General features: G+C 46.7%; 5 protein-coding genes across 6 annotated transcripts; 3 read left to right on the forward strand and 2 right to left on the reverse strand.

The window, feature by feature from the left end:
- The first annotated feature begins 27,089 nt into the window (after positions 1 to 27,089).
- Positions 27,090 to 28,039, forward strand: LOC109768794 (non-specific lipid transfer protein GPI-anchored 15). The gene is made up of 2 exons (XM_020327523.4): positions 27,090 to 27,536; positions 27,626 to 28,039. The coding sequence occupies exons 1-2, from the start codon at positions 27,176 to 27,178 to the stop codon at positions 27,880 to 27,882; spliced, it is 618 nt and encodes a 205-aa protein (XP_020183112.3). The 5' UTR covers positions 27,090 to 27,175; the 3' UTR covers positions 27,883 to 28,039.
- A 1,890-nt stretch (positions 28,040 to 29,929) lies between these two features.
- Positions 29,930 to 31,065, forward strand: LOC109768790 (uncharacterized). Its single transcript, XM_020327520.4, has 2 exons — positions 29,930 to 30,346; positions 30,440 to 31,065. Exons 1-2 carry the CDS (start codon positions 30,022 to 30,024, stop codon positions 30,802 to 30,804), a joined length of 690 nt encoding a protein of 229 aa, XP_020183109.1. The 5' UTR covers positions 29,930 to 30,021; the 3' UTR covers positions 30,805 to 31,065.
- LOC109768789 (protein CDC73 homolog) lies at positions 30,898 to 35,899 on the reverse strand. Of its 2 annotated transcripts, none has more exons than XM_020327519.4 (4): positions 34,736 to 35,899; positions 34,196 to 34,278; positions 34,006 to 34,092; positions 30,898 to 31,359 (listed from the first exon to the last, which is right to left on the reverse strand). In XM_020327519.4, exons 1-3 carry the CDS (start codon positions 35,790 to 35,792, stop codon positions 34,006 to 34,008), a joined length of 1,227 nt encoding a protein of 408 aa, XP_020183108.2. In that variant the 5' UTR covers positions 35,793 to 35,899; the 3' UTR covers positions 30,898 to 31,359. The 2 variants fall into 2 exon arrangements, with proteins under 2 accessions (XP_020183108.2, XP_040242352.2); XM_040386418.3 differs by lacking the exon at positions 30,898 to 31,359 and adding an exon at positions 32,613 to 32,738.
- Positions 35,900 to 37,678: 1,779 nt separating this feature from the next.
- LOC109768792 (uncharacterized) lies at positions 37,679 to 39,428 on the forward strand. Its single transcript, XM_020327521.4, has 3 exons — positions 37,679 to 38,514; positions 38,594 to 38,975; positions 39,051 to 39,428. The coding sequence occupies exons 1-3, from the start codon at positions 37,907 to 37,909 to the stop codon at positions 39,270 to 39,272; spliced, it is 1,212 nt and encodes a 403-aa protein (XP_020183110.1). The 5' UTR covers positions 37,679 to 37,906; the 3' UTR covers positions 39,273 to 39,428.
- A 2,202-nt stretch (positions 39,429 to 41,630) lies between these two features.
- LOC109768793 (FCS-Like Zinc finger 8) lies at positions 41,631 to 45,261 on the reverse strand. Its single transcript, XM_020327522.4, has 3 exons — positions 44,790 to 45,261; positions 43,865 to 44,664; positions 41,631 to 41,995 (listed from the first exon to the last, which is right to left on the reverse strand). The coding sequence occupies exons 2-3, from the start codon at positions 44,629 to 44,631 to the stop codon at positions 41,917 to 41,919; spliced, it is 846 nt and encodes a 281-aa protein (XP_020183111.1). The 5' UTR covers positions 44,632 to 44,664; positions 44,790 to 45,261; the 3' UTR covers positions 41,631 to 41,916.
- Between the last annotated feature and the right edge of the window lie 25,678 nt (positions 45,262 to 70,939).

Raw genomic sequence — 70,939 nt, forward strand, 5'->3', positions numbered from 1 at the left:
TAGGTTCCCGTAGATGTAGAAAGATGTGAAATGCGTGAATGTGTAGTGGACGTACTATTGGAGTGCCTAAGACAAATTGTGTATGTATAGACCCTATGTGTTTATTTTACTTCGCATGTTAGCTTTGTCTCGGTTCAATAAAAAGCAGAGTTGGTGATGATGGTGTGCCTGTCATCCTGCAATATAGGCCGTCCGATCTATATCTAACGAATAGGAAGGAAACTATGACAATTTACCCGCACTCCTCTCCACATTTGCAGATAAGGCCTTCCCTCGTTCATCCTTTTCTCCCACAAGATCTTGATCTTCCGTGCAACGCACGGGCATCTTGCTAGTACTCCTACAATATACTATATTATTGTGAAAGTTCATATACACCGGCTGAGATTAATGCAAACACGGCAGATTTTCATTACATTTCGAACTTTTATAGGACAGAAAAATAAAAGAAACTCGACCCTAAACCTATTCTACGGCGGCGACCGACATCCTCCATCTGCGATCTCTATGTACGGGGGCGGGATTCAAGACCCGTGAAGTGAAGGTGCGGTCTCCGGCGAGGAAGAGTAGAACACGGGATACGGACCGGCCAGTTGGCACACCATGCCCTGCCGCCTCCCATGCCCTACTCATCCTCGGAGGAGTCCCCGACCTCGGCGGTGCTGGACGTTGGACGGCGGCGAGTAGGACGCGTGGCTAACGGTGCTCCCGTCATCGGCCGCCAGCGTGGCCACCGCTTGTGCGGTCGCGTCCGTGTCCGGCTACGCCGCTATTGCATCGCGAGAGGCGACTTGAGCGAGGGCGGCGACCTCGAGCTTCATCCCCGAAGACAAGCTCTCCCGCAGAGCGTTCGTGCTTGCGGTCATGGCGGATGTGGTGCCAGGCAGGAGGACGATGCGCTATAGTGTGGAGGTTAGCTGGGCGTTGCCGCTTTAAGTAGCGCATTCCGGTGAGGCCAAGCGTCCTGGTGCGTCATTAAGTCGCCGGAGTTGGTTCCTCGGGCACCGAGCCTCTTAACGACGGCATACGGACGGACGGCATGAATGCGGACAGCTGGCGCCGGCTGGGAACGCACCGCGCGACGGCGCGAGGGACGAGGGTTTTTGGTGTGCGAGGGTAGTCAGCTGCGGTCGTGGCAACGTTGGAGATGCCCTTTGCTCACATGCGATCCCCGCATGTCATTGAAAAAGCAAGACGACCCGGCATGGTCTCAGGTCCTGAGGATGCAGTTGGCCGCGCTACACCACTCCGCGGACGCGTCCCGGCGCCCCGTGCATCCTCGACGAGCCGGGTGTTGGGGTGTGTTTGGATTGTGGCCAAAGTGCACCTTACCAAAATTTTGGTCATGACCCAAAGATTGGTCTTTGTTTGGATGGTTTCCATTTTTTTGGCATGCCAATGAACTCTAGCCAACTCTAGTTCATTTTTCTTGCCAATGTCGGCCAAATCATGGGCAACCAAAACCTCAACCAAAATTTTGGCTACCCAATGCTTTGATGGGGCAACCTTGGGCACAAACCAAACATACTCTTGGTCGTGCCACAGCACTAACGCCACCCTCGGCACACTGAAACCGACCGTGTCTAGCGACGATGAGCGTGTCGCTCACCACGGTCGCCGTGTCCAGAGGCGGTGCTGGAGTTGCGCCACGTTGTTGGCCCCCACGACCCACATGAACGGTTGCCGGTGGCGAGGAGGTCGTGGGCCAGCTCCTCCATTGGACTAGTCTGCGCTACGTCGTCCCGACAGGTGTGCCCCACATGTCAGTTTCCCTGTTTTCCCGACAATATTCAAGCGTCAGTGCTCCGCGTTGCGCATTAGGCCTTTCACTATGTAGGCCAAGCGAGACAACTTATTGTTTATTTGAGCCGTTCAAGTATAATCATGTGGCGTTTGCTTATTTCTCATTCCTCTCCAACCCTCTTCTCCATCGATCATGTCGCCCTCTGGTCGAGCCCATCCTCCCGCATACCCCATTTGAACATTCCGCCGAGTATCATTCGCATGTGGGCCTAGACCATGCTTGTATTTCCAATGTTTTGTAATTTGTCCGACATGCATACAAACAAACGGTTCGTTTAAAGTTTCACTTTGCCTCCACTACGTGTCGCTTCGCGTCTTAGTTTTGACATCCCATTCGGTTCATGCCCCGACACATGTTGACGAGATCGATTGATGTTCAGAGATCAATTGCGTGTCGTGCAAGGAGATAAAGGTTTGGTCTGTTATAGAAATGACCCGCGGGGGGGTCTGTGGGGATCAGAGGGATTATATTGTACGTTCATAAGCGAAACGAACGTATTGTACCCACCCTAGTCCTCTTTCAATCGATCTCCGGACCCCAGGATGAAATCGAGAGAGAACGAGTGGGGGCATGTGTGATACCGAAGGCGGATTCAAAATTTTGAACCGGTGATCATAGCATCCGCAAATCATATATAGAGGGTATTCAATGTTCGTTTCGTTTTTGAACGTACAATATACTCCCTCCTATCCTTTCTAGTTTACATATAAGTTTTATGTGTAGTCAAAGTATCTCTAGTTTGATCAAAAAAGTATCAACATTCAACAACGCCCAATCAATATTGTTAGATTCGTACGTACTCCTAGATTTGTACTCGAGATGGTTTCCAATTTGTTTTCAACCACGTGAATGTGCTTGTTCTCGCGCATGCTCTTCCTACTAGGATTTCGCCACGTATAGCCAGTCCAATAGTAACTTTTTTTAAGTTCCTTGTCCAATAGTACTAGTGGAGTACTGACAACATCTGTACTAGAGTATGCAGTGCTCATAGTAGTACTCCCTCCTTCCATTTATATAGGGCCTATGTGGAGGAGAGAGATGTGAGAAAGTAAGGGGAGTGAGCTCTCATGCAAGAGCCTAGCTATATACGGATTCCTAGTTAAATACAATAAATATGAAGAAAGAGATGGAGAGGAGATGGGAAAAAGTACTAATACAATAGCCAACCTTATATTTTTTTTGCGGGAAATAGCCAACCTTATAGCCCACACTACTGTATGAGTGCATATAATAGATGATGGCTATAGATGACATGGCAGTTCCTTATAGCCATCGACTGGCTATATTATTAACCATGCTCTAATGCGTTTTTCAAAACCGCATTTGACTATTGACAAGATTAATAGTACATGAGATGTATAATGTGAAAATTATATCATTGGAAGCTCCTTTCACATACGAATTTAACCGTATGCTTTGTGTAAGTTGCATGTCATATATTATTACTCTAACATTTGGTCAAAGTTAGCCTTGAAAAACGCATTAGGCCCTGTATAGTAAATGGAAGGAGGGAGTAGTAGTGGAAGTGGATCCTCTGATGTAGGTATCCCTGCCTTACCCTCCCTTTCGGTCACTTACTGGCGGACCCCATGCTTTCTAGGCCCCGATGTCAGTTACTCGATGTGTTCGGCCACGTCAGGGGATCCTCATCCGTAGTATACTCCCTCTGTTTTTATTTACTCCGCATAAAACGGAGGGAGTGGTAGTATAAATGACGCGGGCGGGGGAGGGGAGGGACGTCGGTTTGCTCTCAACTGTGGCCCCACAAGCGAGCAAAAATGCAAGACGAAGCGCGTTCCATTTGGTGAGCGACATGGAGGGTCCAGCGTGCCAGGCTGCAACGCGAACGCGACAAGAGCGATGTACAGTCAAAACCGATTGACCGGTCGTCACTGGGACCACTATTCACACCAGAACCTTTGCTGCTCGGCCTACGCCAGCCACTGCCCTAAAACCACACCTAATCTCCAGCCCCTTCCCCCACCTTTCGATCCCCTAGCCTGCATCAAGTGTCCCCTAGTTCACCGAAAAGCCATGGTGCGCCGCAAGATCACTTACAACAAGATGCTGACGCCGGAGCGCCGCGCAGAAATTGCGGCGGCAGTCGGCGCCACAGACCTCCGTTCCCAAGCTCGCTTTGCGGCGGGCCAATCCCCGAGTTCTCTGGAGCCAAGCTACGAGGAGGAGGAAACCGATCCAATGTTCATGGCGGAGGTCGCGGTGCAGAAGGCCCCCGATGGGTATGAGACGATGGACGTCGACTTCGTGTTGGTGTCCGAGTCCCCCATGGGGCAGGCGGACCAGTGGTTCAACCTGGCGATACTAAAGGAGGAGCGGGAGGCAGAGGCTCAACTTGGCGCGGAGCGCGCGCATGCCGCTGCCATCGAGGCTCTCCTGCAGGCGGAACCGGATGTCGTGGATGTGAACCGGGCGGCGGAGGCTCAACTTGAGGCGGAGCACGCGGATGCCACTGCCATTGAGGCCCTCCTGCAGGCGGAACCGGACGTCCTGGACTTGAACTGGGCGGCAGAGGCTCAACTCGACGCAGAGCGCGCGGATGCCGCTCTCATCGAGGCCCTCCTGCAAGCGGAACCGGACGTCCTAGACTTGAACCGGGCGGCGGAGGCTCGACTCGACGCGGAGCGCGCGGATGCCGCTACCATCGAGGCCCTCCAGCAGGCGGAACCGGACGTCCTCGACTTGAACAAGGCGGTGCTCTCATCCGTGCAGAGCGCCCGCACGTTCCGCGTGAACGAGTAGCTGGAGGCCGAGGACAACCACGGTGCGGAGACACACGTCGGCAGCTACGGCTGGTTCGCGCCGGCAGACAAAGACGACGAGGCCGTCTCGTTCCGCGAGCAGTGATAGTTTTTATTTATGTTGTTGTTTTTATGGATCTTTTGCTATGTAAAAACATATATTGTTATGCAAGTCGCCTGACTTGGGTCAGTCTACCATTTCAGGCGGTTGGATGAATATCCTACGTCTCCTAACCCTTCTTCCTCACCTCTTCTTCTTCCCCAACAGACCACCGCACAGGCCGTACGGATACTCCCCAACATGTGGTTGGATAAACATACTCTATGAACGAAAACTATGTGTCAGCGGTAGGATGGCTGAGTTTGGTTTGTTCACATGCGACAGCACGTGTCAGTGAGGGTGCGTTCCCTTGGTTGGGTTTGCAGCGTGCAGGAGCGACTGTGTGAGGGTGCGGTGCGACCGCGGCGTGCAGGAGAGACCGCGTGAGGGTGCGGTGCGACCGCGACAGCCGTGCGCAAGTGTACCTCCTTTTCATTTTGAAAACTTTAGGCAAGCTTGGCAAAAATGTGTGGCGAAGTATGGCAATGCAAGGCCTAGACCCAAACAGGATAAGTACGTACTACGTACTAGGAGTACTAGTGTTAAAAAATAAAGGCGGTGTTTTCCTTCGCGGGATTAATTGATACAAATCCTCGTTTCACGTGTCAATTAATGCGTATTTTTTTCTCCAAAGCCCAAAGAGCTAACCATCTCACTCCTCATCGCTTGATTAATGCAGCGCCATGCAAACCAACCTTCTCACTTCCGCATGCATGCAGGGGATATTAATGTCCTTGGTTGCTAGTACGAGGCAAACCCCATCAATTTTGCCTCGATTAGTGTTAGTGGCCTTTTGCAAATTGTAATTTTGATATACTGGCCTTGTGTACAAAAAAAATGGAGGTAGTAACTATATTTGACTTCCTTCCCCATTGCGGTGACGTCGACGATATCTCGAACATTGTGGTTTGGCGAAGTGCGTTCGACGGAGAACACCATTGAGGGAGACCACGGTAAGTCGTTCGCAAGTGCCGCCTGCAAGCCGAGACAACCGCCTTATTTGCATCCAGGAAGTCTGTTGAACCAAAGGACGCATAAATGTACTAGTACTACTAGTACACAATAGCGTCGTCCGTCCAGCTTAATGCGGTGAGATGGTTTCTCGAATAAGACGATGGAGAAGCGGAGTCAGCGAAGAGTGAAATGATGGTTGCTTCATCCGTGCTTTGTGATTTGATGCCTCACTGCTTTGTGATTTGTGATAGAAGGGATAGGGGAGTAGACTCTGTGCTCTATACTATACATGCGTCCAAGCACGAGAGAAAGAGGAGAGACATTGCATTTTTCTATTCCTTCAATCAATCAATCAATCAGGGAGCTTCGGTTCCATCCTTTTGGCTTTGGCAACACCGTCCACAATGGTTCCCACGATGCCAAAAGCTATTTTCACATTTGGCTACACATTGTGGATGCCCTTAACCGTACCACTTGGTTTTGCTCCTGTGTGCTATCTATACAAATCTCAATTATATTGATCTAAAAAATTATAGAATCAAGATTAGTAAAAAGGAGGTGATTTTGCCGCGTGGATGGCGGGGGAGGTTTCTTATTTTTAGAGGACGTTGTCCTGGCGGTTTGCTAACATGCGGTCCCACGTGTCAGTGCTTTACCAAGCCGATCCGCCTCCCACATGAGGCAGAAGCAACACGTGGTTAACTTGAAGAAGATGAGGGAGAAGCGGATTCAGCAACGAGCGAAATGATGGTTGCTTCGTCCCTCCAACTTATTTTTTAGCATTATTACTTCGTCCCTCCAACTTAACTGTGGGAAAGGTGCAGCTTTGTGATTTGATGCCTCATTGCTCATTACTACGCCGGTGCCATGACTGGGTGCTTCACCCCGGCTGCTCTGCACTGTATTCCGGTATGGCACGTGGACCCGGTAGCTTGATGTCCCACATGTCGGCGAAAGGGACTAGAAGATTTATGAAAGCGAGCGCTCCACTCTTACGACGGAGGAGTACACGACACGACGGCCCAGTGAACTGTCACTTGTACTGTATAGTATTATAGTTTTGCTGTTTCGCACGATCCATCGATACAAACCCGATTAAACAGGAAAGGGCGGGATTTTTCCCGCGCGGTATATGATACTGGCCATACATTTCAAAGGCAATTTTAATGTATGCAAACTGAATAATTAAGTAACAATATGATATCTACTAAAACTAAAAACACATATGATTTATTGTGTTAGAGTGTAGTAGTAGTGTTGTATTGCATAGTTGTTAGATGTAACATGCGAGAACGTGTAGAGATGTAGTTTTGGAGGGCCTACAGAGAGAAAAGCGTAATACGGTCACCGAACTTTAGAATAAGCTGATTACAGTCACTATATACATTTTGCGGTGATTATACGGTCACTTGCTCACGGTTCAGCATCGGATTGCACTCTGTTGACCGGCCAAATAGTCTGCATGGCACCATGTTAACTAGTTAAATTGACCACGTTCCTTGTGGGTCCCACCTGTCAGTTCACATAGGGAAAAGGTCAGATAAACACAAATTTACGTAGGCGCGGCAAGACTCCAACCCGTGCGCGGGAATCACCTGGTTGTGTATGTGTCTGTCAGGGCCTGATGTGTGCGCATGCACGTGTAGGTTGAGCACTTGAGCGTGAGAGTGTGTGTTGGTCGTGTGGTGTACTGGTGTGTGCATGCATGCGTGCGTGTGCGCGTGTGAGTGTTGCGTGCGTGCGTGCGTGGCTGCGTGTGTACGTGTGAGTGTTGCGTGCGTGCGTGGGTGCATGTGTTCATGTGAGTGTTGCGTGCATGCAGTTCGTGTGCATGCAGTTTGTGTGCATGCGTGCGTGTGTGTATAATCACCACACCAGCTCCTGTGTGTTAAAACAGACGGCTCAGCATACCAATACATGGCCACCTTGTCCGCTGTGCCCGCGGTCATGACTTCGAACCACCGTCCAATATTTTTTTGTCGTTTGTTTTCATTCTTACTAGCAAGATGCCCGTGCGTTGCACGTAACATCAAGATGCATTTGTATGACTAATTTATCTTGTGAGAGAAAAGGATGAACGAGGGAAGGCCTTATTTGCAAATGTGGAGAGGTGTGTGGGTACCTTTTTGCGTTTCTTTCCTATCCGTCAGATATAAATCGGACGGCCTATATTGCAGGATGGCAGGCACACCATCATCACCAACTCTATTTTTTATAAGAGTGTATTTTATAAGAGTGTAGATGTAGAGTAGATACAAGCCAACAGGTGGGCCCGATGGTAGTGAGATAATGTGATGCAACCCTAGAGGTGCCACGTGGAGCGTTTAACTGGTCAACTAGTCATGTCTTGAGCAAATACAGAGTTGTATGGTGAGCCCGTGACTGTATAATAACCATAAAACGTAAATGGTGACCGTAATGAGTGGATTCTGAAGTCCAATGTACATATCGTGCTTTCGCTTCAAATACAATAATCGTCACTGTATATATCGCGAGAGAAAGATGAAACATGCGTGAATGTGCTGGGGGCTTACTTTTAGAGGACCTGGAGATAGTTTGTGTGCGTACGTGAAAGGGGCGTAGAGGGGGGTATGCGATGGAGAGAGAGATGCTCTTCGTTTCTCTTTATTATGACTAACTTTATATATAGTATAAAAATATACAAATTCACAGTGCAGAATAAATATCATTGTGGGCACCATGCAATGCAAATTAGCGTTCATACTCCTCCATATAACTTTGTAATGTTGTATATATCTAGAAATTCTAAAATAATTTTTTGGCCACACTTTATTCAAAAGGAATGTTGTATGCGAAATAAACGTGAAGAGAGGGCTTTTTAGATCAATGGGGTACGTGATGTAACATGTGTGAATGTGTAGTTGATGCATTTGGCAGGGCCTAGAGAGGTATGTGTGTGTATTACGTATTCGAGAGAGGCATGGATAGAGGGGCCGGCGGGGGGCGTGGGAGAGATAGCACGAGAAATGAGAGTGGTCTAGAGAGAGAGAGACGAATATGACGTCACGGCGAGAGATTCCCTTGAGTGTGTATATGCAAGGGGGGAGTGGATAGAGGCACCAAGAAAATATATATTTTGTGTGTGGTGTCTGTGTTGGTATGTGTGGGTGTGAGAAGATAACGAGACGTGGGGGCAGAGGGTGTGTCACCGCGTGAGGTCCGGTGGGTCGAGGTGAGGCCCTTCGTTCGGTTTCGTCCTGCGCCACATTGGTCGGCCCGTGACGCATTTAGGGAGACCCATGGATGATTAGTCGTACAAGACAAAGATAGCATAATTGTGAAGGACTCTGTGTCCACTGACAAAGCCGTCTAGGACTTGTAACCCTAGGTTCTCGGACTAAGGTAACCCCTTTATCTCTGATATTACTATTCATCCAACCTAACTTTAAGGGGCATCCTACAGAATGCTCTGCTAGAATCATACTCGTCGATTAGGAAGAGAGGTGTGAGACAATGTGTGAGAGACAGGCCTAAAGATAATGTGCGTACAGGAGACACGTAGGCAGGTCTATGTATATAGAAAGGGTCTATGGGGATTGTGCGTGTGTATGCTTGCGAGAGGAAGAGTGCTTGTGATAAAGGTTAGTGAAAACAGTCGTAAATGGTTACGAGAGGGAGGGAGGGTTATATCGAGAGCATGTGCGCGAGAAAGACACCTCGGGAGAGAGTGTGTGAGCGTGTGTGAGACACCACCGATGGAGAGTGAAACTACACGTAAAAGACTGCTATACACATTGATTAAAGATATAAATTGTATCCAAATATTAGGATGGGATCATGATATTTGCAATTCGCGTAAGGAACGGTCATTGATCCATCAGACATCTAGATGCTATCGAATTTGAGCATGTCTATGTTATTATTCGACACAATTGATTCACATAGTTAGTATTTTGAACTCCAGACAATGCATCGCTTTAGCAATCGAATATAAACGTGAGTATAGTTCATGTTGTGTGTGTAAAGCACATTATACATACGAAAGTTACACAATGAACATTATAAATAGCTACCTATGAACTAGCATATATTTGAATTCAACTTAAGGTGGTTTAAAAAAATCAAATTCAACATGAAGTCCATTCAATTATTTGAATTTGATATCATGGCATTTGTAAATCATACCTAAATTATGGGGGCACCAATCTTTGCTCTGATTTTGTACATAATAGCATATGTAGTCGTGTACAAAATAGATTCAAATTTAGCTCCTCCATTCCAAAATAATCGTAGTTATAGGATTTTCAAGTGTCAAAATTTCAAAAAGAAGCGGATAATTTAATGAGGTTTTCAAACATACAAGGTCAAATTTAACGTTGTCTATTTAGGTCAATCCTCAAAGTTCAAGAGTACTCTAAACGTGAATACTTGTGTTTCAAAATTTTGAACGAAGCGCCAAAAGAGCCTCTACTCGCCCGAAACCACATGAGACCAATGTTTGGTAGTACAAGGAAATTACTTTTCTAATAACTCCGACCCGTGAAACCTACCGGCCCGACGTCCAAAGGTCTAAACCGGGGTAGGTTTGTAGCTTCATCTAGACGCCACGCAACCGCCTCCGAAAAACATTCATACACAATGGCCGCCTAAGCACACATGCGCGCGGCCGAAATCGCTCCCGCCCACTATTTGGGACACCTGGGATTACCATCCTACCCCCGACCCGCAGTAGGTCCGAAATTTAAGAGGGGGGCAAAGTTTGTACTTTCCCCAAATTTCAAACAAGCGCGTCCCATCTTCTGTTCAAAAAAGCCAAAAACAAGTGCGTCCCAGACCGAAACATGGTTCTCCCCCCTCCCCCCCCCCCCCCCCCGCCCACCCGTCCGATTCCCCATTTGTACTCCGTGGGCGCAAAAACTACCTCTCCACCAGCCACGAAACCCCGGCGTCCTCTGTCTGCCACCCCATCCCACCCATCAACCGCCGCCCTCCTCCATCACGCCGGAGCCGATACCCCGACGTCATCGTCCACCGCAACGCCCTCCACGGCTAGTAGTTGAAGCCGAGGTCGAGCCGTCCGTACCCGAGCCAGTTCAACCACGCCGTCCTGCGCCTCACCGCTGCCGCTCCAACTTCGCCACCCTCCACCGCACCGGAGTTGTTCCTGCTACGCCGTCCTTCGCCGCCTCGGATCTGCTTCCCCTCCGCCGATATACGACCACGGCAACACAGTCAACAATTTGGCCATGGGTTTGTCCAAGGATCCACGGTTCTCCAAAACATCGGTTCCCCCGGGACAAAAAAGAAGATCGCCGCGACATATGGAGGAGACCACACTGGCAACCGATAAGGGTACTCCTCTTCCCTTATTCATGCAAATCATACATGTCTTCTTGCATGGTATTCATCCCACAGAAGACACTAGTTGACTGCTTCTTCTTGATACTAGATGTTCCTAGTAACTCACGATGCACAAGGTTTCTCCTCATATACTATTTCACCTTAGCTAGAGGTCCGTCGCCCCCCTGAATTTCAATTCCTAGTCAGTTGATTCCCAATTAACGGAAGCATTCCCCGGCATAACAGGCGCTAGTCCGCCTATTACGCAGGGGAAGCAGCGCCTCGGTGTTTATCTTAGGGGCGTGTGGGGCCTAGAGCTACTGGCACCCGATCTGGAGGTCGGCCGGGATTAAACGGATGGCCTGGGGGCGGTGGCGTGAGGTCGAGGGGAGGGCGGGGCGGTGGAGGCAGGGGTCTGGGCCGGTGGTCGCTGGCGGTTCGAGAAAGATCGTCAACAGTGACTGGCGGGAGGTAGTCGAAGGCCATCTGCCCGTTCCTTATAGATCGGACAGTTCATTAAAAAAATCGACTGACCTATTTATTTTCAGTCGACTGTATCTTGATATGACCACATGTGGTGGTCACCTGGAGGAGTACCTGCATTTCCTGTGCTCATATATTACAAAATCATACGGAGTAGAATCTAGTAATTTTGTTTGCCATGCAATGTTGTAGAGCTATCATATGTCTCCTGTCATTTATTTTTCAGCCACCTGCTATTTGCTACTTTTACAGTGCACTAGTTCTGCACACACTTCACCCATACTCTCACTATTGTGTTTTTATGCAAGGGTATTTCAGAGTCTGCCTCGAGAGAAGCAGAAAAGAAAAGAGAGAAGTTGCTCCAACTTTCTACGTGGGTAAGCACGGCACGTTACAGTGCTATAAAGGGTGCAGTGTCAGCATATGGAGACGGTAAACGTAGCTCTGGAGTTGATGACCTAGCTCGCAATGAACCACCATCCCAGGTGCTTGCTTTAACTTCGCGGTGTCATATGTGGTTGCATGTTCCATATGGTGTCTAGCTTGTATTCGAAAGGCCGAAGTCGGTCTTTATTAAGATAAGGAAAGATATTTTTTACATGAACCACCATCCCGTGAGCACCAGAAGACAAATAGCTAGTCAGGGCACTGGTCGAGCCAGTGACAAGCCCAGCAAAGACAGGCATCACCTGGAAGCCAACTAAAAAGCCGCGATGGTGGCGAAGCAGCCTGCCTCCCACCAGGCTCTCAGGTCCTAGATGATCATGCTCACCACTCCAGCCGGATGTCTAGCTTGTATTGCTTCCAATTTGGTTAAATTGCATCTGCTTAGCTTACACATTATACCTTTGAATATGACATGCCTTTCTGTTTTTAGTACATACTAGTACATCTGTGTATTAACCATGTTCTTACATCAAACTAATGTTCTTGTGTATCCCTCATCAATCACTTATGATGAGGCAGTCAGGCAAGTGGACTACTCCTCATTTAAAGAATGCAGCATCAGCCTCCCGACATGATTCTCAAGAAATAGCAAGGCTAGATGAAGATAGTGAGCGTAGCTTTGTAGTTGATTACCGCATTTCCCCTACACTAGCATCGCAGGTGCTTGCTCTAACTTGGCAGCGTGATATGTGGTTGCATGTTGCATATGGTGTCTAGATTGTAATTCTTCCAATCTGGTTAAACTGCATGTGCTATTCTGCTTAGCTTATACATTATACCTGTTAATGTGACATGCCTTCCTGTATTTAGTACATAGTACATCTGTCTATTAAGCATGTCCTTACATAAAACTATTGTTTTTTTTGTATCCCGCATCAATCAATATGACGAGACACCTTTAGTATATGCAGTGCGATATTAGTTGCATCTTTCATATGATTTATAGCATGCGTTACTTCTAATTTGTTGAAATTCCATTTATGATGGGACGCTTTTAACTTGGCAGAGTCATATTGGTTGCATCTTTCATGTGGTGTCTAGCTTGCATTGCTTCTTATTTGTTGGAATGGTTTCTGCTTAGTTTACACAAACAGTTGTGAACATGCCATGCTGTCCTATTTTTCGTACATATTCCATCCTGGTATCATGTGTTTGCCTTACATCAAAGTAGTGATTGTCAGTATCATGCATGAATGAGTTCTGAAGAGAGAATTTTATTGCTTTTTCTTGTCGGTTTTAGTTGACAATTCAAAATCAATAAAGTGGAAGGAAGTTAGCAAGGCAGCGGATAAAGGTGCTCCTTCCAAACGGAGGGCCTCTACAGTTTCTACTCCTCCATCCCCCCAAGATGATTTCCAAGACAACACATGCATAGACACTCAACGTAGGTGTGTTTATGATGAGCACGTCTCCCCTAGTGCACCATCACCGGTGCTCCCTCTAACTTGGCACTGTTATATGTGGTTGCATGTTATGTGTGATGTCTAGCTTGTATTGCTTCTAATTTTGTTGAATTCCATCTGCTTACTTTACACATTATACTTGAATAAGACACGTGTTCCTGTTTCTAGAACATACAATATCTGTCTATCACACCATGTTCTTACATCAAATTACTATTGTTGTGTAACCTGCAATAATCACTTATCATAAGACACGTTTGACTTCGAAGTGTGATATAGGTTACATCTCGCATTCTTTTCTAGCTTGTACTACTAATTTGTTGAAATGGCACTTATGACGAGACAGTTTTAACTTGGTAGAGTGATATTCGTTGCATCTTTCATATGGTGTCTAGCTTTCATTGCTTCTAATTTGTTGAAATGCCTTCTCCTTAGTTTACACATCATAAGCTGTGAATATGCAATGGCACTAATGACGAGAGACCTCTAACTTGGTAGTGTGATGTTGTTTGCATCTTGCATATGATTTATTTCTTGTACTGCTTCACATTTGTTTAAAAGCCATTTATGATGAAACACTGTTAACTTGGCAGAGCAATATTTGTAGCATCTTTCATATGGTGTCTACCTTTCCTTGCATTGCTTCTAATTTAGTGAAATGTCTTCTGCTTAGTTTACACATCATAGTTCTGGTTATCTCTTCTGTCCTGTTTTTCGTACATATTACATCCTCCTATCATGTGGTTGTCTAACATCAAAGTTCAGTTCGTCTATATCACGCATCAATTTGTTCTGAAGAACTAAATTGTTATTCGTTTTTCTTGTCGGCTTGACTTAACATGGCACAGAGAAAGAGGAAGAAACACAGAATGGCGGGGAATGGGAACCGGAAGAATCCTGCAGATTCTGCTGGTACTGATGGTGCAATAGAAGGTCAAAGTCCAGTAGAAAATTCTACAAACAGGGTATCCCATGCTACACAAGCTGCAGAAAAAGCCAAACAGAAACAAATAGCTGCCACCAAACAAGCAGAGACAGCCCTAGTTCTTGCAACACCTTCCACAGTACTACCAGCTGCACGAGTTACTCGTGCGTCAACTGAGCTAGCAGCACGTTCCCAAGCTCCCTTGCCACCTGACACTACTTCCCAAGCACTCTTGACACAAGACGAGTTGGCAAGATCAGATGAACCTTGTGAGCTTCAACAGCAAGAAGGTAGTTGCTGGAGTCAAGTTACAGTTGCATGCTTCTTTATATGTAGTCTCACAATTTGATGTACACTAACACTTCCTATGTTCGTTGTTGGACTAGCACCTAGGTGCAAGAGGAAACAAACATCAGGGATAATGCTCGATAGGTTAACTAAATCTAGAGGAGGAAGAATGGAGATCTGTTTTGAGGCAGGTTTAAAAAGGCCACGTGATGCTACAGAGTCAGCCAAGTTAGTATCAGAGGCAGCGGTTGCCGTTAGGTGTCATGTACGTATCCTCCCAACATGGATTCAGTACAGGAATGACAAAGATGAAACCCAGTTCAACACCTTCCTCGACCATTTATCTGTAAGTATGGTTATGTATGGAGACTAGAAATATCGTCTTGCTCTGTCCCATACTTTCTAGGTTGCTGATAATGAGACTCCCATAATTTTCAGCAAATGAGGTTCAAGTTGGATAGCCAAGATGATGCAACCAGACAAGCTTGCACCCATGTTTGCAAGTCTGCTCTACGGCAGTATCGGTATAACTTGAGGAAAACTCACTTTGAAGGCAAGGCTAACAATGAACTTTCCCAAACATCTCTAGTGGAAAATATACCGGATGAAGATTGGAGGGGCCTCGTTAAACACTGGTCTAATCCGAAGTATCAGGTACATTATATATATGTGATCAGATCACATGTTGAAGTCCTATTTACGCATGTGCCACACAAATCTATCTTCTTGTAGGTGAACTGTTCAAAGAACAAGGCCAACCGTACGAAAGTGAAATTCCAACAGACGACATGATCTCGTAGCTATATTGCACACTGCGAGGCTCTTGTAATTAGCTGTTGTTTCACTCTTTTCGCTGTACCATATTATCAGATCTATATTGACTTGTTCCAAATGCAGAGGAAAGCCCGCAAGGACCAAAAAGTACCTGAACCAAATGTTGTGGAAATCTTCAAGGACTGTCACACCAGCAAGAAGAAGGGCATGACTACACCAGTCAAAGCCGCTGTTGTAAGTCCTTAATCCTCATGCCTTTTAACTACTACTTACTCTGACTTGTGCCTTGAACTGCATGGTTTGCAGCCAATGTCTATTACTCTTTTCAATTTTATACACAATTGTCTTAGTGTATCATTGCACCTTATAAGGTTTAAAAGAGAGGAGTGATGTTCCTTTGATCTTGACCTCTAATCTAGTTCCGTGCTGGACTTGCTCACACAACGTTACAATTGCATGTTTGTCTATTCTCAGTTGTTTTGTGATATGAATGATGTCATACTATGCTTACCGTATTAACTTTGTCTCTTTATCCTTAGCCCTCAATACAATGTGAAGAAATAGACAATACATTAGCGATGGTACATGGTTATATGTTTGGAACCTGGTTTTATTATGTACTTTGCAACAAAATACAACTAATATTTTACATGGGTTCACCAGAATAAGTTTTGTATATAGACCAAAGCTATTTTGTTTGGTTTTGCTGCCTCCTTAATATCTTCTGTTCTGGTACTACTAATGTAAAACCTCAACTTTTCAGCGAGCTATGGAAAAAATGGTGGAACCGCCACCTTCTGAAGGTGGCGAGGCAACTATAACCGGAATGTCAGATCTTGCTGCAGAGGGTCAGTGCCTGTCCACTAACAGTGCCAAAAGCACGTTCCTACGTAATACTGGGTCGGTTGTTAAGGCAATCTCGTCCAAACTGCCTCATGATCAAGATATACAAGCTCAAAACAATGTTGTATCTGCGCTCCAAACACAAGTCCATTCCCTAACAGAGACCCTTTGTGAAACAAGGAGAGACATTGTTCGATGTTGTCAAGATATGCATGGTTTTGAAACCAGACTATCAGACATTTGCTCTGTTGTTCAGGAGCCTAGGAGAACTGAAGGCGAAGGTTATGGTGCTCCATCGGACAATACAGCATGAAAACATAATAGTCAGGTCAAATGAACTGAGCTTCTGAACTTCTGGTGGTGTCGGGGATATACCCCGCGGTATGACCCGGCCGGAAGTATGACCCGGCCAGACTTGGCATTTCACTGATGACCCGGCCGGACTCATGGGTCTGGCGGCTCATTGGTCAAATAGCTCATGGACCAGACGACTCACTGGAGACCCGGCGGGCGGATCAGACGGACGCCACGGCCCAAGGCCCAGCAGGCTGGCTTATACTCCGGTGGGCCGGCTTAAGATGAAAGGTGTGAGGATTATTTCCTTTACAAGGAAGCAAGACCCGGACTTGTATTCAACTTATAAAGAAAGATAGACTAGTCCTAATCCTACTAGGACTCCGCATGTAACCCGCCCCTCTAACTTATATAAGGAGGGGCAGGGCTCCCCAAAGAGGGACGGGTAACAAGAAACAATCTCTAGGGCTAGACACCGAGAGCCGGTTCCCGGCGACTCTCCCGTGATCATAATCAGACCTAGCCTCAAACAGCATGTAGGGTTGTTACCGGATGATGTTTCCCGGGGCCCGAAGCTGTCTAAATCCTTGTCTTGTGTTGCGTCTCTCGATTCCGCTCAACCCCTCTCAAGCTACCACATAGATGCGTTGGCCTCGCGACTAAGTCCTGACACTAAGGACATCTGCCGTGACAAATCCACGACAGGTGGTGCATTTATCTGGTAGACTGTTAACTTTTATGCCAACCTTCCTTTTGTTTTATAGTTGTAATTTGTTTTGGTGCGATACAAAATTTGTTCTTAACGTGCAGCCACCGGCTGAAGAAAACAACAAGCCATTTTTGTATAGTGTAGGGTGTTCCCTATATTTGCACTGGTGGCGAACTTTGATGCCCAGTGGATGTAATATGTGTAATAGCCGTGATAGCCTAGCGTAAGTTGCTTGCTTATTTATTTCCTTATTGTCTTGTTTATTTGTTTAATTGTAGTCAGTGCAGTTATTTTTCCGCGGTTTGCTAGTGGCTGCAATAACCTATTTTTTAAAACTAGGCCACAATAACCATGGGCTACATATTTACTGTAGTTAACATGGGCCTCCTACGGGCCGTAGAAACAATGGGCCTTCTAAGGGCCGTAGAAACAATGGGCCTTCTATGGGGCGTAGAAACAATGGGCCTTCTGTGATGATAATTTTGGTAATGTCATGGAACACTTCTACGACAGCACATGTATGACTATCTTGATTCTGTCATAAAATCGTCATGGATGTACATGCATGACAGAAAACGTGACCTACTGTGACAAACACGTATCATCACGGAAGTGTATTTTTTTTGTAGTGCATAGAGATGTTCACCATTGAAAACTACTCCATCTCACGTGATGATCGGACATGGTTTAGTTGATTTGGATCACGTATCATTTAGATGACTTGAGGGATGTCTATCTAAGTGGGAGTTCTTAAGTAATTTGATTAATTGAACTTAAATTTATCATGAACTTAGTCCTGATAATATTTGCAAATTATGTTGTAGATCAATAGTTCGTGTTGTAGCTCCCCTATGTTTTTTTGATATGTTCCTAGAGAAAACTAAGTTGAAAGATGATAGTAGCAATGATGCGGATTGGGTCCGTGATCTGAGGATTATCCTCATTGCTGCACAGAAGAATTATGTCCTCGATGCACCGCTAGGTGATAGACCTATTGCAGGAGCAAATGCAGACGTTATGAACGTTTGACAAAGCTCGGTATGATGACTACTTAATAGTTTAGTGCACCATGCTTTACGGCTTAGAACCAGGACTTCAAAAACGTTTTGAACGCCACGGAGCATATGAGATGTTCCAAGAGCTAAAATTGGTATTTCAGACTTATGCCTGTGTCGAGAGGTATGAGACCTCTGACAAGTACTTTACCTACAAGATGGAGGAGAAAATCTCAACCAGTGAGCATGTGCTCAGAATGTCTGGGTACTACAATCGCTTGAATCAAGTGGGAGTTAATCTTCCAGATAAGATAGTGATTGACAGAGTTCTCTAGTCACTATCACCAAGCTACTAGAACTTCGTGATGAACTATAAGATGCAAGGGATGACGAAATGATTCCCGAGCTCTTCGCGATGTTGAAATCAGCAAAGGTAGATCAAGAAAAAGCATCAAGTGTTGATGGTTAACAAGACCACTAGTTTCAAGAAAAAAGGGCAAAGGTAAAAGAAAGAGAACTTCAAGAAGAATGGCAAGCAAGTTGCCACTCCCATGAAGAAGCCCAAAGCTGAACCCAAGCCTAAAACTGAGTGCTTCTACTACAAAGGAAATTGTCATTGGAAGCGGAACTACCCCAAATACTTGGCGGATAAGAAGGATGGCAAAGAGAACAAAGGTATATGTGATATACATGTTATTGATGTGTACTTTACTAGTGTTCATAGTAACCCCTGGGTATTTGATACCGGTTCAGTTGCTAAGATTAGTAACTCAAAACAGGAGTTGCAGAATGAACAGAGACTAGTTATGGGCGAACTGACGATGTGTGTTGGAAGTGATTCCAAGGTTGATACGATCACCATCGCACACTCCCTCTACCTTCGGGATTAGTGTTGAACCTAAATAAATGTTATTTGGTGTTTCCGTTGAGCATGAATATGATTAGATCATGTTTATTGCAATACGGTTATTCATTTAAGTCAGAGAATAATTGTTATTCTGTTTACATGAATAAAACCATCAGTGGTCATACACCCAATGTGAATGGTTTACTGAATCTCGATCGTAGTGATACACATATTCATAATATTGATGCCAAAAGATGCAAAGTTGATAATGATAGTGCAACATATTTTTGGCACTGCCGTTTAAGTCATATTGGTGTAAAGCGCATGAAGAAACTCCGTACGGATGAATTTCTGGAATCACTTGATTATGAATCGTTTGATACTTGTGAACCATGCCTCATGGGCAAGATGACTAAAACTCTGTTCTCCGGAACAATGGAGCGAGCTAATAACTTATTGGATATAATACATACCGATGTATGCGGTCCGATGAGTGTTGAAGCTCGTGGCAGGTATCGTTACTTTCTGACCTTCACAGATGATTTGAGCAGATATGGCTATATCTACTTGATGAAACACAAGTCTGAAATATTTGAAAAGTTCAAAGAATTTCAGAGTGAAGTGGAGAATCATCGCAACAAGAAAATAAAGTTTCTACCATTTGATCGCGGAGGCGAATATTTGAGTTACGAGTTTGGCCTTCATTTAAAAACAATGTGGAATAGTTTCACAACTCACGCCACCTGGAACACCACAGCGTAATGGTGTGTCCGAACATCGTAACCGTACTTTATTAGATATGGTGCGATCTATGATGTCTCTTACTGATTTACCACTATCGTTTTGCGGTTATGCATTAGAGACAGCTGCATTCACGTTAAATAGGGCACCGTCTAAATCCGTTGACACGACACTGTATGAACTGTGGTTTGGCAAGAAACCTAAGCTGTCGTTTCTTAAAGTTTGGGGTTGCGATGCTTATGTGAAACAGCTTCAGCCTGATAAGCTCGAACCCAAATCGGAGAAGTGCGTCTTCATAGGATACCCAAAAGAAACTGTTGGGTACACCTTCTATCACTGATCCGAAGGCAAGATCTTTGTTGCTAAGAATAGATCCTTTCTAGAGAAGGAGTTTCTCTCGAAAGAAGTGAGTGGGAGGAAAGTAGAACTTGATGAGGTAATTGTACCTTCTCTCGAATTGGAAAGTAGCTCATCACAGAAAACCGTTCTCGTGATGCCTACACCAACTAGAGAGGAAGCTAATGATAATGATCATGAAACTTCAGATCAAGTTACTACCAAACCTCGTAGGTCAACCAGAGCACGTTCCGCACCAAAGTGGTACGCTAATCCTGTTCTGGAAGACATGTTACTAGACCATGACGACCCTACGAACTATGAAGAAGCGATGATGAGCCCAGATTCCAATAAATGGATTGAGGCCATGAAATCTGAGATAGGATCCATGTATGAGAACAAAGTGTGGACTTTGGTGGACTTGCCCAATGATCGGCAAGCCATTGAGAATAAATGGATCTTCAAGAGGAAGACGGACACTGATAGTAGTGTTACTATCTACAAAGCTCGACTTGTCAAAAAAGGTTTTTTGACAAGTTCAAGGTGTTGACTATGATGGGATTTTCTCACTCGTATCGATGCTTAAAGTCTGTCTGCCGCATTTTATGAAATCTGGCAAATGGATGTCAAAATTGCATTCCTTAATGGATTTATTAAAGAAAAGTTGTATATGATGCAACCAGAAGATTTTGTCAATCCTAAAAGTGCTAACAAAGTGTGCAAGCTCCAGCGATCCATCTATGGACTGGTGCAAGCATCTCGGAGTTGGAATATACGCTTTGATGAGTTGATCAAAGCATATAGTTTTATACAGACTTGCGGTGAAGCTTGTATTTACAAGAAAGTGAGTGGGAGCACTACAGCCTTTCTGATAAGTATATGTGAATGTCATATTGTTGATCGGAAATGATGTAGAATTTTCTAGAAAGCATAAAGGAGTATTTGAAAGGAGTTTTTCAAAGAAATACCTCGGTAAAGCTGCTTACATATTGGGCATCAAGATCTATAGAGATAGATCACGATGCTTGATAAGACTTCCGATGAGTACATACCTTGATAAGATTTTGAAGGAGTTCAAAATGGATCAGTCAAAGAAGGAGTTCTTGCCTGAGTTGTAAGGTATGAAGTTGAGTAAAACTCAAAACCCGACCACGACAGAAGATAGAGAGAGAATGAAAGTCATTCCCTATGCCTCAGCCATAGGTTCTATAAAGTATGCCATGCTGTATACCAGACCTATTGTGTACCTTGACATGAATTTGGCAAGAGGGTACAATAGTGATCCAGGAGTAGATCACTGGACATCGGTCAAAATTATCCTTAGGTACCTAAAAAGGACTAAGGAAATGTTTCTCGGTTATGGAGGTGACAAAGAGATCATTGTAAAGGGTTACGTCGATGCAAGCTTTGACACTGATCCGGATGACTCTGAGTCTCAATCTGCATACATATTGAAAGTGGGAGCAATTAGCTAGAGTAGCTCATGCAGAGCATTGTAGACATAGAAATTTGCAAAATACATATGGATCTGAATGTGACAGACCCGTTGACTAAACTTCTCTCACAAGCAAAACATGATCACACCTTAGTACTCTTTGGGTGTTAATCACATAGCGATGTGAACTAGATTATTGACTCTAGTAAACCCTTTGAGTATTGGTCACATGGCGATTTGAACTATGGGTGTTAATCACATAAAGATGTGAACTATTGGTGTTAAATCACATGGCGATGTGAACTAGATTATTGACTCTAGTGCAAGTGGGAGACTGAAGAAAATATGCCCTAGAGGCAATAATAAAGTTTTTATTTATATTTCCTTATATCATGATAAATGTTTATTATTCATGCTAGAATTGTATTAACCGGAAACTTGATACATGTGTGAATACATAGACTAAACACCGTGTCCCTAGTAAGCCTCTACTAGACTAGCTCGTTAATCAAAGATGGTTAAGTTTCCTAACCATAGACATGTGTTGTCATTTGATGAACGGGATCACATCATTAGGAGAATGATGTGATGGACATGACCCATCCGTTAGCTTAGCATATTGATCGTTCAGTTTTATTGCTATAGCTTTCTTCATGTCATATACATATCCCTTTGACTATGAGATTATGCAACTCCCGGATACCGGAGGAATACCTTGTGTGCTATCAAACGTCACAACGTAACTGGGTGATTATAAAGATGCTCTACAGGTATCTCCGAAGGTGTTTGTTGGGTTGGCATAGATCGAGATTAGGATTTGTCACTCGGAGTATCGAAGAGGTATCTCTGGGCCCTCTCGGTAATGCACATCATAATAAGCCTTGCAAGCAATGTGACTAATGAGTTAGTTGCGGGATGATGTATTACAGAACGAGTAAAGAGACTTGCCGGTAACGAGATTGAACTAGGTATGAAGATACTGACGATCGAATCTCGGGCAAGTAACATACCGATGACAAAGGGAATAACGTATGTTGTCATAACGGTTCGATCGATAAAGATCTTCGTAGAATATGTGGGAGCCAATATGAGCATCCAGGTTCCGCTATTGGTTATTGACGGAGAGGAGTCTCGGTCTTGTCTACATAGTTCTTGAACCCGTAGGGTCCGCACGCTTAACGTTCGATGACGATTTGTATTATATGAGTTATGTGATTTGGTGAACGAATGTTGTTCGGAGTCCCGGATAAGATCACGGACATGACGAGGAGTCTCAAAATGGTCGAGAGGTAAAGATTCATATATAGGACGATGATATTCGGACACCGAAAGTGTTCCGGGGGTACCGGGTACATATCGGGTCACCGGAAGGGGTTCCGGGCACCCCCGGGCAAAGATATGGGACTATTGGGCCAAGAGGGGAAACGCATCAGCTAGCATGGGTTGCTGCGCCCCCCATGTAGGCCGAATAGGAAGGGGAAGGAAAGTGGGGAAGAGAGAAAGGAAGGGGAGGGATTCGGTCTCCCCCTTCCTTCTCTCCCCCCTCCTCCTTCCTTCTCCCTCCGGAAAACATGGTAAGGGGGGGCCGAATTGGACTAGGCCCCCAAGTAGGATTCCTCCTACTTGGGGCGCCCTAGGGCTGTTCCCCTCCCCCTCCCACCTATATATACGTGGGGAGGGGGCGCCTAGAACACACACCAACCATTGTTAGCCGTGTGCGGCGCCCCCCTCCACAGTTTACACCTCCGGTCATATTCATGTAGTGCTTAGGCGAAGCCCTGCGCGGTTCACTTCACCATCACCGTCACCACGCCGTCGTGCTGACGGAACTCTCCCTCGACACTTTGCTGGATCAAGAGTTCGAGTGACGTCATCGAGCTGAACGTGTGCAGAACTCGGAGGTGCCGTACGTTCGGTGCTTGATCGGTCGGAACGAGAAGAAGTTCGACTACATCAACCGCGTTGTCAAACGCTTCCGCTTTCGGTCTACGAGGGTACGTGGACATACTCTCCCCCTCTCGTTGCTATGCATCTCCTAGATAGATCTTGCGTGAGCGTAGGAACTTTTTTTAAATTGCATGCTACGTTTCCCAACACAAACACCTTTGGAGATACCTGTAGAGCATCTTTATGATCACCCAGTTACGTTGTGACGTTTGATAGAACACAAGCTATTCCTCCGGTATCCGGGAGTTGCATAATCTCATAGTCGAAGGAATATGTATTTGACATGAAGAAAGCAATAGCAATAAACTGAACGATCATTATGCTAAGCTAACGGATGGGTCTTGTCCATCACATCATTCTCCTAATGATGTTATCCCGTTATCAATGACAACACATGTCTATGGTTAGGAAACCTTAACCATCTTTGATCAACGAGCTAGTCTAATAGAGGCTTACTAGGGACACGGTATTTGTTTATGTATTCACACATGTATTTAAGTTTTCGATCATTACAATTCTAGCATGAATAATAAACCTTTATCATGAATAAGGAAATATAAAATTACAACTTTATTATTGCCTCTAGGGCATATTTCCTTCACTTTGTGCATTGTTTTTCTCATCAACTTCGGTTATCTCCAGTTGCTATTGCTAAGGAGAATTACAATTGTGTTTTGTTCTTTGAACAACTTCCTAATCTGTTGAATGTTCTTGGGATGTCTTGTAAGAAGATTAGAATGCTTTGTGTGGCTCGATATGAATGGATTATTACAACATTGGAATTGGAAGAAATTGAAACTGGTAAAGGCATGAATCAACAGATGGGTTTGATTAGGTCAGCGACACTCGTTGGGGATCCCACCGCAAAACTACTATGCATATTCTCCGCGTGTATCCTTCAATTCGCCTAGTTCCCAACAAGATAGCAAGAACCACTCTGAAAACCAATGGGGCTATGCTTGCTGAAACTATGTTTGCATAAGTTGAGTCATTTAACTTTGTTTTCATGGCACACTTGTTGCAAACCATATTTGGGTACACCAATGACTGAAGTAGTGATTTGCAAAAGAAAGATCAAGACACTGTCAATGCCGTTGAACTCATTCATTTGACAAAGATTCAGTTACAGTTAATGAAAGATGATTGGTGGGAGAGAAAATTAAAGAGGTCACTTCTTTTCGTGTCAAGCATAAAGTAAAAGCTCCCCAAGCATGGTTAGTACAAGCGGCCTAGAAGACCCTCAAGATTCTAGAAAAAACTCACAAATCTCCATTGCTTCCATGTTGAGGTGTTTTTGGGTCTTGTTGATAGGAAACTTCAGGAGCTTGGAGATAGACTTAATGAGGTAAACATTGAATTATTTCATTGCATGGGATCATTCAATCCGGTTAATTCTTTTGCCGCTTATCATAAGAAAAAATTGGTTAAGCTTGCACATCTTTATCCTATGAATTTCATGGAGAAAGATTTGATGCATATTCCTTAACAATTTACACACTTCACTATTGATATGCGTAGAGATGAGAGATTTAGAAAGGTCAAAGATATAATCGACCTTTCTATTATGCTTGTCGACACAAACAAGAGTGTCACTTTTAACCATGTTTACGAGCTTCTCAAATTGGTTATAATCCTACAAGCAGTGACAACTAGTGTTAAGAGAGTATTCCCTTCCATGTCTTTTGTGAAAGACAAGCTACGGAACAAAATGGGAATTCGACTCTTGAATGATTGCTTGGTTACAATTGTTGAGAGGGAATTTGTTTTTCAAGTGAAAGATGATTTTGTCGTATCTGGCTTTCTAACCATGATAGAGCGTATGATTGTGTTGTAATTTTCTTCTCTATTTTATAGTTTCCTTTAAGTTTTGAGATTTTGTCGCAATTGTGAACAATTTGTATCTGTATTGCCATGAACCAATTGGCTTCTCCGTTAGGGTGAAAAAGAAATTTTGAACACCCAATGTTGAATTTCTGGATCACCACTGCTCTGTCAGGTTGCTCCATGAATTATGAGATGCAATTGCGTATCTTGCAAGTCTACATCGCTGGATGCATGCAGCCATCCGTCCCGCTAATTAGTGTCGAGTTCATCCGAGTTTTCTCACCAAAATGGTGACATTTCTCACCACCACGGTAACATCTCTCGGAACATCTGTGTAAAAGCAATGCACCCTGCAAAGTGCAAGCTACTTTTTGGACGTTAGATAGAGCAGTCGATCTGCCCGTTGCACATTTAAAATTAGGAAGAGAGAGTCATTGTTTTCTGTTTGTGTTAGTAGAAGGCCCATGTTAAAAGGATTTCGGCAATGGCTACACTAGAGATAACCATAAAATTTAACACCGGTGCCCTGATGGCTACCTAGAAAATTTCACATTTGACACATTATGAATGTTCTTAGACACCTTTTTTGAAATGGGGTTCAACACCGTACCTCTGTATCTATCGCTCCACACAACCATTTATATTGAAGTATCACAAAACCATCTGACGAAGTTACCTAAGAGACTACAAATACAAAAAAACGGCCCATGATTAGATTACATGAATCATACACACGACATATTACTGGACCGCCATTCAAACATATTGAATATAGCCATACGGCTATCTCCCATTGGTTGCATCCGAAATCCGTGGACGCGCGAGCCTCCGCACGTTGCAAGGAACCACATACGGGTCCCAAGATTTAGCTATGAAGATGACATAAAAAATGGAAGTTTTGATATGTGAAAAACACAATCATTTCGCCAAATTCGGATTGCCCACACTAAAGCACATATTCCCACCTGGACATGAGTTCTAAGTTTCGGGTTTACACCAACCAACTAGTTCCCAAACATATTTATTATACTACTTATCAGAGGAGGTAGGTTAAAAGCTACATGAAACGATTGTTTGTCTTCCATTATCAAAAAAACTTTTGACGATCTGATGAATGAATTAGAGATCCAGCGAAGAAAAAAGTACACCACTTCCCGCATAACTTTTAGGTGATTTTTTTAATGCTCTGTTAGCTCCACGAATTTCGATATACAGAGGCTGAGGCGATGTCGAAAGCTCAAAAAGTAAAAGGTGGAAGATTCAGATTGAAAGGTGCACATTTTTGAATTGAAGCTCAAAGAATAGAATTCGACCATGAGTCAAGGACCGAGGCATACACGCTGACGTGCCAAAAAAAAGAGCCATGCATGTCCATGAGTTTTGGATGAAAAACCAACACACTTTTTTCTTCCCAATCTTGTAGCACGACCTTGAGTCACACAACAATGAACGGAGAGGTCCAAATTATTTTGCGACAATGTAATCCCTACTTCATTAGTACAGTACCAATTAATTTTATCTTTTACTAGTCGTTCTTCGTCCAGTTGTCTGTGCATTGTATTGGTTTTGTGTTTGCTTGATATTAATCAGATTTAAGTTGCACTTTGGGTGTTTTTTTTAAATCATTATTATTATCTCCTTTCAAAAAAGGAGAGAGAGACTCTGATGCACGATCCGTCCCAGCTAACAGTGTCGAGTTCATCCGAGTTTTCCCACCAACACGGTAACATCTCTGGGAAAAGCAGTGGCAGTGCACCCTGCAAAGTGCAAGCTACTCCACTTTTGGACGTTAGATAGGGCAGTCGATCTGCCCGTCGCTACCGAGCCACCGGTCGGTCGTCCAACAAAGCATCCGAGCACCTATAAATTGAACCACGAGCCCACGGCACGACGGCACGTCCACCGGCCGACCGCACAGTGCATCACAAAGCCCGGCCAGTTCACCCCGATCATCATCCACCCACCAATGGCTCGACGCCGGAGCGGCGGCATCTCGTTCTCGCCCGCGCTGAGCCTGGGGCTCGCCGTGCTGGCCGTCACATGGGCGGCGTCCACGGCACAGCAGCAGCAGCAGCAGCCGCCGGCCGTGCCGACCGTGAGCGTGCCGAGCTGCCCGCCGGTGCAGGCCTCGCTGTCGCCGTGCGTGAGCTACTTCATCGGCAACTCCTCGTCGCCGTCCGACGCGTGCTGCGTCCAGATGCGGGCCCTGTTCCAGTCGCAGGCGCCCTGCCTCTGCGCCGCCGTGTCCGCCGTGCCCGCCCAGCTCGGGTCCGTGGTCGGCGGCCTGCTCCCCACCGCGTGCAACCTGCCCCCCAACGCCTGCTCTGGTACGTCCATGACATGATATACATGTAGAAAAACTGAGATGGAGCGAGAGTGACTAACCACTTCTGTTGGTGTGTGCGTGTGTGTGCAGCCGTGACAGGGACCTCGGGCTCTGCTCCGGCCGGTGGCGCAGCGGCGCCGTCGTCGTCGGGGACGCCTACTGATGCTGCTGCGGCTGCGCCGGCGACCGGTCCCGCTGATGCGAACCCGGCTGGCACGCCTTCCGGTGGTGGGGTGAAGTCGGTTCCGGGGACGGTTGATTCGGCCGCCGAGTGCAAGGGGACCTCTGCTGCCGTCGCGGTCCTCCTGGCCATGGCTGCCTCGTTCCTAGCTGCTTCTGTTTTCTGATCTCGTTATGTGATCCGGGGCTTGTTTGTGAGTTTGTGACTCGATTAGATGGATGTGCCGCCTGTTATTTACGGAGTATCAGTGAGTCTGTCATTGATTTGCTCCACTGCACATCAGCATTGTGACTTCTCTTTAATCGATCATTACCCCCAATTCACATCAGACTTGTCACTTGGTGGTGCGACATATGTAGTGCTAGCTTTTGCAACGAGGAATTAATCTCACTTGGTGCTTTCCTCCAACGTCTCACGGAGCTGGGAATGGGGCTCCTGAATCGTTGTCATGTGCCCTAACAGTGTATGGGTTCATCAGACAAAGCAAATCGGCCCGACAAGCCACAAAACAGCATTGCGTGATGCACCTGAATTCGTGATAGACTTGAACATGTTCTTTGCTCTAAATTCCATCAAAATTCGTCATGGATTTGAGTAGCTTCTTTATTAATTGCGCCGGTATCTTCTTCTGCAAAGTACTCCCTCTGTGTTTCTTTTATTCTGCATATTAGTTTAGTCCTAAGTCGAACTTTATAAAGTTTAATCAAGTTTATAGAAAACAATATAAACATTTACAATAAGAAATATACATTGTATGAAAATATATTCAATGATGAATCAAATATTATTATTTGGCATTGTAGGTGTTAACAAAAAAAATTATAATTTTGGTCATAGTTTACAATATTTGCTTAAGACAAAGCTAAAATGTGGATAAAAAGGGAGATAGTATGATATAAAAAGGGTGTGGCTAGATCTCAGTCGACTGAGACTTAACCAAGTTTCAGTCATATAAACAGAAAAAGACAAAATTTAAAAGAAAATTTTACACGGATCTCCATATAAGATCTCATGAATATAGCATCGACCGAGACTTTGTTAAGTCTCAGTCGACTGAGAGTTAGTAATCCCGATATAAAAACAGATGGAAAGACACCTTTGGCAATGGTAGAACCTCCAGGGAATAGGAGGGTTCAAAAAAATTAAAGTGAAACAAATTGGTGGAACCTGAATCTAAACTAGGTTTAAACATAATTTTGGGGCAAAATTAGATGAGTTTCTGTCCAATTCAAATTTCAGAGGAGGCCAAACCCTGGCCAAATTAAAACCAGGAGTTGTACTAGTAAAACCTAATGGTATCGTCCATGTTGAACCCAGAGGCCATGACATAGTATATGGCTCTTGTGCCAATCCGCAGAGTATGATTCGCCGAAAATGCCGACGGTGGTCACCACTCACCACCGACTCGCGGCACCTCGTGTTGCCGCCGTGCGCCATAGACCTCCGGCGCGCAGTTACCAGACAGCTAGCATCGAGCAATGCAGGATCGAGAGGGTCGCACCATGTGGCAAAAGACTAGTGCACTAGCACTGCATCGCTTGCAGTTTTTACAAAATCAATAACTATCCTCACTAGTTTGTTTGATTAAATAGCATAAAACCACCAAAACTGACATTGTGCCTAATTTTCCACAAAAACGACATTGTGCCTAATTTTACTGAGAAACACTGATCTCCCACTTGGTTAAAACCGAGTATGATTACGACAAGTTGAGCCCGCATGTAAGCCCTGACGCGGCACAAATGTCACCTCAGTTTGTTCGACTTTTGTGACGACGTTTCAAATGGATTCAAGGGTTCAGGTTCAGTGACGACGGTTGCAGTTCTTATGAAAATTTACAACAAATCTGGGCCGGGAATATTTGAACGCTTAGGAGAGGTGGGGCCCACAATGGGTACTTAGTTTTGCCCCACACACACAAAAAAAGTCACTGGGTGCTCTGTAGAGGCTCTGTTTTCGTTCACCAGGCGAGCGCGAGCATGGGAGGCAATCGGGTTGGCGACCAACCATCCAAGCCGACCTCATCAAAGCACATTCTGCAGGAAAGCGGCCCGGTAGGATGGACCTCTCGCAGTCACGGAGCGCCGGCAGCGGGTGACATTCTCCGATCAGTTCACCGGCGAGCCCCGAAAAAGCCCGGGCAGCAGTTAGATAGACCGGCTCATCCACCCGGCCACCGTTTCCGAGCTTTTCCCAACAGTTTCCCGTATAAACCCTGCCGCCTCCATCGTCTTCCCCTCGTCGAATCAATCCAATCCAACCCAGTCCAATCCAATCCATTCCATTCCACCTAGAACTATCGACGATGGCTCGGAGCGGGCTCGGGGTGGTCGCCGTCCTCGTCCTCGCCGCGACGGCGACCCTGTGCTCGGCGCAGATGACGATGACGATGCCGATGCCGACGTGCGCGCCGGTGCCGCTCAGCCTGTCCCCGTGCATCGGCTACCTCTTCGGCGCCGGCTCGGCGGCGCTGCCGTCGTGCTGCTCGCAGCTCCAGGCCTTCTTCCAGTCCCAGGGGCCCTGCCTGTGCGCCATGTCCAAGCTCGCGCCCAGCCCCTTCGGCCTCGTCCTCGGCCAGGTCCAGGGCATGATCCCCAACGTGTGCAACCTGCCCACCGACCCGTGCGATGGTGCGTCACCTCGCCTCCCTTCTTTCACCACTACTATACTACAAGAAACAATTTACAGGGTTTTTACTGACGAAAAATGTGATGATGATGCAGATGTCTTTGGCGCGAGCAATTCGACGGACGACTCCACCCCGCAGCCAACCACAAAGGCCGCGGCTCCAGAAGCGGCACCTCCGGCAGCTACTCCCGCCGAGCCTGAGCCAGAGCATGCAGCCACAACGTCGACGACGCCGGAGAGTGCCGGTGCGACTGAAGCTCCCCCGGCAGCAGGTGACGATTCTCCGGCTGTTGCCACGAAGACAGGACAGGTTGCCCCCCAAGGCGCTGGATCAAGCACCGATTCACAGGGGATATCAAAGCTCCCAGAACTGCTGCACGCAGCAGGCGCGCCGAGCTCCGCCGCTGCCACCGTGCTCATCAGTGTGGTTCTTGCCTATGTTTCGGCCATGTTTGTGTAAACCCCCATAGCCATTACCGTGACACCAGCAAATGTATCGATGTACCCTACGGCGCGGTGTAGATTCAGGCCGCGCCCGTGTTACACCATGTTGCAGTGAGAATGTTACAGTTCATGTGTTCGAAGCAAAGCAAAATGTTCTAGGGTTTCAGATCCTGATGGCTCGCGTTGGTTACAACAATGGAATCAGACAATGTTCCGGCAGGAGAATAACACCTACCTGCCATAATTCCCCAATATCCGCACAAGGAAATGGTGAAAAGATGACGACACCATCTCCGACAATGCCGCGGATGAAGTAGCCTAGCACAATGTCACCAGTCTACAGTTAATATGTCAGATTGGATAGACTACATCATAGCTTAGCAACCGAAATGCACATAAGATGCAAATCCTCATGAATGCAGGTTCCTGGCATCTCATTCCACCGTCGACCGGCACCTGAAATACGAGGCTGGGATCAAGGGGTGCTTGTTCTGCTTGCCCACAACTCAACCAGCATAAGTCCACTTCCATCACCCAACATGGTATTTGAGTATTTCGGTCACAACAGCGACTGTAAAACAAAATCGGGAAGAAAATGTCACTAACGGATGAGGCCATGAAAAACGCTTGATAAAATTCATTCAAAATCCAAGGAAAAATATCCAAAACTAACTCGAAACATGCAAGGTTAATACGTAGTATATCCTAAGCAAAATGCAGGGTAGAAAGCTGACAGTTAACAAATACGATATGAAAAATGATATTATTAAGAAACAGTAAGACATACCGAGCTATGCCTCTCCACAGCGGTTAGGCCCTCCCACCCGTCCGATTTTAGACATGCATGGCCTGGATCACCTCTGTCATCCACCCCTGCCCCACTTTTACCGCGAAACGGCTACCAAACGTAAACTGGGCCACTACTCTGAAGAACGACTTCGGCGATTTCCTGTGAGCTGGACCAACACATTGAGCCAGGGTAACTACGTGCGCGAACCCAGCCCAGCGCCGTGCCCCCCCCCCCCCCCCCCCCATCCCTCCTGGTTTTCTCCATCGGCGACATATCCTCTCCCCTCACCATGATGGAAGCCTCCTCTCTCCCCCTCGCCGCTGATGATGCTTAGGGTTCCGCCTGCTCCTGATTGCTGCAGCATGGGAGGCCATGCGCAACACCGTTACTGTTGACGGTGGAGAGGAGATCATCGGCAAGGAAGGTGACCTTAATAATCTAGGCGTGAAACTGATATTAAGGTAGGCATTCTTTCTCCGTTTCTCAATTCCATCAATCTCCTCCTGAGATCCCCTCCCAGATCTCACAACCACAACTCTCACTCTCTCAGCTTGCTTATATAAGTTATATTTATGATTTGGTAACAAGTTGCCCTGGTGTTTGCTTAGGTTTCCCCTGATTTTGTTTGCTTTTGTTTCTATACGTGTTAGGTTATGAGGGTTACAACTAGGTACAAATCTTAACAGGGACTTATCTTCTTGGGATGCAAAGAATGAAGTTAAATTAGTCTTTCTGTGTGCAGTTTCTGTAGGTACTGTCAGGGAGATGGCCAGTTAATCTGCAAAATTTCTGTATTTGAGAGATTGTGTCGGCTGCGAGTTCATGCAGATTTTGGTTCTATCATGCACAGTAAAAACTTATCTGCTCACATACGTTCAGCTGCTGCAGATGATGCATGGGTATTGCAGTAAATATGTTCACAGTATAAACTGAACAATCGATTCGGTAACTCTACTTTTGGTTTGACGGATCTATAGCTTATGGAGAATTCATGCAATAGACATCTAAAGTTGAAACTTGGAGATATCTTATATCCGCATGTTCACCTCTCAGTTCTCACCTTTTTTTTTTGTCTCGTTCCTTCATTTAAGCATAAGTTCAGTTTGATTTGCTCAAGGTAGCTGCAAGTCGCATGTATAGTTTCTTCACTTAGGCCCCCCCTGAGAAGAAAATTATTGTGTTTTAGATGAAGTAATTGGTATGAAGAATGTGTGTCATACCCAAATGAGTTAACATGCTTTTCATTCTTGTCAGTATGATGATCATGAATGGCTAGGATACTTTAGATCAAACATATGAGTTGGGGTTGGGGTGTACTCCAGATGAGTATACTGTTGAGAGCGGATCAGTGAACTAAACAAGCTGTGGGCATAAATGGCATGACCAAATGCCAGTGATGATAAGGCTCTTTGCTACTTGGATACTGGCAGCATATCACACTGAGCAAGGAGGAAACAACATCCGTGTTTTAACATGTGAAGCTACATTCCAGCCCAATCAATTACTGTTATCTGAAATTGTCTTGAGAGCAGCTATATATATGCAAACATGTTTAAATCAACTATATGGACCAGTTCATGCAAATTTAACCTATGTATGCATTGTGACTGTTATAGACCGGATCATGTAAATTAAGATAATTCTATCACCGAAATGAACGGTGCGGCAAAGCGCTTCATCATGGTCTAGTTCAACTATATATCCTAGCCCAGTTGCCACCACGGCCTCATTATCTCATTATCAGGGATATGCCTGACAGACCATAAAAATTACCACATGCAAGCTCAATGATGACATTACAGGCCCACTTCTGGCAAGAAGTTGGAACAGTTTAACTTGCATAAAGGCAAAACCTGCTATGAGCATTGTAGAACTGAAAAGGTTACACTTAGCCAATCCTCGAGCATTGTATTTAAACAATATATAGAAATACGTGAATCCCTAATAGATCAAAATAATAATGTCAAGATGCTAGTAGTTGATGCCATTTCTGGATTCTTCTAACAATTAATATAGAAATAGCAAGAAGCCAACAACTAAAACTACCAGTGTGAATTATTAAAACATGACAGTAAAGGAAGTTACACACTATGATGGCTTCTCTTGTTATAAAATTAACTTGAATAGCACAATCTGATATCATCATGCATATTTGAAGTGAAGCCTTCATCCTAATTACCTGCAGGACTACCCCCACACTATACCCTAGGTCATCAAATGCTTGATAAGTCCATAGCACAAAGAACAAAACTGAACCTTCAGTAAACACACATGTATCACTAAGGTTACTGCAAAGACACTTAAACTTTAAGAAAACACATGATAACCAATCTTAAAAACCCGGTTATTAAATTCACCAGGAATTCAAGGTGTCCATATCAAGTACAGAATGGAAGGGACAGCTTAAAAGATCACACGGTTAGATACCTATGAGCGTGCCCGCACAAATTCATCCAGCCGATCCCACACCTCCAGAGCAGCCGGTCTGTCTTGATGCCTTTTATTCTTGCTTATCTGCACCATAGGTTAGTAACACAATAAAGCAGCTGTAAGTGGGAGCAAAATAGAATTTGGTTACAATAACCAAAAAACATACGAAAAAATTCCTCCCACTCACAGATATGATTTTGACATTCCACTGTTTGACCACTTTTGCTGAATCCACACTATCATCTTCAAAGCGTACAAAGAACCCAATAACTGAGAAAAGTTTAAAATGTTAGGCCACAGATGGTATCGACTTGCTGTGCTGAAAAGAGAAACAGAGCAATCTAATGTTCCATGTTGCATTACAAATACCATTTATGACCAAGTTAGTGGGAGGCCTTGCTAGGAACAGAGATAAAAGGCACAGGCAGCCGGATATGATTTGGTTAGCCAATGTCAATGCCAGAAACAAGCATCATTTTAACCCAATTGGGTTAACAAAGTAAGTAGTCAAAGTGTACTCCCGGTACAGAACAACCCTATCCTGCAATGTTGAGGGGCAATTCATCGATCCCTATGAACCTCTGTACGAAAATCTTGAATCACTGATGTGATGTAATTATTTCTACAGTACAGTTTTTGAGCAAAAACTAACGAAGCTATTGGAGATGCTAACGCAACAAATCGCAGATATACTACAAAGAGGCAAGCACTAGAATGGGCGGCAAACCTTTGTTGAAGATGTCCACATGACCCTTGAAGGGCCAGTCCTTGAACTGCCACTCCTTTCCGAGCACAAACACGGCCACGACCCGCGCCCAGTCGTCGGCCTTGAGCGAGGCCGGCTTGTCCCTGACCTCGAACGCCACCGGACCGCCAGCACCGCGGACGTGCTTCTTCTGCAGGGTGACGCACTCGGGCTTGGGGCTCCCCTTCATGGCCCGCATCTTCTCGTCGCTGGGCACGAACACGAAGTCCTCCAGGAAGTCCCTCACGTTGTAGATGGTGATGAGCGTCTGCGACGCGCTGGGCACCAGTATGATGGGCACGAAGCCGTCGCCGAGCGACTTGTCGAGCTTGGGGTTCGCGAGGGAGGCGGCGGCGGCGGCGGAGGGCTCGTGCCGGCCCGTGGCGGAGGGCGCGGCGTCCTTGTTGCGGAGGCGGTCCTCCTCGCGGCGCAGCGCGGCGTGGTAGATGGCGAGGAAGTCGCGGCCGCGGGCGTCGAGGACGGCGTTGCGGTCCTTGAGGGGCCGCTCGAGGGCGCGGACGTGGGCGGTGGAGGCGTCGTCGGCGTCGGGGCCCTCCCCCTCCTCGTTCTCCGGCGGCGGCGGGGGCGGCGGCGGGTGGGCGTCCTGCGCGAAGGAGGAGGGGAGGAGGGGCTCGGCGGAGGGGAGGGAGCTGTCCCCGAAGTGGAGGAAGTCGAGGAAGGTCTTGCGGTCCGGGAGGGAGACGGGCGGGATCCGGCGGAGGCGGGCGGCCTGGAGGAAGTCGGTGTGCTTGAGGTCGTTGTGCTGGGCGAGGAAGACGGCGGCGGAGAGCGGGTAGGGGCGGCCCGACTGCTTGGAGGTGAAGGCGGTGGGGGCGTTGGCCGGGAAGGTGTAGTCGTCGCCGAAGAGGACGTCGTCGCCGTTGAAGATGATCTTGTCCAGGTCGCCGCGGGCGGCGTAGTCCCGGAGCACGGCCAGGGGATCCATGGCCGCGCCGGAGCTCTGGTTCTCGCTGGATCTGGTGGTTCTGGGGTTTGTGTTTTTTTTTCCGGAGGGTTTGTGAAGCGAATGCGGATCCATTTCAAGCAGCTAGCCCGTTAACTAAAGGCCCAAATGTACATGGGCTGGGTAACTTGTGCATGATTCAACTGTAATCCAAAGATGAGCCTCGGTGGTGAACAGTAGATAAAAACTTCTATCCCTAAAAAAAGATAAAAACTTCTTGTTTCAAAAAAAAAGTAGGGAAAAATCCAAGATGCTCGGATGAGCTAGCGTGCAAATTTTGGTGGTCAAATGACATCTGAAAAGCTCGTGGCAAAAATAATAATAAAACAAAATTGGATCAAGACCATGCTTGCTTTCTTTCAGAGTATCTTTCAGTTTCACAGACAACTTTTGATTTCTTTTGTATGCATTACCTACTCACGGCATTATGTTGCCATTTCTGATTCCCACATGGCTCCATTCCTAAATCCTTCTCTACATTGGCAGAGCTAGATGGATTCTGTTGGAGGGGCCAATGGCAAAATAGGAGTGTTGGGAGTGGCCAAAAGCTAAAAAAAGTTTTCATCCAAGTCCTCCTATTTTTTTTCCTTCACAAGTTGGTTCAAAGCCGGGGGGCACAGCCCCCCCCCCCCCCCCCCCAGCAGAAAACATAGCTCCGCCATTGCTTCTCTACTAGCTTGCTTCACCATGACACAGTGGCGGAGATACAAGGAGAAATCTGGGCGGGCCAGAGAGCAATAGAAATTTCAAATACTAGATGACCCGTTGCGCCGATGGCGCAAAAAGCATTGGCCAGCCGAGTCTTTAAAGCATGTGTATGTGATAGTTCAATGCATATGTATGATGATAGATGAAGAAGAAGTGATGACATTGCCTGATGATAGCATTTGGTGATTTCATAAAGCAAGTTGTGGCATGATCAGTTTAGGATAACTAAATGGAAATTCAGAGGTGATACATAGCTTTATAAGAGAACATAGTGCTGATACAACCTGTTGTAAGAAATTTACGATGAGCATGAGCAAATATAAACATAGTTTTGATACATAGCATTTTAAGAGAACCCAGTGCTGATACATACTATTTTAAGGAGTCCATGATAGATTATTTACAATGAGCAAAATATTGTGTTGTGGTAAATGCGAAAATTAACTTGGGTTTAACTTTTAGTAACTAGATGTACACAGGTTTTTTGTAGGTGCAGTAATCTGTTCCAGTTTTTAAAGAAATTTCATATGGTTTTCACTTTGGAATCGAATCTTTTTTGTAAGTTATGGCATTATGAAGTGCATAAAAGCTGGACACAACCTCCTCACCTTTTTTTTCTCATTATCCTTATAACACGCTATTTATTTTCTTTTTTCTTTTTGCGGGTGAACACGCTATTGATTTGAAAGAAGCGACAAGTTAATATAATTGTATGTGCCTGTAGATAGATATAGTAGGATTATATCTATCAAGCTAGACAATTTACTTTTTTTTAAAGGAAAGAAGGGCTTCGCACCCTTCCGATTTTCATTAATGAAAACCATAACATTCAGAGCCTAGACAATTTACTTATTTTGTCAGTACTTAGTAATCAGACCTTTGGTTGATTTTCTTATTCTTTTGTGTTCTGTCTCTCTGGTTTCATTGTCCCCTCAGTTTAGCATTGTGTTAGCATCTCTTCATTTGTGAGCCTACTAGCTTCCTCAGTTACTTCGGTCCCTCGGTCCCTAAACAGTTGTGAGAAAAAAAATGTAGAGTTTGTTGTTCTTTGCATTTCTCAATCTTTTATAGATTTTGGAAGAGTTAGGTAGCTTTGTTTCAGTCAAAATCTGTAGTACTAATAAATCATTTAATATCATTATTTTCAGTTTTTTTATACGGACACGTCAGATACTTCCTCCGATATGTATTACTTGTCTCAAACGGACGTATCTAGAAGGAGTTACAGAAGAGAGAAACCACTGGAAACCAGCGCATCACACGTGTCGTTGTACCATTGGACCATACCAAATGAAAAATCAGTGGACTGTTTAAAAAATTATGCACCGGGCGCATGCATTTCCCTTGGTCTCTGTCTGTGAGTCTGAAGCACTCTCTGGAGTCGATTCAAAACCGCGGCGAGTAGCTTCTTTGTCCGGTCAAGATCGCCGGCTCATCCACACATAAATAATAGTAGTACACGCCACAAAGGGAGAGGAAGCATGGAGCAACAGCGACGGGAGCCGGCGCCGGAGACGGAGGTCACCCTGCGCGAGTTCACCGAGGCCGACGCGGAGGCGCTCTTCGCGTGGGCGTCGGACCCGCGCGTGGTCCTCTTCCAGCGCCGCGAGGCCTACGCGCGCGTCGACGAGGCCCGCCGCTACATCCTCGACCACGTCCTCCCGCACCCGTGGTACCGCGCCATCTGCCTCGGCGCCGTGGTGGTGGGCTCCATCTCCGTCAAGCCCTGCGGCCCCGCGGGGGAGGAGGGGGAGGGCGCGTCGAGGGCGTCCTTGGGCTACCGCGTCGCGCACGGCCACTGGGGCCGCGGCGTCGCGACGCGCGCGGTGCGGATGGCCGCGGCGGCGGCGTTCGCGGAGTGGCCGTGGCTGGCGCGGCTGGAGGCCGTGGCCGACGTGGAGAACCCGGCGTCGCAGCGGGTGCTGGAGAAGGCCGGGTTCGTGAGGGAGGGCGTGCTCCGGCGCTACGTCGTGCTCAAGGGCCGGCCCAGGGACATGGTCATGTTCAGCCTCGTCGACTCGGACCGCGACGAGAGGGCCAAGCCAAAATTATTACTACAAGTGAAAGAACCATTTGAATTGAATAAGGAGTAGGTGCAAGATAATGTCGTTGGCTCTGCTGTGGTTCACCCGTACGTAAATTCTCAATCGCCAAAACTACACGGGCAGAGGCCGGCGGGGAGCGATGGACCCTGACGGCGACGCGCGGCATCAGCAGCGGCGGCGACAGGAGGAGGAGGAGGGCCCGGTGGTGTCGCTCCGGCCGCTGGGCCTGGCGGACGTGGACGACTTCATGGCGTGGGCGTCGGACGACCGCGTGATGCGCCACCTGAAGCGTCCCCTCTGCCACACCCGGGAGCAGGCCGTGGCGCAGATCGGGGACACCGTGCTGGGCCACCCGTGGTTCCGCGCCATCTGCGTGACGGGGCGCCCCGTGGGGCAGGTCTCCGTGTGGCCCTACCCCGACGACGGCGGCCACCGGGCCAACCTCGGCTACGCGCTCGCGCACGAGCACTGGGGCCGCGGCATCGCCTCCGCCGCCATCAGGATGGTAGCTCGTAACGCTGGCGGAGCTCCGGTCAGGCCTGGCGGTTGACTGACTTGCTGTGTTCTTGGACGCGCGCAGGTGGTGGGGAGGGTGTTCGAGGAGCTGCCGGGGCTGGGGAGGCTGGAGGCGGTGACGGACGTCGGGAACGTCCGGTCGCAGCGGGCGCTGGAGAAGGCCGGGTTCCAGAGGGAAGGGGTGCTGCGCAGCTACATCGTCCGCCCCGGCGCCGGCGCCGGCGAGGCCGGGGACGCGGCGGTGTACAGCTTCTTGTCGTCCGACCCACGTCCTCCGCTAGCGTGATCGCGCCCGCTGTTTCGCTCGCCACTTCGTGTCGTGTAAACCTCCACCGTTAATAACAGGTTCAAATCTGAAGCCGTGATGATTGCCAGTATGTAGTCTCATCATGATTGTCGGAATTCCATCAGCAGCAGAGACCTGTTTGGGAACATTCCCATAGATTTGCTTCAGTCTTCAACTTTAGAACCTATGAACAATCAGATGCAGTGACCTACCAGGTTAATAAACCTATCAGGGGTCAAAAGCTCAGGTTAACCCCTTGCCCATGATTCCTCAGGGGTCAAAAGCAGTACCAGCAGCACCAATAATGCAGTAGTAACAGCAACCAAAACACAAAGAAAAGATCGATACCCAACAACAACAGTACAAGCAGAACTCACTCACCCATGAATGATGGCATGACAATCATAACTCATAATCATGTTTGGTCCAGCAGTGCACCCACCGATTTTTTTTACACAAACAATGTGATGATTAGGAGCAGCTGAGCTCTCATTATGCCGGTCCGGGCTGCTGCATTTTGTTTTAGTAGTACAAGTGATGATCGGCCCCCATGGCATGGGCCATGGCAAACCACACAAACCTATGAATCTTTTTCACGATGGCTACTTTTGGCCCCCCTGAATCACTGAAAGAGGTGCAGTTGGTCTCAGTTCCATCCTCCCTTTTGATGAATAAGCAAGCAAAGCAAAGTGTTTGATGGTGATTGAAAAAACAGTTTGTCTAATTCACATCTAGATGTTTTTAAGGATGTCACATCTAAGCTCCCACAATAATTCCTTTTGATGAGTAATCTGGAAGCAATCTCTCCCTCGCGTCGCCCTCGCCCTGGGCGACTCGGGGGCTCTCCAACCCTAGGCACCGCCGCCGCCCTCTCCTTCTCCCCTCCTCGCGCCGCCGCCGGGTGACGCCGCTGGGTGAAACCCGCGTGGCAGACGGCGGCGGCGGGGGGACTCCCTCTCCCGACTCCCCTTCCTCTGCGGGCGGCGGATCTAGGCGGCAGGCGGCGGTGTCCTGCGGCGCTCGCGGTTTGGCGCGAGGTGGCAGGCCTCGGCGACCGGTGGCGGGGCGCGGGGCACGCGGCGGCGAGCCTCGGCAGGCGGTGGCGGCTGCGCGCGGGGCTAACTCCGGGGCGGGGGCGCGGGCATGGATCCATCGCGGATCTGATCCTGTGGGCGCGGTCTCGGCCTCCCCTGCTCGGCCGGCGGGTCTCGGTGGGGGGGGGGGGGGCTTCTCCTTGCTGAGATCTGGCACGAGATCATCCAGATCCCGGCAAGGATGGCGGCGACCCGTGCACGAGAGATGGAGGTCTTCGATCAGATCTGGGTGAAAACCTGCTATTGGCTATTGCCAAGGCCGGCGATGGCGACGCTGTGTGCGTCGTTTTCTTCCTGAAGGCATCGCCGTGGAGAAGTTCAAGGCCACTCTCTGCTACCTCCGGGGGAAACCCTAGATCAGTAGATCGGATGACGGCGGCTCTCTGGTGTCGTTTCCCCCCTGGGGGCGTCATTCTTGGAGGTGCACACGGGCTCGAGGGACTAGAGGACGGCGACTTTGGTGGAGCGGTGCTTCATCTTACACATTGATGGTGGCGGATCTCGGCGGCGTGGTGCTGTGGAGACTCGGCGTCTGATGCGCGGAGATGGACTCGTGCAGGAGGAGCAAGCTGTCTGGCGTCATGGTGGCGTTGATGGCGGATAGGCCTGGCAAGGTCGGTGCTTCAGTTCTGCTCTGAGGATGGACTGAGGGATGATGGAGGTGACGGCCCTTGCAGCGTGCGGTGCTCACTGTGAGTGTGCCAGACCGGTGTGGGACCCAATCCAGGTAGTGTCTTGGATGGGACACCCGGCTTTAGATGTTAGGCTTTGATGCAATGTCTGTTTGGTATTAGGCCCGGACATTCGGCACGCCTTCATCAAGGGGATAGGAGTAGCAACGGTGTTGCCAAGATGGTGGCTTCAGGCTTATTGATGTATCACCTTGTATGGTCTTTGTGAATAATTAATAATATGGCTGCATACATCGTCCAGATGCAGAGGCCGGGGGTATATCCTCCTTTTCTAAAAAAAAAGCTCCCACAAATATATAATGCAGCAACAAGAAAAAAACTAGGACAAAAAAATAGACCACAAACAGAGTAGATGTGTTCTAGACAGACCCTTGGAAAAAACCTAGAAAAATTGATGATTGACAAGCACTAGTGTTTTGTTTTGATCAGAGTGGATCTGTCAAAAAGCCATGTGGATGATTTTGCTTTCCCGGTAGTTCAATGAACACAGTTTCTTTCAGAGTGCATTCTGGGACAAATGGCTCCATTTCACCTCTAAATAGCCAAAATTTAACTTGCAGCACATGGCAGGGTAGAAGAACACTGGCATCAAATTTCATTTCAGTTAACTAGAACGTCGAACATCAGTCCCCGACAGCGCAACCTCTTGCAAAAGTGGGCAAAGGTCTTTTAATCCGCGGCAAAAGGCTAAAATCATTCTGTTCTCCATGACCAAAAAACACCATCCAGTCTTGCAAAGTCGAGAAGAAACAAAAAATGAAAGATAAATCTCATCTCGGTTATTCAGGGCCGTCGTCATGCCTTCTCCTCCGCTGAAATTCTCTTGTGAAATGCACCGTCCCTCCCCCGTTTAGCTAGCTAGCGCAGGTTGTCCACCGCTTCGTCGAAGAGCATTTCCCGGTACCGGCACTCGTCGCTGCAGAATGCTTTGCCACCCCTGAAGAAAGAAAGAAAGAAAGAAAGAAAGAAAAGGACCAATTATATCACAGAAATGTGCTAATAATGTCCAACTGATGAGTTATTTAAAAAAAGCAGAGCTTTTTGGGGGCAATTGATGTTCAAGTTACGCTCTTTGTGCAAAGCAAAGCAGAGGCACAAATAAAACTACTCTGATCGAGAAGATAGCATCTGAAATCGTGAGGCCGGCTAAAAGTTTTTGAGCGCATCTCCAGGCTAGTACAGTTTATCACTTCAATCCATGAGCAAAGACATGGCACAGATCCCTTTCCTATTGAACCAAACTCAACTCAGTATAATCTTTTGGCATAAGGCTGTCAACCTAGCAAGCATATACTCCTATGTGATTCTTTTTTTGTATTTGCGATGACGATGATAGCTGCTCCGGGTCATGGTCAGGAGTAGGCTTGGGACAGGGACCTGGTTTAGCATTTAGCAACATCATCAATTAGGATGCCAAATAGTTTAATCCCTAGGATGTTGTTAACATAATCCCCCAGGGGACCCAACATTAGGATAATGAGCTTCTTTTTGCATAGTTTTCTACGCGAAAGCGATGCGGAAGGAAACATTTTATTTTGTTCCCACCCAACGAGGCCTACTCTACTATATAAGCTCCAATAATGAAAAAGAATCGGACACATCCACGAAGATATATTGGCATAGTATAGAACTGCCATAATCTTGATGAAGTATATATACTGCAGATGTACTATCTTGATACTGCTACTAGTATCTATCAACAATCAGCGAGTTCAAATGGCTATGTGCGAGTTCAAATGCCTGTGTGCATCGCTTGATGCAGAGGATGGGGGTTATTCCTCCTTTTCGAAAACAATCAGCGATTTGATGATTACATAGATAAAACTTGCAATGATGAAGCGCTCCATGTCAAATTGCAGTAAGTAAAAACTGAGAACTTGATGTCAATGCGCAATTTTATCCGTCCCCTGCCTTGTATTTTTTTGTATTTGTGATGATGATGATGATGATAGCTGGTCCGGGTCATGGTCAAGAGTAGGCTTGGGACATGGATGCCGAATAGTCTATCCCTAGCTAGGAATTAGTTGTTAACATAATCCCCCGGGGCAGGGCCCCAACAGTAGGATAATGAGCTTCTTTTGCATAGTTTTCTACGTGAAAGCGATGTCGAATCAAAACAACTCCCTTACAAGGACATATTTTGTTCCCACCAAACAAGGCCTACTCTACTAATCAAGCTTCAATAACGAAGAAGAATCAGACCCATCCACAAAGATCCCTATTAACATATAAAACAGCCATGATCTTGATGAAGTATACTGCAGATGTATTATGCTGATACTGCTATATATCAACAATCAACGAGTTAATGATTTACGTACATATAACATGGAATGATGAAGCACTCATGTCAAATAAGTACTAGCAGTAACTAAAAACTGAGAGTTTGATGTCAGTGCATAATTTTATCCCTCCCCTGCCTTCCATCTACTCTGCATCTGATGCATACTACTTACTAGTAGTTGTGATAGTACATTCAGAAATTACATTCTGCTCCATGATGTCAATGCACATTTTTTTAGATGTAAATTGTGTTGTTTCAATACCTGCAGTGTAAGTTCACATCTAGCAGATCATGCATGTTGTCAAAATTCGTGTCTCCAAGCTTTGAGAACATCTTATATATTTAGCATGAACAGACCATTCGCACATATCATTATATAAGCAGAGCAAGCAGCAGAAACAGCCACATCAATCAATCATCAACATATATGCAGTGTCTATTAACCATATTTGGTACAAGAAAATTAGTGAAATGGCGAGTAATAAATCTTTAAAGAGATCTGCATACAGAAAGAAAACTCACCGATGGATGAAGATATCATTGGCATGCCCAAGTTGCCTGCGGCATGCATGGCAAGAGCTCAAGACACCGCTCGGCGGCACGGCATCACCGCCGCCGCCGGCGGTGCCCGGTCCGTTGTCCACGAGCACATCCCCGCAGCTCTCGACTATGCAGTCGTCGAAGATGTGCCTGGTCCTCGGGTTGGGGCCGCGGGAGATGACGCACGTGTAGTCCTCCGACATGGCCATTTCCCCGGCGGCGAACACCCGGGCGGTGGGCGAGCTCACGACCTCCGGCAGGAACCTCCTGGCCGGGGACAGGACGGCGTCCCGGTTCTTGACGCCGAACTCTATCGGGGAGGACACCAGCTCCACGGCCCTGCCCGAGGGGACCTGGATCCTGAGCTGCGACCCGAACACCACCTTGCGGCCGCCGGCCTTGGCGTCGCCGTGCTCCCGGAGCACGTCGGCGAGGCCGCCGGCGCCGGCCGGCTCCGGACCCAGAGCGGCCGTCTCCATGTGAGCCTTCCTGAGGCTTCGCTCCGAGAGGAAGGGCGGCAGGGCGGAGCAGCAGAACTGCTTGGTCTCGAGAATGGAGGTGGGGCTCATGGAGGAGGACGGCCCCTGCTCCGCGCCGTCCAAGAACCCGGCCTGCGGCAGCGCCATGTACGGCCTCGGGGAAGAAGAAGACTGAGCGGCGGCGGCGGCGGCGAGGGGCTCAGGTTGAGGCATGAGACCTCCTCCCCCGCCTCCGGCACCAACCGCTCTCCTCGATCTGTTCCGCAGCATCGCCTCAGACGGACGGACGGACGGACGGAGAACCTGTGGAGCAGGCAGGCAGGCAGGCCATGACCAACCATGAAAAAGACGGCAACTGCCGCGGAAGCTTTTGTTGTGTAGCTTTAAAGAATAATCAGCGACGGTGGCGCGGGGGCCGAAAAGCTCACCACAAAGCAACGTCCCCGGACGGAGGGATCGAGCCGGAACCGCTCCAACTACAATGGCCGCCGCCGCTCCCAACGCATTTGCCTCGATCTAGACTATGTCAGGAACCGGAGTCTCGTTCTGGAATCGAACGGGGCGCGAGGTGGAAGACGAGCAGGGCAGTTGTGGGCAAGGGAATGCTTGCCGAGGTAGGTAGCCGAGGAGAAGCAGGAGAGGAAAGCACAAATTCCGCCGGAAACCGCCCACAGATGAGCAACCAGCCGCCGAGAAAACCGCCGGAAAGCCGTCGGGCTTGGCTCGGCTTGGCTTGCGGTTGCTGGGTGGTGGGTCTGTGTATTTATACAGGTGGGGGGCGCGGAGTCGCCCGATCCATTTTTACCCCGGGGAAGTGGCAGCTCCTCCCACGGCCACGGGGGAAGGGGACATGGGAGAGAAGAGGAGGCCCTTATTTGAAATAAAATAAATAAACTGGGCACACTGGCAGAGAGGGACCTGTGGACACTAGCTCGGAGAACAATAATTGACCATCGTTTTTGATAAATTTTACTGTATTTATTTGCAACGAGTGCTACTACTAACTGTGATTGATGCGATCTTTGATGACGGAAGTGCAGTGTCTTAACTCGAGGGAGTACTGCTACAGTTGAGTTAATTGCACCTGTAAAAAAATTGGAATCTTTAATTGTGGTCATGCTAGTGATGATGACCGTGTTATCTTCGTTTGACATTATCTTTTGTGTGGAACTGTTCGATTCGTACGATAGAGTAGAGTGGATATGCGTTTCACTATGGCCCCACTTTAGACCTAATTGCAAGGATTTTTTTTTATTCAGCCTAACTCGTCGGAATTTTTTTCCTAGAGACTAAAGAACTTACGTCAGTTTTCAAGCGATTCAGAGCGAACGCTCTTCCTGCCATCCAGGCTGGTGCCATGTCACCACGAAATCGTTCGCGCAGTGAGAGAACCGAGCAAACCAAGCATGGTCGACATTCTTCATACATTTGCCATGTCGACATTTTTCCTACACGTGCCTGCAATCCTGTGTCCACTAGCTTCATTCTAGTTTTTCTTTTTCTTTTTACGAATAGAGCATGTGAGTGTGGAGGAAATTACCTCTCTGTACTCCCTCAGAGTCATGGTTGTTCTGAAATTGAATTGCTACAGGGGCTTCTTTCCCTATAACTTAAATTGGTACTGTGGAGTTTTAGAACTGCCATGTCTTTCTGTGATGGCAAGTTCACATGCGTTCCCACCGCAAATTTGCCATGGTTTTGCTCTGGAAACAACATGAATCTTTTATAATTGACATGTGTCCAATACGAATCTTTTATAATTGCCATGATCATAGTAGTTGCCATGTGAAACTATTTTTTCTACAAACACACACAATTTTGCCATGTTCAATGTGTTTTTTTTAAGTGACATGGCAATTTTTTTTTGACACATTGACATGGCAAAATTTAGAAAAAGTTAGTTTACTCAAACATAGCATATTCGGATTTTTTTATTAATTTGTTTGTACTATGCACATAGAAATTTCAGAGTTTTCTTTTTGTCCCCACAAATTGTGGAAATTTTTAAAATAAATTTGCAAGGTCACATGGCAAATTTATGAGTTTTGCTCTTTCTAAATCATGGCAATTGTTTTTTTTAATTGTAATTTCACAGGGCAAATTTGGGAATTTTAATTTTTCCAAATTATGACATTTTTTACATTTCCACTTTCTCACATGGCAAATCTAGCCTTTTTATTTTCTAAATCAAGGCAACCTTGCTGATTTTTAAAAATGTCCACATTGCAAGTTTAGTACTTTTGGGGAAATATGTAATAATCACATGGAAAATTGGGGAATCTTTGATTTTCTAAATCATGGGATATTTAAAAAAATGTTTCAATTTGTCACATGGAAAATTTATTGACACCTATATTTTGTCATGGAAAAACATTTTGCCATGGCAAACTTGGTACGTGATTTTGTGCTCACCTTTTTATAAACTTTTCGCCATAGATGACGACATCTTTTTCGCCATGAATTAGAGAACATCTTTTTATAATGTTTACCATCATTTTGTATAGGGTTTTATATTTTTTCTTGCAGTGGATTGTGAAAATTTTGTTATGTGCTTGTCTTTGCCATGGAGCATGGGAAATTCATACTACTATATGCCTACATTTTAAATACAAAAATGGAAAACTATATACATTTTCTGATGACAACTTAATATGCCTATTTACAATGACAGATTTTATACATATTCGTTGGCAATTTTGCAGGAAATCTCTTGCTCTACTTGTATGTCCATTTTGTGATGTTTTATTACTATCATGGATATTAAAGAATTTTAGTATGTGTTTTTATAGACAATTAGCAAACTCATGCTATATAATGGCAAGTCTATTTTTTCTGTTTGATGGTAACCATTTCTGTTTTATTTTGATATTTTTCTTATTTTATAATGGTTTGAATCTCATTTGGCCAATATTTGATACGTGCTTTGCACATGCAAGCGTACTAGTTTGAAGCAAAAAAAATTACTACTACCGCTGTACCAAAAATATAAGATGTACGTCTTATATTTTGATACGGAGGGAGTACTGCATTTTTGTCGTATTGTGCAACCATTTGACTGCATAACTAAACATAAAAAATCATTTTTCTCATTTACGATTATATTTTTATTTATCTATTTTTTGCGAGGCTATTTTATTTTTGTTTATGTATGCTCGTCTGGGAGCAGATCATTTTCTCTTTGGCGGGGGTGCAAATCAAATATTCCTATTTGATTAAAAGTGTGTGTCATATTCATGCCTACCTACAGTGACAAATTTTATACATATTCGATGGCAATGTTTGTAGGAAATCTCTTTGTTCTACTCGTATGTCCATTTGTAATTTTTTTTAATTACTATCATGGCAATTAAAGAATTTTAGTATGTGCTCTCATATAGAATTAGCAAATTCATGCTATATCTCAAGGAAAATATATTTTATGGCAACCATTTTTGTCCTTTTGTCATTCTACTTGTTTTATACTGGTGTGAATCTCATTTGGCCAAGCGTTTGATATGTGCATTGCGCGTGCAAGTTTACTAGTTTGAAGCATTGTCACATTGTGCAACCATTTGACTAGACATAAAAATCAATTATTTTTCATTTATGATTATATTTCTTATTTATGTGTTTTTTGTGAGCGTTTTATTTATTTATGTATATGTATTCTCATCTAGAATAAATAACATTATAGAGAACCACCCACCATTGGTTGGATAGACAGGAATGGTGGACGTACCTCAATTTTTTTGCGGTGCCGCAAAAATGCTTCTATTTGATTAAATGTGTGTCTCATTCATACAGAATAATGGAGACGGTGTCATCTTGACGATCTCAATCTTTAGTGCCTTCAAAAAAAAAAACCTCTGCATTCACCCGTTCGTTTTGCTTGAATTTTGTACCCCCTCTCCTTCAGTTAGGCACAAGGAGTTTTTTCTATTGTTGAACGGCCACGGTTCTCTTTTGGGTCATTTCACGTCGTCCCACCGTAAGGCAACTTCAGCGTACAACCCCAAACGGACGCCCGTTTGGTCCAGATTTTGTTCGTTTGGGACGGACAATAGGAACGTGTCCGGACCTTTTTTGGGATGCAGTGTCTGTGCGCCCTGCGCGCGGACGTATCGTTTGGCCGCATCCTGTTCGCCTCCTTTTTCAAACGCAAATATTTGAATAAACCACACCCGTAGTTCATGTCGGTGGCCCTGGTTCACGCCGGCAACACAACCCGCCTACACGACCTTGCCGGCAACGCAGACAGCCTCTAAAATGAATAGTTTTGTTGCTGGCGACACAACCAGCCTACAAAATGAATAGGTTTGTTGCTGGCACCCATGCCAGCCTCCAAAAAGAACGGCCACGGTCGAACAGACCACCTAGTTCAGTCCGTCGGCATCGAACATCTCCTTCTGCGAGGCCTCGAACCAGCTCCTCGTCTTCTCGCTCATCTTGCTCTAGTCCACGCTCATGATCGCTAGCGCCGCCTTCTTTGCTTTGGTTGCGGCATTGGCGGCCTCGATGTAGTCGCCGCCAAGTCCACGCTCATGATCGCTAGCGCCGCCTCCGTCTGGTATGTCCGTTTTACCTCAAACGAACGCATCCGAATAGCATGGGGTCGCGTGCTGGAGTTGGACTAAGTAGCAGGACAGTGATCTGGCCTGATAATAATGATGGAAACAAATAATAGTCGCGCGACAGTGAATTCGTACGCTACGCGAGAGGTCATTTCGCATCAGAGGACGCTGATGATGCCCTGGCCGTCGCCCCGATGATGATCTGTACGACTGAGGCAGAGGCACGTACGCTTAGGATGGAGCAAGTTTGAAGTTTCAACGCCGAAACAGTTCACGCATAGTAGATGATCTTGAGTAGATGAGGTCTCCGATATGTGTTCGGACGGACCTACTGCCTAGCAGCAGTAGCACGCTGACAAAGTGGGCGCGGTGCGTTGGCCTAAGCTTAGCGTGGTGCCCATGCCGTACCATGCGCTACGTCTCGCCTGCGTCGGTCCAGACCGTGTCCAGTGCGACGAGCGGCATCATTCATCGCCGGCGATTCGCGGCTGCTGGTTGCTCGCAGCGCAGAAGCAGGCGTGTCGGATGGGAACGAGGCAGCGCTGGAGCCGAGCGTGCACGAGGTCTTCTCCTCTTTTACTAAGACTACCAACAGTGGAAGTAACATAGATAGTAACATCACACACAAGCAATAAATAAAGAAAGAGAGACATGTGGTAACATAGCTAGTTAGACTACCCACAGTGGGAGTAACATAGATGGTAACATCACACTTATCTAGGCAAAATAGATGATGTGGCATCTAATTAATGAAGAAAGAAAGGCATGTGGTAACATAACTAGTTACTGTAACATCACACATATCAAGAAAAGATGAGTCTACAACGTAATAAATAAAGTGATGCATGACACAACACTATGTTACTACCCACTGTGGAGGTAGTAACATAAACTAGTAACATATGCATGTTACTAGTCTAAGTTACTACCCATTGTGTTACTAGTAGTATGAGTAACATCACACATATCAAGGCAAGATGAGTCTATAGCTTAATAAATGAAGTGTTGCATGTTACTCCCCACTATAGAGGTAGCATGTTACTACTCTATGTTACTACCCATTGTGGCTAGTCTAACCCGCGCGCAGGCGCAGCACAGTGCCGTGCCCGTGCCCGTGCGTGCTGCAGAATCTAGCCACACCACAGGAAGGCCTTCGTACAAAAAGCCTTCCTCCCCTCGACTTGGAAAAGCCTTTCTCCCCTTGATCTTCGCCGACGAGCCTGTGGATTCGCCTCCCCTTCGTCTGCCTCTCCGGCGGTCGATGGCGGGGAGGAGAATCCTGTTGTCTCGATCTCCGCTGACGAGCCTGTGGATTCGCCTCCCCTTTGAACGGATGGCGGCGCTCCTTCTTCGAGTCAGTTTTTCGGGTCCTGATCCTCCTCAACTTCGTCCGTTGAGACGGATTAGATGGAGCTACGTGTAGATTCTCGCTAGCTCCTTGGGGCCGCAAGGTTAGGTTTTCTCGTCGTGCATACGCAACGACGATATTTGGTGTCAGGTTTTTCAGATCGATTCAAGGATTCACGGCGACGACTGCGGCTCCAGGGCGGGTCCTTAGGGCCACGTGCGCAAAGACTTTCCAGCTGTCATTGACAAGGTCAGGCCGGCTTCGGTATGGCAGCGACGGCAACGGCGCGTCGACGGCTCGTTCTGGCTACGGCTATGGTCGTTCGGTGGTTCATGGATCTCGGTGTAAGTTTTATTATGTTTGCGGTGATTTGTACTTCCGATGAATCTTTATAATAAATCTGATCATTTTCGCAAAAAATGGAGACGGCGTCATCTTTTTTTTGCGGAAACTTTTGATCTATTCATTCAGTCATGACAGTACAACGAACACAAGAAATAATAAAAATTACATCCAGATTCCTAGACCACCTGACGACGACTACAGCCACTGAAGCAACCCGAAGGTGCGCCACCATCATCGCCCCTCTCTCACCGGAGCCGGGCACAGCTTGTTACAGTAGAAAGCCGTCGTGCTAAGGCCCCATGTGATCCAACCCGAAGAGACATGAACAAAGACGAACAAAGATCGAACCCGAGGGGATCCACCAAAAACATCCACCGATCGAATCCACCAAAAACATCCACCGACCGAATCCCGCGAGATCCGATGGAGACACACCTTCACACGCCCTCCGGCGATGATAGACGCACCACCAGGACGGGTGCTAGGCGGGTACAACATTATTCCATGTTCAAAAGCCACCGCAGTCTCATCTTACCGAGCAGGACACAAACTCTAACAAAATTTAAAGAAGCACCTAAACACAGAGCCCTCCCGTCGGCAAAGGCCGGGGGCCATCGGGCACCCATGGCCACAGGAGTCATGCGGGATCGATGGTGCCACCGAGGGGAGACAGAAACCCTAGACGCCTTTTTTTTAGAGAGACAAAGGGATAACGCTTGTCCTATGTTCGAGATAACGATCTCAATCTTGAGTGCCTTTAAAAGAAAAAAGAATCTGTAGGTGCATTCACCATCTCGTTTTGCTTGAATTTTTTTCGACAAAGAGTTTTTTTTTTGGTTGAACGGTCACGTTTCTCTTTTGGGCCATTTCACGTCGTCCCGCCATAAGTAGCAGGACAGCGATCTGGCCCGATAATAATGGAAACAAATAATAGTCGCGCGACAGTGAATTGGTACGCCACGCGAGAGGTCATTTCGCATCAGAGGAGGCTGATGATGCCTTGGCCATCACATTTGTCGTCGCTCTGTACGCAGTACCACGTAGTACGTACGACTGAGGCAGAGGCACGTACGCGTAGGCGCTGTGCTTTCCTTCCTTGAATCCTTGTTTACGCTGGGGAACGTCGATGCACGGATGGAGCAAGTTTGAAGTTTCAACGCCGAAACAGTTCGCGCATAGTAGATTAGGTCTCCGATATGCGTTCGGACGGACCCGCCTAGCAGTACTAGCACGCTGACGAAGTGGGCCGCGCGGTGCGTTGGCTTAGCGTGGTGCCCGCGCCGTACGCTACGCCTCGCCTGCGTCGGTCCGGACCTCATTCGTCGCCGGCGATTCTCGACTGTTGGTTGCTCGCAGCGCAGGAGCAGGCGTGTCGGGTGGGAACGAGGCAGCGCGGGAGCCAACCAAACTCGCGCGCAGGCGCAGCGCAGCGCAGTGCCGTGCCCGTGCCCGTGCGTGCTGTCTGTAGAATCTAGCCGGACGCTGCGGATAAGGCAGGGGCGCTGGTGTGGTGATGGTGACGCCGGCGAGGGGCGCCGAGTTCGAGGCCAACAGGGGTACCCGTACTAATTATGCATGCGTCCGTCCGGGCAAATGAAATGAATGCTGCCTGTCCCCGAGAAAGGGCGAGCCTGTAGCCCCGCCCCGGGCCGTGCGTTCGGCTTCACCACTCAAGCTTTGGTTGTCTCCGTTCGATGATAGGTTAAACCCCGTCTACAGCTGCGGACAGCAAATCCAACCCTCAAACGCTGGCGAATACGTTCGGACGTGTTCATGGACACAAGAACAGTGAGTCAGTGACCGGTTACGTCTTAAATTAGCTTCTACATTCGGATAACTCATACTAGAAACTTTAGATCCATACAAAAGCATTTACCGAGAAAATTCACGTACTACGTAGGTCAAGTAACCTATACTACCCTAATCCTTGTCGGGGACGTCCACTATCTCCGTGCCCGGCTCCGGATACATGAGCGGTAGCCGCAGCTCCGGTTCCAGCCGGATGAACCGTCGGTTGGCCTTCACATAGGCCTCATTCTGGATGGACTCCGGGATGGCCTGCTGCTCCGCCATCTCGGCTTCTTGAGCGACCGCGAACTCCACCCCGCGTCATCCATGTCGAAGCCCGGAGCCGGCGCCAACTCCTCCTCCGGCTGCTCCGCCACCTCCATTGAAGCCGGCTGCTGCTCCCCTTCCTCCTCCTTCTCCTGCTCCGGCAAGTTCGGAGGCAAGCCGGCAACGATGCGGGCGGCGCGCCTCGCCCGGATCTCCTGCTCAATCTCGAAACGGGCGTTCCCGCGTGAGAAGAGTATAGGTAGTCTTCTTTTGCGAACCATGGCAAAGCCGGAGGACGTGGGAAGAGCAGCAGAGCGGGAGAGAGGTGGTGGATGGGCACGGGTTGGCGGCGCGGAGAGGGAGGAGGTGGATGTGGCGAGGGTTGGGGGACGCCAACCGGCTTAAATAGCCGAATTTGGCCTCGGGCGGCGAGTCAGAGTAGTGCCACGCGACGTTCACACCCTCATCGGAGGATACACCCGTTAGACAGCGGGGTTTCCGGGTGATTCCATGTGGGACCCCATCGTCAGTCCCACGTGGCGGATGCACCCGAGTGCCCCCATATCCGCCCTAGATTTGGGCTGGATATGAGGGTGCCGGTCAGGCTGGTCGTTTGAGGCCCATTTAAGAAGCCCGTCTGGGTCATTTTTTTATGACCGCTCAGTGACCGGACCGTCCGGCCAGGTGTTTGAGACGGGTTTGGGGCGCCCGGCTGTAGATGCTCTTAGACCATCTATAGCCACAATAGATTGATTTAGGCTAACTCCAAGGTGGCGATCCATTTGGTCTGCTCGTGTCCGTTTGTTCTTCGTAGATAAAAAAACGCAGCCCAACACGGTGATGCAAACGGACAGGTGTCCCTTTGTTCGCCGACAACGACCCATTTTTGGCTTAAATTTGTGTCAGGTTTGCATCGTCATGGACGAGCGCAGCGCCCTCCTTTGTCTCCCCTACCTGCCCGTCAGTGGCACAACGACCCAATTTCCCCCTCTCTCGCAAAGTCGCCCCCTCCCCTTTTTTTCTCTCTACAGAAGAAATCATTATGCTGGGTATACCGAGAAGATGTTGCTGTTGAACATCCCCTAATGTGTTCCGCAACCAACAACACTGGTGCAGCCAATATAACAAACAAACAAAAAGTAGAGCTGAAAAACACCTTGTCGGCAGCGGTTGATCGATTGCGGTGACAGAGCTAGCATGGAGCAGCGTTGTCACTATATAATCCATGATACACTGATTAAAGTACTCATAGAGGCTAGCTACTTGAGTCTGAGAAGAAATATAACTACACGAGATATCTAAATTGGAAAAGTCCATATGCTTGTGCTGCAAAAACTCGTTTTACTGGAAGAACAGACAATTTTTTAGTATATTTTTTCTTCGAAACAGAGATATAAGCTTTACCTCGATTATTTTTCGACAAAAAGAATATATTAATATAACAAAGATATCAATTACACCCAACCTCTGCAACAACGAAATGCCCTACAGACATTACGGATGCACACACCCCTACAACAAAAAGGAAGAAGGAAAAAAAACAAAAGATCCCGCTACGGTGATCAAAACCATGTAGCCGCAACACAAACCACTGCAAAGGCATCACCTGAAGTCCAAATTCTCCAAAAGCGACGCCTTCAAGAAGTAAACACTACACAAGCGTCGTCGCCGTCCGATCATAGATCTCATATTTTCATCCTGGAGAAAGTCCGTGCTCTAAAAACAATGCTTTCAACAAGATCATTACCAGACACAACCACTTAAGGCCAGACCTTGGATTTTCACCTGAAAGATAAGGCTATGTACTCCTTCTGTGCCGCCCTCCCCGCTTGCCGATGTCGCTGCTACAAGTCAGGAGACACCAAGCAAAGCAAAGTCATCATCGTCTTGAAGACTCAGTCTGCCGTTACTCACTAGTGCAGAACCGGGCTTTAGTGCCGGTTCGTAAGGGCCTTTAGTGCCGGTTCTGCAACCGGCACTAAAGAGTGTAGACTAAAGCCCCCCCCCTTACTACCGGTTCGGCACGAACCGGCGCTAAAGTGCCACCACGTGGCACGAGCCAGGCCCGGGTGCTGGTAGACCATTAGTACCGGTTGGTAGCACCAACCGGTACTAAATGTTTGGGAGGGGGGGTTTGGTTTTAATTTTTATTTTTCCATTAATTTTGTGTTTTCCATTTAATTCTTTTTTGTTTGCTGGTATTTTACGATACTACATATTGTACACGTTATGCATATATATAAATAGATTTTCTCGTAGAACCGATCATATATATATAATCGAAAGTCTCACAACCACCATTAATTATTCACACATACACATGTATATATTTACAATTTCTCCTACATGTTGCCTTGGTGCCTTCGGAGCACGATGACAAGTGGTTCATGGGGGCGGTAGCGGGTAATAGTATTCTCCTTTGGGATCTATGACCTGGTCTAGCAAAAATCCCGCTATTTCCTCTTGAAGTGCTCGTATGCGCTCCTCTGATAGGAGCTGGTCCCGCACCTCTTTGAACTGTTAAGAAGGAGATCAATATGCATGTGTATTAGTTGTGTGACTAGATATCGACAATCATGTATGATTTGTGAATAGTGTTCTGGCAAACGTACCCAGTCCTGTCTATCAGATTTGCTCCTTTCAGACGCCATCATGCGAATGTTCTCGCAAACGTAGTATGCACACACTTCAGTCCTCGGCGCCTGCTTCAGGGACTTTACGAGAATAGAATTTAATCAGATAATAATTAATCAAGCATGTTAATTAATTAATGGTATTGAAACAAGAATTAAAGAGATGGTAGCTAGCTAGCTAGTACTACTTAATTACTTACCTTGGGTCGATACCAACATAGCTTTTGGCGCCATTTTCCTGGAGTCACCTTGATGTACTTGCCCAAGCCCTGCCCGCCGGCAAAAAAAATTAATAAAGGGGGTTATTAAAAATAGTTCATATCAGGAAATGACGAACTAAATAGGCCGAGATATAGTTAATAATGATTGAAATAACCTGTCGACTATCCCCTTCACGATGTTGTAGTCACTATCTTTTTTAAGTAGTGAGTCCAGTACTTCAACTTTTTCTTCGTCAACTTTAATGTCTAACAAAATCCAGTGGAAGCTGCATGCGCATACGTTTGCATGTATAAATTAAGCGGGCATGTGCATAACACTAATCAACTATAACCCTAAACCCTATACACTTATTAACATCTAGCTAGTAAGCAAAAACAGAATTTGTAGTACAAGACAGTGTGACTCACTCGAAGTTGTAAGGAATTAGTATATCTTCATTGCTATTGAGGCGCTTCAAGAACTCTACCATGCATTTCTCTACATCTTGTCTAAACCATTCCAATTTCCATGTGTATTCATTAACGGTATTTGGGTCAATGAACCCAATGCCATAGCGTCCAGCTTTTTTCATTTCATACATCTTCATCCTGCATAATACCACAGAAAAGAATATATAGTGAGGATATATAATTACAGATAATTAATGATCAATCAATGAGCACTAGAGCTAGCTTGAGACTTAAATTACAGAAAGAAAACACTTACAGACAATAGCAACTCACGATAGATTTGTCGAGTGCATCTTGATTGAATAACTGAAATAGTTCTGAATACTCATCGGACAGAGCTTTCTGATTGAAGTAATGATCTTCCTCGACTTGCACCATGAGGGACTCTCGATTGGAAATCTTGGTAATTTTCATGTACCAATCATGCAATTCATACATTCTCGTTGGGAGGTTCTTGACCTCCTCGGGCTCGACCAAAGGTTGGCCCCGGACATATTTCCGTTTTATTTCCCCCTCTCTAAGCGGAGACATGGGCTCGATATCGAGGAGTTGTCCAACAGTGATCTTGAGCATTCCAGCCTGCATTATATGCTCCTCGGTCATTACCACATCGCCCAGCTCGGGAACATAAATGGTTTGCCCACAATAATATTGGGCGCGCGTACTCTCATGTGTTGTTGGCACAACAAGCGGGGGGGGGGGGGGGGGTCGATTGCGCCGCCTGTTCTCCCAGCTGGGGAACGGTTTTCCCGCATTTTTGACAGCTGCTTGTTGGCTCGAGCTCGAGCTCGCTTCTTTCTGTAGTCGTGCTCGATGTGCCTTCCTGATTTGGCGCTCATAGTCTGAGTCAACAGGCTTGGGAGCTGGTGGTCTAGCCATACGAATGAAGTGGTCACACTTTTCCTCAGGCACTTTCTCCCTCGGCGGCGGTGCCGGTTTCGGTCCAAAATGGGCGTCCACTTGGGCCCGCACTATGGCATCGTTTTGCTCCTCGGTCATGTCGTAAGGCCTCTGAGGAAGAGGAGCGAGGCTTGGACCATATTTATATCGCTTGTCTCCACCTGTACTTCATGTACTACCTCGACTCGTACTGCTACGCACCATAGTTGCGGCGTGTCTTCTGCGATTGCCGAGGCGGCGGAGACGGCTGATGTGGCTGAGTTGGAGCAGGAGGAGTGGCCTGACGCTGTGCTGGACTTGAAGCAGGAGGTGTGGCCGGACACGGTGTCGGACTTGAAACAGGAGGAGTGGCCTGACGCTGTGCCGGACTTGAAGCAGGAGTATGCTCACGCGTTCGTGGACTTGGAGGAGCGGGAGTCTGCTAACACGGTGGCGGACTTCGAGGAGGAGTCGGTTCACGCGTTCGTGGACTTGGAGGAGCGGGAGTCTGCTGACTCGGTGGCGGACTTCGAGGAGGAGTCGGCAGACGCGGTGTCGGTGGACTTCGAAAGACGATGCAATCCTTTCTCCATAGGATGATACGATGTATGGCCTCTCCCAGTGTGTGCTCGTCGTCACCTCCAGGAATGTCAAGCTGTAGCCCCGAATATGGGTCCACCACCTCATCAACCAAGACACGAGGATAGCCCGCTGGAATCGGGGCGCAATGGAAGGTTGCTTCGGGTAATTGTAAAAGCAACGGCGTCCGCCACCTTCATGGATATGTTCTTCATTTTGAAGTGTAGCTCACAGTTAGTGTTCTCTATGATGTCATCCACAGGGTATGTATCCAGCAGTGCGTCGCCCGGGGCGGAACCAACGCTGCTTCTCGGCATGGATGGGACGGTGCTATCCAATGCTGGATGATCATCCGCTTGCTGCTGCCGCTGCTGAGACCCCCTTTCCTGGCTAAGTGAGTCGATCTGCTGCTGATGCTGCTAGAATTTGAGTGCCAAGTCCGCGTGCCTTGCTTCTAGGCCTTGAAGGCGTTCCGCGTCCTGCTTCCTCTGCTCCTCCTCCAGCTTCCTCTTCTTCTCCTCCTCCATCTTCTTTCTTGCACGGGTCCTGTAGTCGGCGTTCCATTCCGAAAAGCCCTCATACCAGGGAATAACGCCCTTGCCTCGTGTTCTTCCCGGGTGTTCAGGATTTCCCAGGGCGCGCGTAAGCTCGTCGTTCTCTCTGTTGGGCGTGAACACCCCCTTTCGAGCAGCTTCTATTGCGTCAAGTAACTTTTGTTCTGCTCCTTTTAGACTTGCCTTCTTCGAAACGTCGCCTGTCTTCGGGTCCAACGCCCCCCATGCGCATAGAACCAAGTTCTGCACCTGGGGGGCCAGTTCCTAGTAACCGGAGTGACCCCTGCATCCTCCATCTCTTGCTCAGACTTATCCCACTTAGGCAGTGCCACAGCGTAGCCACCTGGACCCAGCCTATGGAACTGCGTCTTTTTTGCGGCATTGGCCTTGTTTTTTCTCGACCGTTCCTTAGATAATTCTGATTCCTTGAATTTCACGAAAGCGGGCCAGTGTTCTCTTTGCTTCTCCAGTGTTCCCTTGAATTCTGGAGTCTTCCTTTCTGCAGCGAGGGAGTTGGCCCATACAGTTTTCTTGTGGGTGTTGAATGCAATTGCCATCTTCTTAAGAGCAACGTCCTTGACTTTCTGCACATCTACATCAGTGAAATAATCTGGTAGGGTGAAATGTTCCATCAGAGATTTCCAAAGCTTTTGTTTTGCTCTGTCGTCGACCCAAGTAACATCTGGTGTTTAGTTTTTGGCTCTTTCCATTCTTGAATGGAGATCGGGAGTTGGTCCTTCACAAGAACTCCGCACTGACGAACGAACTTGTTCGCAATGTTCTTAGGCGTGAGGGGTTCGCCACTAGATTTGATGGAATCGATGTTGTACTTTACACCCTCCTTCAACTTTTTGCCCGGGCCGCGCTTTGTCCTGCTGTCTGTAGAAGCAGATTTGCTCGATCCGGAGGGCTGAAAGAAGAAAGATCGATTCGTTAATATATCTTCAAATAAAAAAACATGTGATGATCACTAGATGCCTGCTTATATAAATATACCTCGCCGGTAGTCTTTGTTATTTCAAGATCAACATTGTATTCGTCATCATAATCATTGTCTGCGTCATCATAATCATAATCATAATCATAGTTCATGACTTCATTAGCTCGGTCGTCGAGATCGAATATCTTATCATCACCCTCCCCGGTATTGTTCAGATATTGGGAGCCGTCATTTGCTTCATTCAGATCATCTGGCCTCTTTGGGCTGCGTATGATCTCGAACAGGGCCTCTTCTCCCTCTCTGTCGGTATTGTCCGCCATAGCTTTTATTTAACTAATACAGAAGAAATATGAAACAATTTAGTATTCAAATTACAATGCATGGATGCAATCAATAAGGAAAAACTGAATCATATAGTACATAATATGCATCGTCTCGAATAATATATAATCTCGAATACATCGTCTCGAATAATATATAATCTCGAATACATCACTGGCTAGGTAGCTAATAAAGATCGAATACTATAGTAGAATCTAGGCCACTCGCGGTTCCTGGGGCGCGGGCGGTGGACACCCAAAGACAAGGAACCATCACAGGATCATATCTCCGGTCATCTGCCCAAAGAACCTGCCAGGTATTGGAGAACCTGACGTCCATAGCAGCCATGTAGCGATGGACGCGCTCGTCCTCCTCCCTGACATGGCGACGCACCACCTCCGGCGGGGCCGGCTCCCTCTGCACCGAATGTGGCCCACGCGAACGCCACCAAAGGAGATCAGGGTCGACGACGGGACCCGAGGCCGGGTTCCTCACCAAGCGGCGCCCCCCTCCAAGTAGCACCTCCCAGTGCCAGCCCGGCGGAGCCCAGTCCCAGACATGGGTCAGCCGGACGTCGTCGCGAACGGGTCGACGGCGAGGATGCGGGCCGGGCATCGTCGAGAACAAATACTATATGCCCGCAAAAAGTAACATTTTTAAATGATTGGATTGTGATAACTAAAATTATAAGAAACTATAAAAATATCGATCATCGTCTAACAATTTGACATTAATCTAATTCATCTAGCTAAAACTAATTCTTAAATTTCTAACATTTCTATATATATAACTAACATTTCTATAACATTTCTAATATTTCTATAACTAAAAAACAGAAAAATTGCTAACATTTCTATAACTAAAATTATAAGAAACTAAAAACTAACATTTCTATAACATTTCTAACATTTCTATAACAATTTGAAATTAATCGAATTCATCTAGCTAAAACTAACATTTCTAAAATTTCTAACATTTCTATATACTATTTGACATTAATCTAATTAATTAATTAATTCATCTAAAACATTTGTATAAAAAACAGAAAACCAGAATCGTGTGTGTGTTTCTGTGTTTCTGTGTGTGTGTGTGTGCGCGCGCGCGCGCGTGTGTGTGTGTGTGCGTGCACGCGCGTGCGCGTGTGCATCCTACGGCGCTGGCGGCGCGGCGGCTTCGATTGGAGGGAGGAGAGGGGCCGGGGAGAGGGGCTCACAGCGCGGGCGACGGCGAGGCGACGGGACGGCGACGGGGGCGGCGGCGACGGCGACGTATGGCGATGGGGACGGCGACGGGGGGCGGCGACGGGGGCGGCGACGGGGCAGAGGAGAAGAAGCAGAGGGAGAACGAACTGCCGATTTTTTTGAAGTGTTTTGTTATATAGAACCCACCTTTAGTACCGGTTGGAGCCACCAACCGGTACTAAAGGTCTGTTTTGGCCAGGCGAAGCGGCGGGAAGCGCACACCTTTAGTACCAGGTGGTGGCACCAACCGGTACTAAAGACCCCCTCTTTAGTACCGGTTGGAGCCACGACCCGGTACTAAAAGGGGTGCGGTGGCGCAGGTGCGGTGCGGGCAAGTTTAGTCCCACCTCGCTAGCCGAAGGGCGCCCGCACCTGCTTATAAGCCCCGCCGCGGCAGCTGTCTCGAGCTCCTCTCTATTGCAGGCCTTCTGGGCCTACCTGTTCTGTGCTGCCCTATGGGCCTATTGGGCCTTTGCGGGCCTGCATCCTGGCCCAACAACAGGTTGGGTTTCTAGTCGTATGGAGGCCGCTTTGGCCCAGTAGGTGGGCTTTTTTATTTTCTTATTTTTTTTGCTTTATTTATTTTTGTTTTATTTATTTTTGAGTTGTTTTTTGCTGTATTTAGAGTTTCTTTGTGAATATTTTTGCTTTAGGTACAAAAAATTACAAACTTTCTATATTAGTGCCGATAGTTTACAAATTTGAATAGTTTACATTTTGAATTATTTGAAATTTGTGTGAATCACTAGTTTGTGAATAACTTAACTTTGAAAATAGATTTTTCAGTGATTCTTTTTTCTTATGTTTAATATTAGTGTGTTTTATCATTATATTCAATTTGGTAATGCTTAGGTTATTTAAAAAATGAAATGCCTTTGTAACGGATGAGTTTTCGTCCGAAACCCTGATACTTCGAAAGAGATTGTCCATTTTGTAAACGAAGTGCATCCAATTTTTGCGGTAACCCTCTCTACTTTTTTGCACATGCTATGTGGGTGAAATTATGATACCATGCCAACTTTCAACCTTTTCTGAGTTCATTTGAAATGCTTTTCAATTTCAGGGTCATTTAGCTGAAAAAATCAGTAAATGCATGAAAGAATTTGTTTGCACATAAAATTTCTTCGCGTTTCAAATGCCAAAACACATAACTACCCTAACTATTACAGAGATTCCCTCCTAGGTGTGAAACACAGAAGAAAGTGATGATAGTGAAGCCGATCACATCCCAGATCTTTGGGTGTGAAACTTTTTCTTCGCGTGTGTCCCTTTGCGCCGTAGCCATGGAAAATCTTCATCATTTAACTGGATGCTCGGGTCAATATTCACTGTGAATGGAGCAATTTCATCAAACTTTTCATAATCTTCTGACATGTCTGTCTTGTCATCCACTCCCACGATGTTTCTCTTCCTAGAAAGAACTATGTGGCGCTTTGGCTCATCGTATGATGCATTCGCTTCCTTATCTTTTCTTTTTCTCGGCTTGGTAGACATATCCTTCACATAGAAAACCTGTGCCACATCATTAGCTAGGACGAATGGTTCGTCTGCATACGCAAGATTGTTGAGATCCACTGTTGTCATTCCATATTGCGGGTCTTCCGTTACCCCGCCTCGTGTCATATTGACCCATTTGCACCGAAACAAAGGGACCTTCAAACCACGTGCATAGTCAAGTTCCCATATCTCCTCTATGTAACCATAATATGTTTCCTTTCCCGTCTTGGTTGTTGCATCAAAGCGGACACCACTGTTTTGGTTGGTGCTCTTCTTATCTTGGGCGATCGTGTAAAATGTATTACCATTTATCTCGTACCCTTTGAAAGTCATTATATTCGAAGATGGTAACTGGGACAACGAGTACATGTCATCTTCAATAGAGGCGTCATGCATGGTACGTGTCTGCAACCAGCCGGCGAAACTCCTGGTTTGTTCATGTGTAATCCAGTCATCAGACCGCTCCGGGTGTTTGGAGCGTAGAAAATTCTTCTGTTCGTCCATATACGGAGCCACCAAGGCAGAATTCTGTAGAACTGTGTAGTGTGCTTCAGTGAGAGAATGTCCGTCCATTCATATTATTTGATTCCCTCCTAGCGTGCCTTCTCCATCCAGTCGGCTTAAGGTCAGGAATAAAGTCAATACAAAACTCAATGACCTCCTCATTTTCATGGCCCTTGGAGATGCTTCCAATAGGGCAGGTCCTAAAATATAGATTTCTTCTTCCACATGGGTGCGCGTCCGTCAGCGTCATTTGGAACAGGTTGTCCGCCAGGACCCTTTCCAAAGACTACCTTCAAATCCTTGACCATATCATGTACATCAGCACCACTACGGTGGCGAGGCTTCGTCCGGTGATCCGCCTCACCTTTGAAATGCTTGCCTTTCTTTCTTACGGGATGCCTGCTCAGAAAAAATCGACGATGTCCCAGGTACACATTCTTCCTACAATTGTCCAAATATATACTATCGGTATCATCCCAACAGTGCGTGCATGCGCGGTATCCCTTGTTTGTCTGTCCTGAAAGGTTACTAAGAGCAGGCCAATCATTGATGGTCACGAACAGCAAGGCCTTTAGGTCAAATTCTTCCCCCATGTGCTCATCCCACGCACGTACACCTGTTCCATTCCACAGATGTAAGAGTTCTTCAACTAATGGCCTTAGGTACACATCAATGTCGTTGCCGGGTTGCTTAGGGCCTTGGATGAGCACTGGCATCATAATGAACTTCCGCTTCATGCACAACCAAGGAGGAAGGTTATATAAACATAGAGTCACAGGCCAGGTGCTATGGTTGCTACTCTGCTCCCCAAAAGGATTAATGCCATCTGCGCTTAGACCAAACCATACGTTCCTTGCATCATCTGCAAACTCCTTCCCGTACTTTCTCTCGATTTTTCTCCACTGCGACCCGTCAGCGGGTACTCTCAACTTTCCGTCTTTCTTACGGTCTTCTCTGTGCCATCGCATCGCCTTGGCATCCTCTTTGTTTTGGAACAAACGTTTCAACCGTGGTATTATAGGAGCATACCACATCACCTTGGCAGGAATCTTCTTCCTGGGGCGCTCGCCCTCGACATCACCAGGGTCATCGCGCCTGATCTTATAGCGCAATGCACCGCATACCGGGCAAGCGTTCAAATCCTCGTACTCACCGTGGTAGAGGATGCAGTCATTAGGGCATGCATGTATCTTCTGCACCTCTAACCCTAGAGGGCAGACAACCTTCTTTGCTTCGTACGTACTCTCGGGCAATTCATTGTCCTTTGGAAGCATATTCTTTATCATTACCAGCAACTTTCCAAATCCCTTGTCAGATACACCATTCTCACTACAAAAAAATACACTTCCGTGATGATACGTGTTTGTCACAGTAGGTCGCGTTTTTTGTCATGCATGTACATCAATGACAAATTTATGACAGAATCAAGATAGTCATACCTGTGCTGTCGTAGAAGTGTTCCATGACATTACCAAAATTATCATCACGGAAGTGTCCACTTCCATGATGATAAATCGCGCATCACAGAAGTGCTTTCGTCAAGGGTGACCAACACGTGGCATCCATCGTAACGGAACGCCGTTAAGCTATCGGGTCGGGTTTCGGATCCGATAACCCGTTAACAGCCGCGACCAATGGGGATTTTCCACGTGTAAAATCATCATTGGCTGGAGGAAACACGTGTCGGTTCATCGTTGGGACAGATGTCATCCACTCATTGGACAGAAGGCGCCTATGATACGTCGACACGTGGCACGACCCATCAAGTTTAAATGGGACGGCCCAACTAAAGGCCCACAAGATTTTGCGGGCCATAATGGGCCGGCCCAGCTAAAGGCCCATGAGATTTTGCGGACCATAATGGGCTGGCCCAGCTAAAGGCCCACAAGATTTCGCGGGCCATAATGGGCCGGCCCAGGTAAAGGCCCACAAGAATTTTGTGTGCCATAATGGGCCGGCCCAGGTAAAGGCCCACAAAATTCTTGTGGATCATAATGGGCCGGCCCAGCTAAAGGCCCACGAGATTTCGCCGACACTAATGGGCCGGCCTAGCTGTAGGCCCACAAGATTTTGAGGACCCTAGTAGGCCGGCCCATTAACTGGCTGCCATGTTTTGGGCCAAATGCCGGCCCATATTTGATCCGGTCCATTAATGGCCTGCCACGTTCCGGGCCTAATAATGGCCCATATGAGATCCAGCCCGTTAAAAGCCTCCCACGTTCTGGGCCAAATCACGGCCCAGATCAGGTCCGACCCTTTAAGAGGCTTTGGCCTCAATTATGGCCCATATCAGATTGGGCCCGTTAACTGGACGCTATGCTTTTGGGCCCACTTGCTAAAGGCCCATTTAGTAATTCGGCCTGATATTAGTTTCGGCCTGTTAAGGGCCCGTTTAACATTTCAGCCCTATATTAATTTCGGCCTGTTAAAAGCCCGTCATATAGTTGGGCCTAACTACGGTCCGGTTTGCATCCGGCCTGCTCGCAGCCGATATCTGATTGGGCCAAACAAGGACCGGGACAATTTTGGCCTGTTAAAAGCCCGTGATTTGATTCGCACAATCATGGGCCGGGGTCCATTTCGGGCTGCTGCCGGCCCGTGAGCTGTTCGGCACGTTTCAGGCCCAACCTACTTCTCAGCCTCCTAAAAGCCCATTGAGTTTTCTTGCGAAAAGAGGGCCGGGGGTTACTCGGCCTATTAAAGGCCCGAATCTACTAGTGGGCCAGTTTGACGAGGCCCATGATGCAGATCATACATCGTGATTGCACCACGGCCCGATTATGTACCGTAATTTTACGGTTTAGCCGGTTTACTGCGAAGACATGATATATATACAGTAAAATAACTGCAGCATCGTGAATAAGAAAAAACCTAGACTATACAATAAAGAAATTACGGCATATTACATCCACTGGGCATCAAAGTTTGCCACTATGATAATAAAGCACAAGCAGATAGCAGATTACATACACTGGGCATCAAAGATCGCCACCAATGCAAATAAACACGCCGACAAAATAATATACAAAACCGACAGCACTTCAATAGAGTTCAAGAAAGGTTAGCCCTGCCGGCGAGCTGCAGCGCAACCACCTGAGCAAGATGATGAGACTACGCTTGTTCAACACTTATATCTTCCTCACTCTAAAAGATAAACAAGCAGACAGATGACAGGTTTTGCACATAAAAGTATCAGTGCTGACAATTCATCACATTTCTTACTGGCGAATAAAGTGACACAGTTTAAAATTGCATTAACACAATATGGTATTGTTCAGGTCAAGACATGGCAGGAAATGACATTGTGAAGGAGTTGGCAGCTTCACGACACCACTGGATTACAGATCAAGAACTCATAAGTATCAATGGTTAGTGTGTTGTCAATTTATCCCATTTCAGATTGGCAAATAAAGAGACGGTTTAAATAATAGTAGAATGATATGACATTGTTCATAGTTAAGACATTGCAGAATATGACATTGTGTTGTAGTGGGTAGGTTCACCACACCACTGGATTACGGATGAAGAACAGAAGCATACATGCAGTGCAAAAGAAGATCACTTGCTCTGTATAGTTTAATTTACATGGTATGAAGAAGGAACTTGGTTGTACAACTGAAAACTTAAATTGAGAAGGACAAACTTTTGTTTATGAACTACATAATAAACTTTAAACATGCAATTTGATGCAAACACCAAAAATAAACAGCTGTTGCAGTCATGCCTAACCAAATATACACAACAAAGTTTGAAGGCTTGAGAAGGACAAACTTACATTACTGGTGAAGACAGGCTCTATAAAGCCCTTGTCCATGCTGATGGGGGGGGGGGGCAATTCAAGAAGTTTACCACATAATCTTCTTCATAAGCATTGCCTTTATTCTACATTTTGTTAAGAGTAAATATAGATGTGATAATATACGAAAAAATGGAGAATATTTAAGATGAGATGAAGAGTGATGCTACATAACCAAGTAGCTATAAATGTATGTGCAGCTATACAGGCAAAAGGCACAGCCAAGAGCAATGCACAGCTAAACTTCTTCAGTACCAACCTTATGGTAAGAGTAAATATAGATCTGATGTGTAGATAATGGAGGGCAAAGGAAAATAAGCTGCAGAGTGATGGTACATGAACAACTACCTGTCAATATAAGTACACTGATAAAGGACATCATGTACTTACAAGAACAATGCAGAGCTAAAAAAATCATTGGCATTGGATATAATCTACACTAATGTAACCATTCATACAGATTAGATAATTTGGAGCGAACAATTGATAAGCAAGCTATCATGCATACTGCTGTCACATAATGAACAAGGTATGTATGCAAGTACAGTGATACAGGACAACAGGTACTAACAAGAGCAAAGCAGCGGGCAGCATATTTGCGATATCCTGTTGTTCTTTTCAAACCGGAATTCTTCTTCGAGCAGATTTCCTGCAAAAAAGATCCGTAAGGCACATGCGGAAAAGTAGAAGTTCAAATTGTCATTTGATTTCATAGACAGTACCTCATCCTGGGAACGAGACCAGTGCATAACAAGGTTTTTCCATTCAATGTCTTCTAAATTAGCACAGGAGACTTCACCGGAAATTCGTTTATAGACATGCCATCAAAGTGTGATTTCCTCAGGTAACACCGATACTGCTGTAATGCTTCCTTGAAAAGCACAAGCAAGCTTTGCTCGTCATGACTATCCAGATTGACCCTCGCCTAGTTACAACAATGTAATGTAAATCATTGATGTGTTCGATCAGCAGAAAACAGGAAAATAATAACCATGAATAATAGCACTTACACGTAAGTTGGACAGGAAGATGTGAAAATGGTGTTTGTCTTCACTATAATCTTCCCATGATGGGAATATATGCACGTAGTCCCTAACAACATTGAAAGCATTGTCTTTTAAATTGGGAATAAATGGAATGGGGTTCCAATCAGCAGGAATTGGCCGTCTCTGCAGTTGGGATAGGTCTTCGGCCGGTGGACTTGCTGTACTTTTTGCTGGAGTGGGATTTTTCTGTGGTACAGCTGGTGCTATGGCAAATGAAATCGGTATACCTTTTGCTGGAGTGCAGGTCCTGTGTGGTGGGGCTAGTGGTGTGGCCAGTGAAGTATGGGTACAGTCTGCTGGAGTCGGTCCTACGTTTAGTGTCACTGGTTGTACGGCCAATATAAGTGGGGCGCTGTCTGATTTCTCCGGCACCACCACGTTTTTCAAGGACTTTGCTGGTGCTCCTTCAGGTTCGGCAATCACCCTCTTCCTTTTTGATGTCTGATGCACAAGAACAACATTTGAGTGGAAAAACATGGTATGATGACAGATGGAATATGTATTGATAATGGATGGGCATGGCATCTCGAGTTATATGATGAGTAAACTAAGCAGATGGCGGTGCAACAAAGTAGAAGAAATGCAAGACAACATATGCAAGATACGCGCAATCAATAAAACCTTGACAAATTAGAACAGGCACCTTGATGGGTGAACAGGACAGGCCATCTGCCTTTGACTCCTCGAGGTTAGAATAGTCATTAGGATGATATTCTGAACAAGAATCAACAGGTGGGGAGCGTATGAGTTTCATTGCTTCCAGAATGGCACTCAATGCCTTGGTGCTAATTTTGTAAGTCATTGCAGTGTTCCACAATATTCTTCTGATGCGCGGATTCTGATATTCACTGTAATTGCGTATAATATCTGAGAACCATGAAAACATAAATAGTTGTGAGATTATCTTTGTAATGCAGATGATATTCTAATATAGGGGTGCCCCTGTAAACACTTGTGTGCTATCACTGGATTCTGATGAGAGAGCTCATGTGTGCTGTAATATGGTGCGTGCATTTATATAATCTGGCACAAGTACACAAAAAAATAGGCTCCAGAAGTAAGGATAGCTGGCAGATGATAGGTTCATAATATACTATATAGAGAGTTTATTGCCAAACCATGATAACAAGACCACACAACAACTAGGCAGATCATAGTGTACATAACAGGGGTACACATAACCACGATATATAAATCGGGAAAGTGGAACTGGCTTGAAAATACGGTGTTGTATTGCCGCTAGTAATTGAAAGCCTATCGATCACGTACAGACCAACTCTATCAGCTGTTGACTGCAGATGTCCCTGCGCCCCTTCCTGACAAGGAACATACTGTACGTACTAAATACAGAATAAACAAAGAGGAACATGTTAAAGAACAGAAGAGGAAGCATATTCTTGAGGTTCCACTTTATTGCATACAATGTTGGTTGCCCACTCATGATGAATCACAGCGCCCAAAGAAATGCAATTCCATGCTATCTCTCTATATGTGGCAATTTTGAACAAGAGTCATTAGGATCATATTCTGAACAAGAATCAACAGGTGGGGAGCGTATGAGTTTCATTGCATCCAGAATGGCACTCAATGCCTTGGTGCCAATTTTGTAAGTCATTGCAGTGTTTAGCTTCAAGAGTGGACTGCTGCTAGTGCGACACAAAGCAGCTACACCGATCATAGTGTAGATATAACGGGGAAAACCGTAAGCATCAGAGTAAAATCAGCAAAGTGGAACTTGCTGGAATATATGTGCTAGTATTGCCGGTACGGCTAGAAAGGCTTCGGATACCAGCTCTCTTCAAGTGAAGGTGCGGTACTGTTAATATCAGTGTTACTCTCAAAGGCGACACAACTCCCCGCATTTCCTTGCTATTCTTATAGGATTCAAGTGGGCAGGCCACTACAAATCCTATTCCTATGTTTACAAGATCCTACGAATCAAAGAGGCTCAAAGTGTCCATCACAACCGACCATATAGACCTCTACACTGCAAATGTCCCTGCTCATCTCCAGTACAAGGAACATACTGTACTACTATCATACTCCCTCCGTTCCAAAATATAAGTCTTGGTAGAGATTTCCACTATGGATCACATACAGATGTATCCAGATACATTTTAGAGTGTAGATTCACTCATTTTGCTCCATATGTAGTCCATGGTGGAATCTATAGAAAGACTTGTATTTAGGAACAGAGAGAGTACATATTAAAGAAGAACGGAAGAGGAACATGGTAAAGAAGAGCAAGCAGATTTTGGATAATAAAATGTTGGTTGCGCAGTGCCCACACATGATGAACCAGAGCACATTAAGAATGCAACTCCCAGCTGTCTCTCGACCATTTCAGGCGGTTGGATGAAGATCCTACGTCTCCTAACCCATCTTCTTCCTCGTCTCTGATTCTTCCCATACAGAACACCGCACGGGCTGCCGGCCGGACCACCGGCCCCCGCCGCCTGTGTTCCTCCGCCACCCCCACCCCCACCCCCGTCCCAACCCCCACCCGCGTCGAGTTTTCTTCGTTCGGCGAGGCCCCACAACCACCCGAGCCCCTTCGTTCACACCGGCAAACTCCGGCGAGCTTTGAAAAATCGACTGACCGAATTTTGAAATTTAGTCTACTATGATTTAACTAGTGTGGAATATAAAAGGGGAAAACCATAAGCATTGGGAGTATAGTGTTGAGCGTGCCATGGCGGATCTGAAGGTGCAAACCGGACAAAGGCAACTTCGCAACCAAGAAAAGAAATCAGAGTAAAGCAGTGGCGATCTATTTTCTTGCTGCGATAAATAAGTTGAGCAGATATGAAAGAGTACCGCCTCTGGTGCGGCGCCGTGTACGCATCTGCTGAGAATTTGACGGTGCTGCGGTAGCGATGGCTGTCGGCGGCGTGGAAGAAGATCTAGAAGGGTAGCCCGTGGCGGCGGGGCGCGGTGGACGAGACAGTCGTAGGAGCGGCGCCGGCAAGGTGGACGACGGCGGGGATGAAGCGAGAGGACGGGATGCAAGGATCCCGGTCCGAAGCCGTGGATGAGAGAGGTCGATCTCTTGTAATGGACGGCGGCGTCGGGGTATCAGCTCCGGCATGGTGGAGGAGGACGGCGGTGGATGGGGTGGCGGACGGCGGCGGACGGAGGAGGGTGGGGTGGAGAGGGTGTTTTGGCGCCCACGGAGTACGAATGGGGAAAAGGGAGGTAGAGAGGAAGGGGGGAACCATGTATTCAGGGCGCGCTTGTCTCAAATGCGAGGAAATTTACAAACTTAGCCCCCGTTTCAAATTTCTACTACATCACAGCAACATTAGTCGCTTGGGGATAGGACGGTAATCTCGCATACACCGAATATTTGCCGACGAGAGTTGTTTTTGGCGCCCACCGTGTATGAATATGAATCGGGGAGGGGGTCGATTTCGGCCGAGGACACATTGTGTTTTGGCGCCCACCGTGTATGAATCCGGGTGAGAGGCGGTTACGTCACGTTTGGGTGAAATTACAAACCTACCCCTATCGAAACCTATAGAAATCCAGCACATAGGCTTTGCGTGGCAGGGATAGGAAGTAGTGATTTCCATCTCGCAGATTTTGGTTTCGGGCGGTTACTGCGACTTTCCCCGCTTCG

The sequence above is a fragment of the Aegilops tauschii genome, chromosome 4 (genome assembly GCF_002575655.3).
Source record: "Aegilops tauschii subsp. strangulata cultivar AL8/78 chromosome 4, Aet v6.0, whole genome shotgun sequence".
In the NCBI taxonomy this organism is placed as follows: domain Eukaryota; kingdom Viridiplantae; phylum Streptophyta; class Magnoliopsida; order Poales; family Poaceae; genus Aegilops; species Aegilops tauschii.

Excerpts from the sequence above, each read along its gene's own strand:
- LOC109768794 (XM_020327523.4), top strand. The coding sequence starts at position 27,176 with ATGGCTCGACGCCGGAGCGGCGGCATCTCGTTCTCGCCCGCGCTGAGC. Across the intron at positions 27,537-27,625 it reads GCCCCCCAACGCCTGCTCTG|CCGTGACAGGGACCTCGGGC; the intron begins GTACGTCCATGA and ends GTGTGTGTGCAG.
- LOC109768790 (XM_020327520.4), top strand. The coding sequence starts at position 30,022 with ATGGCTCGGAGCGGGCTCGGGGTGGTCGCCGTCCTCGTCCTCGCCGCG. Across the intron at positions 30,347-30,439 it reads GCCCACCGACCCGTGCGATG|ATGTCTTTGGCGCGAGCAAT; the intron begins GTGCGTCACCTC and ends ATGATGATGCAG.
- LOC109768789 (XM_020327519.4), bottom strand. The coding sequence starts at position 35,792 with ATGGATCCGCATTCGCTTCACAAACCCTCCGGAAAAAAAAACACAAAC. Across the intron at positions 34,279-34,735 it reads TGTGGACATCTTCAACAAAG|TTATTGGGTTCTTTGTACGC; the intron begins GTTTGCCGCCCA and ends AACTTTTCTCAG. Across the intron at positions 34,093-34,195 it reads GGAATGTCAAAATCATATCT|ATAAGCAAGAATAAAAGGCA; the intron begins GTGAGTGGGAGG and ends CCTATGGTGCAG.
- LOC109768792 (XM_020327521.4), top strand. The coding sequence starts at position 37,907 with ATGGAGCAACAGCGACGGGAGCCGGCGCCGGAGACGGAGGTCACCCTG. Across the intron at positions 38,515-38,593 it reads CCATTTGAATTGAATAAGGA|AGGCCGGCGGGGAGCGATGG; the intron begins GTAGGTGCAAGA and ends CTACACGGGCAG. Across the intron at positions 38,976-39,050 it reads CCTCCGCCGCCATCAGGATG|GTGGTGGGGAGGGTGTTCGA; the intron begins GTAGCTCGTAAC and ends GGACGCGCGCAG.
- LOC109768793 (XM_020327522.4), bottom strand. The coding sequence starts at position 44,631 with ATGCTGCGGAACAGATCGAGGAGAGCGGTTGGTGCCGGAGGCGGGGGA. Across the intron at positions 41,996-43,864 it reads AATGATATCTTCATCCATCG|GGGTGGCAAAGCATTCTGCA; the intron begins GTGAGTTTTCTT and ends TTCTTTCTTCAG.